At 45.1% G+C, this 65049-nt stretch overlaps 1 protein-coding gene across 2 annotated transcripts; it reads left to right on the forward strand.

Annotated features, from left to right (window-relative positions):
• Window positions 1-24759: 24759 nt before the first annotated feature.
• LOC308147877 (max-interacting protein 1-like) lies at window positions 24760-58334 on the forward strand (the record flags this gene model as incomplete). Of its 2 annotated transcripts, none has more annotated exons than XM_080521252.1 (6): window positions 24760-25093; window positions 27363-27465; window positions 30927-30956; window positions 51846-51960; window positions 56108-56306; window positions 57867-58334. In XM_080521252.1, the coding sequence occupies 6 exons, from the start codon at window positions 24865-24867 to the stop codon at window positions 58028-58030; spliced, it is 840 nt and encodes a 279-aa protein (XP_080377378.1). In that variant the 3' UTR covers window positions 58031-58334. The 2 variants fall into 2 exon arrangements, with proteins under 2 accessions (XP_080377378.1, XP_080377379.1); XM_080521253.1 differs by lacking the exon at window positions 24760-25093 and adding an exon at window positions 27130-27202.
• Window positions 58335-65049: the final 6715 nt, after the last annotated feature.

The raw sequence follows: 65049 nt of genomic DNA on the forward strand, positions 1-65049 counted from the left end.
TTGTGACAAGTCCAAGAAGAAAATCCCCCGGGAGTCACGACGCTCTGCCAGCCGCCATTGCTGCGATGATCCATCGGCTCCAACGTGTGCAGAGCAGCGCCTCACTGCTGCTGTGCTGCACAAGCATAGAAGCAGCGTTTCAGAAAAGTTGCGTTTTCCATGTTTCCGAGTGAGATGGAGTCGGAGCATTTTTGAAAAGTTCCACCTTGGTAGCCGCTCTCAAGATGTTGCTTTGTCAGTGGCTCTGAGCGTCGCTGTGGTGTGAACGGACGGCCGACAGGCCACATGTTTTGTGCTTTCACTTGAAAACGTGGTGTGAACAGGGAAACCAGCGGGCGACCTTCGATCATATCGTGTTTCCAATAAATGCTTGACAATATAACTTCTTTTGGTAGACAATATAAAAGCTACGCTATAAACTGAAATGTGAGAAAACATTAGCAATCCATGCATCAATGTGAAAATTGACTTTAGTGTATTTCAGGTTCCCAAACATATTTTCATTATTTTTACATGAAGAGGATGAAAGGAAAATAGAGAAGAATGATATAAATCCTATTCTTTTAGAAAGTACTAATGATGCTTTTTTTAATGAACGTGAAAATGCTTATGTTGTTGGAGAAGAAAACGAAGCAATGTGTTTGATTGTAAAGAGGCGCCTCCTCCATTCACTGCGGCTCTCACAACATCTGGCCTGCAGTTGAAAGCGTGAGAGTTTTACCACATCACACAGCGGCTCCACCCACACCGACACTTGTTGCTCTCATTTAGCTGAAACATTCCCACATTGTGGTGCACAAATCAAGTTATTACATTCTCTTATTAACACCGTCTGGCCTCTTTAACTTAACACCCCCCCCCCTGCACCATCTCTGCTTTGGCATTCCTCCCACCATGGTATCTGTGCATGTGACCCGGTGAGGAGCAAAGGTCGTGGGCCGGTGGTGAGGAGGCGTCGGGTGTTGGAGAGGGGGTGAGTCCAGGATCTCTAAGCCCTTCTTGTTATAAGCAGGGCCCCCCTGTCTGCCGTCTCATTCAGCAGGGGACTGAAATGAACTCAATGGGAGGGCAGGGCGCTCCGTGGCGGGCGTCTGCTCGCACCACCCCGCCCCACCGAGGAGGGCCGGCCATCTGGGCCCTTTGTCTCTGAGGGGGATCGCTGCCGGGCCCTTCACTCTTACAACCACAAACACAGGAGCAGCAGATTCTCTCCTTCTTTTTTCTTCAAAGTGGAGGAGTTCTGTATCTGTACGACTCTTCAGAAAGAAAGAAAGTTTCCTCTCCGTCAGTTAAACTCGACCTCTCCTCTCACGTTCTCTTCTTGTCCTGGTTTCTCTCAAACACAATGAGCGGCTGTGTTTGATGGGAGTTGCTGATTGACTTGCCCAAATTGTTCACAGAGCTCATTGTCACTGCCCAGACTTTATTCTGGGCAAAGAAAAAAAAAAAAAGAGATCAGACCCCCCCCCCCCACAAAAAAGAATTATGAATTATTCAACATAGCAATAACTTCTCAACAAAGTTGTCGCCAACCACTGAATTAGGATTTGTACATTTGAATATCCAGCATGCTATAAAGGAGAAACAGCAGCATCCCCAGTGACAGCTGCAGCTTCACTCATCGCTCATGCTAATGTCCAGGAGGAGGAGGAGGACGGCCAGAAGACATCTGACATGTAATCAGCCATGGAAATGGGAGACTAAAGGCCCATTGCACTTTTTAAAATCCTGCCCAGGAGTAAAATATCCCAGAGCAGGGTTCATGACCAGAGGGCTGAACAATACACATCAGATTGCCATTCAGCCGCCAAACGAGCACCGCGTGAATAGAGAGGAAAGGTTTGCTTGTGATGAAGCGCAGATGTCCAATAGGGAGACATATTTATTTAACTGGGCAGCGCGGCTCACCTACAGGGTTTCCTTCTGTCTGTGTGCTCAGCGTAGAGGTACACACACACACACACACACACACACACACAAACCTTTAACATTTCTCCATGTGTTTGCCCGGCTGCCAACAGTCCCGCCATGGCTGTGAGGTCCTCACCATTCATGCAGCCCTTCTCTCCCTCTCTCAGCCGTCCAGACCATTGTCTGTGGAGGAGGATCAGTGAATGGAAGACCTAGTTTCGGCGGTGGAGGTTGGAGGAGCCTCGCCGCTGTTCTGTCCTCTTGGCTGCTATTGTTGTGCTCCAGGCCCCGTCCTGGACTTTACCCAGCAACAGCCGCCTGCTGCCATCGCCTCAGTTCACAAAGAAAACAAAGAACATATTGGTCACAAGTTACTGGTGGACTTGGTATATTTCCATAGCGCTGGCCGGAATCACATTTTTGTGGGCTATTGCTTAGTTTTTCAATTGTTGCAAAAAATGTCACTTAGGTTGTGTTGTATTATATCAAAAATAACAATGAAACACTACATTTACCACTTTTCAAGACTGAGCTTGATCTAGTGAAGCTTTACCCATGAAAACATGAAGTAATTGTCAAAACATGTTATTGTGCAGACATGTGGAAGATGATTTGACAGGACAGACTGAGGAAGGATGCAAAAGTAACACACACTGTCCCTTTAGTGTGTTTGCCTTCATGAATATGCAATTGTTCAGGTTTCAGTATGTAACATTAAAACCGAATAAACCCCAAAAATGCACATTTATCACAGTGCTTTAGTTTTTTATTTTTTATTTATTCTTAAACTTGAACATTGTTCCTGTGTGCTATTGAGGCTTTTTGCAGGAAAAATGCAATAGAAACTCATGAATATAATTACAAACCAAATTTACGAAAGAAGAATCATCCTTTCCTTACAGTTTTATGGTTAAAACCCAATAAAAGTCAAGTGGAATCTCTGTAAAAGGTTTTGATCTCATTTCATATCTGTTGACTTGATGGTAACAAATACAGAAAACAGTGTTTGTTGAATATTTCGGGACATTCTTTTGCTACTTGTGCTCTTTAATAACCCAACTATCCAAATTGGCATTTTAGCTTCTTTTTCTTTTATTTACAATGTTAACAACGCAGAATTGTTTAGTGTAAATGTAACCTCAGCCTCTGGGAATTTAAGAACTAAATGCTGTCAGAGGGAGAACCTCATGAGGATTGATGTGTGTGATTAGTAGTGATGCTTGATCTTAATCTCCATGGCAACCAAGAGGATAACAAACAGCGTGCTGCCGCCTGTCCTCTAATTGCATTATGGGGCTTTTATCTGTGATCTTCCATCTTTTCCAACCTATTTCTATGTTTTGTTTCCAGAGAGGAGATTGAGCAACGCAGCAAATACTTAACATACTTTTCTACTTATGGTGTCGTCCGTGATCAAGGTGTCCTCTAATGCCACACATGTGGCAAGAAGGTACTTTCTTTTGCTCAAAGCAACACTGAAGCCTCAGACTCTCAGACTTGCGGGGATTTGGCAGAAACAGACATCTACTTTGTGGCAAAGGCCTGATTAGTTTGAGTTTGTGTGCACGAATTCTGAGGTTGTGTGTACAGGAAGAACCTGTGGACGCTTTGCTATGTATGTCAGGAATGAAGCGTTGGATAGAAACAAATGACTGTTGGCAGTGACGTGCCAGGAAGTGATCAATGTTATGTAATGAATGATGTAGTAACAATTGATGGAGTTTCAGTATCGCTTCTTATTGGTTGTACATGAAAGCAGTTGCAGAGCTGCTACCTTATTAACTTACGTCTCTAAAATACCTCCAATAACAAGTTAGCAAGTGCTCATTTTCAACACACACACACACACACACACACACACACACACACACACACACACACACACACACACACACACACACACACACACACACACACACACACACACACACACACACACACACACACACACACACACACCTTCACTACAGTGATGATTCATTGTCTAGTATGCTGCTGAGCCCCATCAGGGATGGAGTTCAGGAATGTGTGGCTCTACATTTGCACCATTTGTGTGAACTTTTTAATACATTTTGGATTTGCATTTTAATGAATTTTGCGAGCAATAATATAATTTATTAAAAACCAGTGCTAAGAAAGGTGCGTCCATAGTGACTATCTATGTCATCGCATCACGTACAATCAAGAAATGTGGCCCAGCAGCATTTATCAGACAGGATATGAAGATTTAGATCATCTTTACTCCACTTGTATGTGAAGGTTCATGGTGTTGCTGTCGTCAGACTCAGACCTGGTACGTGCCTGGGTCAAACTTACCAGAGTTCCCCTTTTTATGGCATTTTAAGAGTTAAGTACTCCCCAAGTGTGGAAAGGGAGATGATGGCAGAGATTTTTCTGGAACCAACCCAAGCGTCTCCAGTCATCATGGCCTCAGATGACATTGAGTTACGACTCAACCTGCATTGATCCAAGCATCTGACCAAAGTCAAACTAAGACAAAAGTAGCTTGTGACATGGAAAAGTTATGTATTTCCTTGCTTTTAGATGTCACCGTGGATGATATAATCAATGTGCACATGAAAGTGTCACATGACGGATCAGCTGAGTCGTCAGTAGTGTGATTTAGTCACTAGAGCGACATCAAGTGAAAGCAGTTTTGTAAACTGCGTTTAAGTAAACCAACACTGCTGGTGATAACATTAATAGTCAGTTCAATACAGAAGGAGAGAATCTATTTTTGTTGCATGTTTCAACTACAAAGCAATTTAAAATGGTTTCTATCGACGCACAAGTACGTTACAGCAAATGCAGAGCACGGAAGATGAATTACAGCAGGTGGAAGGAAATGGTGTTGTTAATGTGGTCTGTGCCGGGCTCGGATGTTGATATGGGTGTTTGAGGGAGCGAGAGTGTGAGGCAGCCTGGTGGACAGTGGTCAATTCTTTTATCTTTCTTATTCTGCTTATTTTTTTCTTTATTTGGGTTTTTTTCAGCTCAGTGGCAGTAAACAAGCCAATTCCTTGTCCTTCTTTCTATCCTGGCAGACGCCACCATACAGATTAACCATACACATCAGAGCGCAAACCCCTAATTAATTAGATTTTATTTTGAAGAGACCTGCCTCTATTTTCATATTAACATTCAATTACTGCCAAAAAAAAACCTGAATTCCATCCCAAAAACACAGAAAAACTGCCATTCCTACAAAAGAAGAGTCATTCCAACATGAATGAAATCAACTGCAGGTCTTGTTTCACTGAGAGACTAACAGAGTTCTGACATGAGAAAAGACATTATCATTATTATTATTATTATTATTACATCACAATAAATGACAACAATCTGCATTGGCTTGCTCCCGCACTAACCGTTGGAAGTATTTCCAACTTTTCGGTGATTGGCTCATAGTGCCAGAAAAAGAGGTTAAATGTTGTAATGATCAGTTCATTTTACAGCAACTCATCAGATTGTGAGCAAACTTTACATGCAGGCATCAGCCTTTTGTGCTCGACTGAACTTAACGACGTAAAGTCAAAGCTATTGCATCGTCAGGTCTGATCATGCTGATGAATCACAGAAGCAGTTTCTTTTTCAAAGCAGGCAGCTGAAGTGGCAAATTTTAAAACGGAGACATTTACAATTTAGGGACCCCCAGACAATCCGGGTGAATGCAGCCGTGCTTCAGTTGAGTCTTTTATCCTGCTGGACACCCACACCATGCACTCACACACCCAGCACCCCGGGCTGCATGCCCTCTCCCGCTGGGCCCCGTCTTATCCTAATGGGATTGCCATGGTGGAAGTCTACCAATAATGACAATAATGAAATCAGCAAGGACCCAGAAAAAAAAAAAGGTTGCCACTCCTCTCATAGGCAGCATCTCCAGCCAGACTGCGACCCCCCCTCCCCCCTGGGGGGAGAGGGGGGGAGTCACAGACAGACCCTGGGGGAGGAAGTGCAGGAAGGAGAAGAAACTGGGAGAAGAAACTTAAGGGCAGGTTTGTGTGATCACCCTGTTGTACCAGGCTTTGATGTCATTTCACAGGAAATAAGCATGTGCTCATTCATCTATTGAGGTTCCCAGTCAATTCACCAAAATAAAGGCTCTAAAGGTGCTAAAAGGCTCATTGAGTTTTATCTGTATAAGGAGTTCAATAAATCATCACTCGTGCTACCTTTCCTAACAGAACCTGGCAAACCTTGTCAGAACACAGCAGAGTGTCACGCAGACCAGACCTGGAATGAGGAGGATTGTGGGACGTGTGAGCACAACGGGACGAGGAGCTCCTCAGGGATGGGAAATGGGAGCGGTGACAACAGGAAGCCGTGTGAAGACGAGAGAAGGAGAATTCCCACAGCATCAGCTTGTCTGGTTTCTCCCTCTCCTCTGCTGCTTCTTCTCACCTCTCCTCCATCGTCCCGGAGGAGGAGGAGGAGGAGGAGGAGGAGGAGGAGGAGGAGGAGGAGGAGGAGGAGGAGGAGGAGGAGGAGGAGAGCCAGGGTGTGGATGAGGCGTTTCTACGTATTTCTACGTGTTGGAGAATAAGGCCAAGCTTGTTTGCTGACGGGGGATTTTGAAGCTTGAACTTCGGTCATGTTCATTCCTGTCAAATGCATCCGCTGGTATTTTAATATGCTTAAACCTAGGAAACCGTAACTGTCAGGAAACACAGTGTGTGTGTGTGTGTGTGTGTGTGTGTGTGTGTGTGTGTGTGTGTGTGTGTGTGTGTGTGTGTGTGTGTGTGTGTGTGTGTGTGTGTGTGTGTGTGTGTGTGTGTGTGTGTGTGTGTGTGTGTGTGTGTGTGTGTGTTTACCATGTGAATGCTTGGACAGGATTCACCCTTTAATCATGGTTATATTCTGCATCAAGCATAAATTGGTGAGACGTTTGTTTCATGTGAAAAGCTCTGGTCAAACGGAGGGTTGGTGGTTTGATTCCTGCTATATGAAGCGAACACGTGTGTGTTTAGCGTGTTTTCTCTGGGTTCCACGGTCAAAAGTAGCCAATATTCAGGGAAGCTTATCTAAAGTTGTCATTCTTTGCACGCATCCAAACAAACTAAATGGCAGCAATTTGTCTACGGTATTATGTTGCAGTTTATGAAAGCAGGCGTTACATATTAAAGGTTACTGCTAATACTGTACATTTCTACTGTATGTTACATTTGTAAATATGTATTATTATGTTGTGTGTCTGCCTGTGGGCTGCAGATGGAAACTCGCTACGGCTAAAATCTGCTACGAAGCATCTTTTCTTCAAGATGAATGTTTTTATACATGGTCCCTGAAAAATAAACTAAGTAAATCTAGAAATAAACGTGTGGAATTCTTCACTACTTATGGTCACATTCAGCCATTCACACACACACACACACACACACACACACACACACACACACACACACACACACACACACATTGGGATCCCTTCAGGTTTGAGTGTCTGGCAGGGCGAGATGAGGAATTCAATGTTTGGATTTGAAGACGGCCAGTGAATCACGACGGTGAACTGTGGTGGTTTGTTGCACGGTGACACGTTTGTCTACAACATCAGCAGGTTGCATGGCGGCTCTATTGGAAGTCTGAGTATGACGGAAATGACAAAGCAAAGTTTCAGACATACAAGCTGAAAGGGGAACCTTTGAGGATTTGATTTTTATTGCAGTAAATAAGCTTCATAACACTGACTCAGTACTCCCATGTTCATTTTTACTTTAGTGAAGTTTAACACACAAAACTGTCTCATCTCTGAAAGTCTTTTTTCTTCTTTCTTTTGAGGGAATGAAGAGAACCAGTTTAAAATTGATGGTGATACGTGTCTGTTGCTCAGTTTGAGACTGAAATTAATATCTTTTTTAATATGATCTGTCATGGTCTGCTCAGGAGCAACGACTGGTGGACAAATCAAATCCAGTTTTCATCAGCACTTGTTACTACTCTCTGAGGAGTGTCACTGTGATACTTTCTGGTATAATCAAGCTAAACAAGCAGCATGAGGTCATGTCTCTCCCTCGTCCTATTTCTCCACCCACTCCCATCACACCCCCTCTCATGAAGGTCATTAGCTCTTTGAACCTCTCTCTCTCCTGCACACACCCGCTGTGTCTGATCTTCTTTGCTCTCTAATTTGAAGAAGAGACACACTGCCCCAAGGTCCTCCTCACTAATTTGGCAGCATCCCACATCATAGAAGGAGGGAGGAGGCGGGCGATGGAAGGAGGGCTGGTTTAATGTTTCTGGGGGGTGCGGTGCCACATCTCCGGTGGCTCTGAGGCAGCAGTCTGGGGCTCCTGCAGATAAATGACAGCTTAAACTATTTTCTTGCTGTGTGCTGCCGCGGCAGAGAAAGGCTATGCTGCTTGCGTTTCACCCCCACACTCCTTATTTGTCTAACTTTCCTGTTTACAGGGTGAGAACATCTGTGGCTGTGTGTGTGAATACAGTATGTGCCGGTTTTATGAGATCCCTTAAACTCTTAATAAGCATTTACACATCTGACTTGCCTCTGCGATATATTTCATAGGGCTCCATATCTACTGATGTGTGTGTTTCTTTAAATCACTTCCAGCATACGTGTATCTTCACAATCCCGTGCATGTTACAGCCTTGCAAATGTCTGTGTGTTTATTGGTGGCATTATTATTATTATTTGTTTCTGTGCAGGGATTAGTCTGCTTTCTATCCCTGTATATATTATCCTTCCATGTGTACGCTGCTGCCCTTTGTTTCTCTTCTGCATGCTCCCGAGTTTGTTTCTTTGATGCCTGTAATGCGTGTTGCTTGTAGGAATGTATTTGTGCACGTGTGCACATGCTTTCCTCTTTCCCACTGTGGCTATTGTCAGCAGATGTCAGTGCCTGGGAACGGCGGAGAACAATGGTCACTGAGAGCCAAAGGCCAATTGTCTGGGGAGGGGCGATAGCAGTCTGTCATCTAACAGGTTTATGTTTCACTCACTCTGTCATTTCTTCAGTATATCTTTGAGGGAATGGGTGCACTGACAGTTTTCAGGAGTCTTTCCTCACCATAAGGACAGTGGATTTGAAAAAGTGGTGAAAATGCACACATGGGAGTGTGTCGGGACAGGAAGTGAGAATTGAGATTGAGAGGTGCAGCAGCCACATCAGCGCTGCTGATTTGAGGAACAGGGCGGGGTGACGCTGTGTAATGACTTGTTTTGATACTGTATCACAAGAAAAGGCTGAGAATATCCTGGAATGGAGATAATACCCAGGAAGCTTTTCCCTCGTGGCGGCACGGTTTGAGCCAAACAAAAGAAAAGCCTGACTACAATCTTGATGGAAGACAGATTATATCTTTGCTCGAAAACCCTGACAAAGCAGCAAACCACACAGCATGTATAAAAAAACAAAAAGCTCACTGACGGCGGCGTCACCTGCAGTGTCAACAGGAGGTCAGTAGGAGAATGTCCCAGGAAGAAGAAATTCTCCGTTGTAGCGCAGGAACGGGAGTCAGAGGCGGTGTGTCAAAAGACGTGTCAACGTCGGCAGTATTATTGACATTCAGAAAAGACAATACAGAACAGTAACAAACGTGACTCTCCACTCGGCGGTTGCTAAACAGCTAAACACACCAACCGCCCATGCACCAGTATAAACAGTCCCACCGGAACCAATCTACATAACTTAGGTTCCGCGGGTGAATTATTTAAACTCACTACACATAGCCCCCCCCAGAATTCACCCATAGTGAAAGTCTCTGTGCCGGAAAGGGATGATGGACCGACCACGGCGGGTACGGGTGGCAGGGGCCAATGGGGTAACAGGGGTAACAGGCGCAGCCGGGCAGACCACAGGACTGGGCGGCAAAGGCGTTGACGAGGCTGCAGGGAGTCCAGCAGGACTAGAGGAACAATTCACTGGGGGCCGACCGTGGCGTGGGGCCTGGGCCAATTCCACCGGCCTGGAAACGTCCACGTGGGCAGGCTTAACCCGATCCAGAGAAATAGTCTCAGTTCTCGCACCCATGTCCACTACCAGGTTCTTACCTCCATGCTGCAAGACCCTAAACGGCCCATCGTAGGGTGGACGCAACGGCCCGCGGTGGGCGTCGTGGCGGGTCAATACGAACCCCGCCGAGCGCAGGTTGGGGGACACCCGAGGAACAGGGGTACTGTGCTGTGATGTGGGGACCGGTGCAAATGCTCCAACGACCTCCTGCAGAGAAGACCGCTGCCCGGCTGCAGACCAGGGTGTCGTGGCATCAGGGACGAACTCCCCAGCTACTCTCAGCGCCTGGCCGTAGACGAGTTCGGCGGACGATGACTGCAGGTCCTCCTTCGGGGCCGTCCTGAGGCCCAGCATCACCCAGGGGAGTTCGTCCACCCAGTTGCCATACTTCAGGCTTGCACGTTGGGCTGCCTTCAATGAGCGGTGGAAACGCTCGCACAACCCGTTCGCCTGGGCGTGATATGCAGTAGTGCGGTGCAGCTTGACCCCTAACTCCCTGGCGACAACGTTCCAGATCTCCGAGGTAAACTGTGCGCCCCGGTCGGAGGACAGGTCTGAAGGGGTCCCAAAGCGTGTGACCCACGTCCCGATGAACGCCCGGGCCACGTCGGCAGACGATGTGGAGGCGAGGGGAACTGCTTCAGGCCAACGGGTCGTTCTGTCCACCATCGTGAGGAGATAGGTGAAACCGTGCGAGAGGGGAAGCGGGCCCACCAGGTCAACGTTAACGTGGCCAAGCCTCCTCTCAGGGACAGCAAATGGCTCCAGGGGGACCTTAGTGTGGTGGTGCACCTTTGCGCGTTGACAGGCCACACATGAGTCAACCCAGGACCGCACATCCGTCTTCAACCCCCTCCAGACAAACTTCTGAGCCACCAACCTCGCGGACACTTTTCTGTCGGGATAGGAGAGACCATGTATTGCCTCAAACGTAGCCCGCTGCCAACCGACAGGGACCAGTGGCCTTGGCTTGCCCTGTGCTCATACGTGCGTAGTCGAGACCCAGCTGCACCGTACTGACGATCGCTCTGGAAAGGCAATCCGCGGCCACGTTGTACTTGCCGGCGATGTGTCAGATGTCAGTGGATGTCAGTGGTGTACTCGGAGATGAATGACAGCTGATGTTGCTGGCGGGTGGACCACCGCTCAGTCACTTTGGACATGGAGAATGTGAGAGGTTTGTGGTCGACGAAAACCGTAAACTTACGGCCTTCTAGCAAGAAGCGGAAGTGTTGGGTTGCAAACCAGACGCTGAGCAACTCCCTGTCAAAGGTACTGTATTTCTGCTCTCTGGGGGCCAGCTGGCGGCTGAAAAAGGCGAGCGGTTGCCACGCACCTTCGACCCACTGCTCAAGCACAGCTCCAACAGCGTAGTCCGAAGTGTTGGTTGTATGGGCGATCGGGGCCTCGGGTGAAGGGTGGACCAACATAGTGGCCTGGCATAACGCAGTCTTCGTGTCGCTGAATGCCATGACTCTCTCGTCGGTCCAGTCGATGTCTGTGTTGGGGTCTTACCCTTAAGGGCGTCGTACAGTGAGTGCATTATGTGAGCCGCCCGGTGGATGAATCGGTGGTAAAACGTGACCATGCCAAGGAACTCCCGGAGTCCCAGAGCCGAGCGTGGGCAGGGAACGGCCACCGGGGGACACGGCCTCCACCTTCGATGGTAGGGGGACGGCCCTAGGAGATGCCCCAGGAACTGGATGGACTTCGCTCCAAAGACACATTTCAACGGGTTAATAATCAGGCCGTGCTGGTCGAGCCTTGTGAAGAGGGCCCGGAGGTGCGTCAGATACTCCTCCTCAGATGAACTGGCGACAAGGACGTCGTCCAAGTAGACAAAGAGGAAAGACATGTCCCTGAGTGCCGAGTCCATCAGTCGTTGGAAGGACGGAGCTGCGTTTTTCATGGCATCCTGAGGAACTCAAATAGTCCGAAAGGAGTCACCACCGCCGTCTTTGGAATGTCTGCCGGGTGCACCAGAACTTGGTGGTAACCACGCACCAGGTCGACCTTCGAACCATGTGGAGTGGCAAGGCCCATGGGCTGTAGGAACGACGGATGATGCCAAGGCGTTCCATGTTTCCGAACTCGGTCTTTAGCCGTGATGGCCGAGAATGTGGGCTTTGGTCAGGCAGGGAAAGCTGTTAGAGCTGGAGAGACCATCATGAGTCCCCTCGTCGTGGACGCACGTGAATGAGGAGAAGATCAAAGCATCGACCAAGCGACCATTCTTGACATCCATGAGCAGTCTGTGTGCGCACAAAAAATCTGTGCCGAGGAGGGGAAGGGTGATGTCGGCTGTGACAAAGTCCCATGAAAACCACTGACCCTCAAAACATACACCCACAGTCCTCGTGCCATATTTCCGGATGGGGTCGTCGTTGGCGGACGTTAAGGGGGTTCCGTGTGACCCTCCAGCAGCGTCTTCCACTGTAGCTGGCAGGACGCTCCTCTGGGCAACGGTGTCACAGAGGAATTTACGCCTAGGGAGGGTGTCCTCGATGAACAGCCGCCGGTCTTTAGCACCTGCGCTCACGGCCACTACTGAGCACAGGCCTTGGCGTTTCCCGTCTTGTTGAAGGCACACGGGGGGCGGCACCTTTTGGCTTTAGCACCAAAACGAGCATGGAAGTAACACAAACCCGGGCTGGCACAGCTGTCGGTGGCAGTGTGTCCTCTGCCAGTGGAAATGCTGGCTCATGTGTGGCTGTACGTCGGGGCCAGCACGTCGGGGGCCAGCATGTCGGGGCCAGCATGTCGGGGCCAGCACGTCGGGGCCAGCATGTCGGGGGCCAGCACGTCGGGGGCCAGCACGTCGGGGGCCAGCACGTCGGGGGCCAGCACGTCGAGGCCAGCATGTCGGGGCCAGCACGTCGGCGCCAGCACGTCGGGGGCCAGCAGGTCGGGGGCCAGCACGTCGGGGGCCAGTATGTCGGGGCCAGCACGTCGGGGTCAGCACGTCGGGGCCAGCACGTCGGGGTCAGCACGTCGGGGCCAGCACGTCGGGGGCCAGCACGTCGGGGGCCAGCACGTCGGGGCCAGTACGTCGGGGCCAGCAGGTCGGGGGCTAGCACGTTGGGGCCAGCACGTCGGGGCCAGCACGTCGGGGGCCAGCACGTCGGGGACCAGCATGTCAGGGGCCAAACGCTGTGTGGCCAGGAAGAACTGGTCTGCTTCCTCCGCCAGAGCACGTGGCTCAGTAATGGACGTATTGGCGAGTGCTGTCTGGACGTGCATGGCATGTGACGTATAAACAGTTCTATGAAGAGGAAATTGGGCTCCTCGGTACCCAGCAGGTTCAACATCATCTCCATGTGTTCAGAGGGTTTGCTGTCTCCTAAACCCTGGATAGCAAGGAGACCTCCAGCTCACTCAGACCACGACAGTTCAAGAACCTTGAGGAGGTACGCCTTGAGCCCAGCACATTTGTTCTGGGCTGGAGGGGCTGTGATGAAACTCACTGCTCTGGCTGCAGTGGAGCTCCCTAGTGCTGACACAATGTGGTAATAGCACGTAGCATCATCTGTAATGCCACGGAGGGCGAACTTAGCGTCTGCTAGCGCGAACCACGTTGCCACGGACGTCTCCCAAAACTCCGGCAATCTGAGAATGGCGGCACTTGCCATGACGTTTTGCTCGGTATGTAGTTCAGTCTCAGAGTCTTCAACAGGACTGACGTCGGGGTCACCAATGTAGCGCAGGAACGGGAGTCGGAGGTGGCGTGTCAAAAGACGTGTCAACGTTGGCAGTTTTATTGACATTCAGAAAAGACAATAAAGAACAGTAACGAACGTGACTCTCCACTCGGCAGTTGCTAAACAACTAAAAACACCAACCGCCCGTGCACCAGTATAAACAGTCCCCCCGGAACCAATCTACATAACTTCGGTTCCGCAGGTGAATTGTGTAAACTCACTACACCGTCACCTTTATCCACTCCTTTTCTTTAAACAAATTTCCCCTTATACCTCGAACTGAAGGACAGTGTTTTGAGCAATTGTAGGACGACCTTTCAGATTTTTTTTTTTGAGAAAAATAAATCCTGTACAATGTACCTGATCATCTTGTTATTTCTAATTGATATTTTATATATTTTTCACATATCTGGGATATGTCCATATATATTTAATATAGTATTATATGGCATTGTTCTTCTTTGTTTATTATCCTCTTAATGGTAAACAAATTGAACAAGTGCATGTAAATAATATTTTAGGGATTACTTTGAATTAAAAACTCAGTTTGAAGCCACATATAAATATCAGGAAGTCAAAACTGGCATAATGTATAAAATCAGATCAGTATTAGATCAATAGTCACTCAACTTATTATATAACTCACTCATTCTTCCATATCTGAGTTATGTTGTCAAAATATGGGGAAATAATAATAAAACAAACATTAGGCCATTACACTCATCACTCACGCTGATTATTTTTACACTCCAACAAATCCACTGTTTGCTATATCAAAGACGCTAAAATGACTCAATATTGCGGACCTTAATACACAAGCATGTCTTTGTGTCAAATATACTTAATAATAATATACTTTGACTGCAATTCGGCTGCAAAAAAAATTGGGCTGCAAAACAGCCAGAATATCTGTGCCATCAGGACGATGCAATCGATACCTGTCTCATTCACCCAACATCCAATCAAGGGAAGCTTTGTTGGTCACGTGACCAGTGCAACACTGGGCAGGAGGCCCAGGATTTTCAATCAGCCATGGAGGCCAGCGGGAGTGACGGCGCTTCGGTGAGTATTTGCCATTTATGTCTGTAAATCACACGTTGCAAATCACCAGAAGTTATGAAGCAACATATGTGGTGAACTTTTAATGATGTGTGAAAATGTTTTCAAAGAAATTACATTTACTGTATGCAATGTTTTACATGCAGAAAATAGTTAAATCGTCTCCTGTTTGATTTTTTTTTTAATGTCCATTGAATACTCTAATCTGCGCAGTGCTTGTTCTGGCAAAAACATTTTTTAACAAACATAACGTGAGCTGCCCCCCCCCCCCCCCCCCACCTCACCCACCCAGCGAAAATCAGTGAAAATAGTCAAGTGGTTTGTGCTGTTGGTCCTGGTTTGTGCTGATTAAAAGTATCGTTTGTGCAGCTTTAATTTGTAAGATATAATAAAAGGATTATGAACAAAAATGGTGTCAATCTGCATTGGTGGTGGGTTGTACTGCCTTTGTTTTTAAGATATTAAATAAATAATTTTAGGAAATACAAAACCTGAACAAAAAATGATATCTTAAAGGCATATTGAATGAGCATATCTGAATTTATGTTTGCTGATGGAAATGTTTTATTTAGTTGTTAGGTCTTGATAATGTATGTATACACCACAGTGTCATCTTTTCTGCTAATCAAACTATGTCACTTCAATTAAAGTCCAGTAATATTCAGTTGTTTAAAACTATCTTTGAAGTTCTAGTTTCTAGATAAATGATCAGTTATTATCATGCTATGTTTTCAATGCAGGTTCTTCTTCAGCGGATCACATGGCCTCAAGATGACAGTGATGATGAGGACGATTGCTCAATTCAAGCAAAATGCTGCATGTGGAGCTATGTAGGACAGTTCATAGCCAATGGTAGGTTTAAGGCCTCCTCATGCTACCAATGTGTGAGTGTGCGCAGAGTACACGTGATCATAATCTATTGTACTCTACTCTATAGCAGCCGCAAGTGAATTAAATGACCTGGTGAAGCTCTGGACTGGACGGGAGGTTCTGCCACAAAGTCTCACCATCCACATCATCAGTGGCAGACACCCCACGGCCTCCACCTGCTCTGAGACCTTGCGCATCCCAGGACATTATACGGACTACAATTCTTTTAAAAACGACATCCTGGCATGCATTGCCACTTGCCATACGGGATTTGGTCTTGTGTGAGTTACTATATTGGGCCTGTATTTAGGTAAAGTGAAAAGTTCATGTTTCCAAGCCTAAATGACATGTTGGAGAGCTCTGGATGTCTGGATACGTTTTTCATTTATACAATCCAAATTTAAGAAATGAGAACGGTTGAATTTCTTGTTTGTCCAAAGTAACTAGTGTTGATGTTTGTTAATTGTTAAAATAAATGTGACTGCATAGATCCCACTTCCAAGACTTGACTGAATTGTTGCATTTGTTGAACAGCAACCCACCGATTCTCTGAACCATGCACTGTGAGATTCCTTGCCCTTCTTACTCTAGTTTGACGTATGCAATGTTCAAGTATTCAACTTATAAAGTGGACACTGATTTTATTTCCATATTACACAATTGAAAGTCTTTGTTACATTGTTACAACACTCAAGCTACAACATACAAAACTCAGAACTGATTCTCTGATGAATTCCTTCAGACATGAAGGAATTGCTCACAAAATTGAACAGCAGCAATGTAAATGTCACTGCCAAAGCACTGGAGCAGCTCTTGGGTGAACTGCAGCTCTTCAAGCTGCCATTTGTCCATCAGTCAGTGGGCATCCTGTGTGTGGAACAACCATGCTGGAGTGGTCATCATAAGGAAGTCCACTGTTTTCCCAGTCAATGTCAGGAATATCCAGGCCCTACAAATGGAGACAATTTTAATTGAAATATGTAATAAAGTAACATGAAACAAGCAGTATACAAAAATGTTTCATTCTGCATACTAATAACTCCATGCTTTGAAAACAATATTATCCAAAACATTACTGAAGACGTTACCGAAGAGCCACATGCCTCCGGAGCGCGGATTCCCTCCCCCTGCAATAGTGTTTCTAGCACCACCGTCAATGACCTGGTTATGTTTGTTAAAAAATGTTTTTGCCAGAACAAGCACTGCGCAGATTAGAGTATTCAATGGACATTAAAAAAAAAAAATCAAACAGGAGACAATTTAACTATTTTCTGCATGTAAAACATTACATACAGTAAATGTAATTTCTTTGAAAACATTTTCACACATCATTAAAAGTTCACCACATATGTTGCTTCATAACTTCTGGTGATTTGCAACGTGTGATTTACATAAATAACAAATACTCACCGAAGCGCCGTCACTACCGCTGGCCTCCATGGCTGATTGAAAACCCTGGGCCTCCTGCCCAGTGTTGCACTGGTCACGTGACCAACAAAGCTTCCCTTGATTGGATGTTGGGTGAATGAGACAGGTATCGATTGCATCGTCCTGATGGCACAGATATTCTGGCTGTTTTGCAGCCGAATTTTTTTTGCAGCCGAATTTTTTTTTGCAGCCGAATTTTTTTTACAGCCGAATTTTTTTTTGCAGCCGAATTTTTTTTGCAGCCGAATTTTTTTTTGCAGATGAATTTTTAGACACATTGAATTTTTACACACTGAATATTTTTAGATGTTTTAGACAGCTTTTCAAATTCAAAGTCTGATTTCGATGGTAAAAAAATTCAGAGTTAGAAATTCGAATTCAGAATCTGATGGCACAGTTTTACTTCCATATCGCTGACCCTTTTGCACTGTGAGTTTTGTAAATAAGGTGCGACTGAAATATAGTGGTTGCTATTTGCTGAGTAGCCAAGACGACTAAACCTAGGATTGTCTGTGCGTGTTTGGTGTGTGTGAAAATGTGAAGACTCACCCTGGCAAGGTCACATATAAGCCAACAATTACAGTAATTGATCCGTGGAGGGGAAAACACAGCCGGCAGGATGTGCATTTAGTGTTTGTGTGATCAGCCTTCACCTCCCATGGAGAACAAATACCTATTGTGGCTGATGAGGAGAGAACAAAGATTAAGAAAGGTCTCTCTCAGTGGCCTTGTTAGCCACGCCAGCGGACAGAGGCCAGAACAAAAGAGACGGTTTGATTTAGGGTTGTGCTCCTTTGCACCTCACGCTCACAGGTTCCATCGGTACTCTTGTTAGGATGCATTTTAGAACGTCTTCAGATGAATTCTGCTATTTTCCACAAGCATATGGAATTGCTTTCCTTTTCCAAAAAAAACCAAAAAACTAAACTAAACTAAACTAAAAACGTCCATATTTTTACTCATGCACACTGACAACAGCACAGGCTTTGGTCAAAAGGCCAGCTTAGTGAATGAGCAGCAGAACGGTGCTTGTGGTGTTGGAAAGCCTCACAGACGGAACGCAGGGCTTTAAAAAGGTCAGCGGTATGAATGGCCTCTCATCACATCTCTGCACCCCACTGCAAGGACAACAAAGTGCCACTCTGGAGGGCTGTGCATGCTTGTTACAAAGAAATCCATTTATACCCTCGTTGCTGCTGCATTTCTTAAAATCCTTTCAAACGCTCTTCTCTCCCTTTATAATACGACATCCTATTTTTTTTCCCGCTTTCCTCCTAAGTGCGGAGGTGCTCATGGTGGGTGTTGCGTAATTAGCCATGAACATCACCGGCTGAAGTGGTCCTCTGAGAATGATGCAAATCGATGACATTTATGAAAATGTCAGTGAGTTTTCAGGGGAAAAGGGGCGACAGAGACCCATTATAGCGGAGCCAATTTTATTGCTGCAATGTGTTTGCCTTCCTTGTGTTCCAGCCTTCAAAAGAGTTGAGAGTTTCTTTTGCTCGGCATGAACAGGCCTGTAATCTACTGACACTTTCCAGATGAGTCTGAGATGATGCCAACTGGTTTGTGCCATGAAAATTATGAAGTCAGTCTCAGGTGGAAAATTTGTTTGGATCTGTGTTCAGTACACATTGACGTGTTTTATAGCTGTGTGCGTGTGTTTGTTTGTGTGTGTTTGTGTGTTTGTTTCAGAGATGTTCAGGGCTCAAGTTATTATCACATGCATTTTGTTATCATAGTTTCACTGATAAAAAAAAAAAAATCATTAATCCAGAATTAACTGCACACGTGTTATAATGTTTAGTAAATAAAACCAAGTCATTTACTTACGAGAGCTCTGTCAGACACTGAGTCTACTTTACGTGCAGGCTTTTCATGCTGTATGTTTGTCCACAACTTTCAATTTCATAAAAGTGGCATATCATGATGCTGGTTATGTGTCAGCAGTTACTGCTCTGAATGTACGGTTTGGTTCGCCTGACGTCAGCAGGAAGCAGCAAAAAGGTGAGGCTGGTGTCACTGTCAGCCCTGGACACATGTGGACTCATCCATCGCCCTTGATAGGGATACATTAAATGAGAGCTTTTACACAAGAGGGAGTCACAACACAGAAGCCAAAACAGCTGTTTGTTTCAAAGATACGATAAAAAATGAGGCGCTGCAGAAGGGCTTTACAAATCAACTACAATTTTAGAGATGAAACCATAAAGCACATTCTAACACATCAATGCCAAACCTATATAAAGAAAGACTATGAATCCCTTGTTTGACCTCTGATTTGCCAAAACATGCATTAAAGCCAGATACCAGTGAATACGCCAACTCAGCACCATACAAATCATTAGCCTTCCTAATCTTTCACCAGAGAGCAGGCAAAGCCTCGGATATCCTCTTATAGACCAGGGTTGGGAGCAACGCTCTCGTGCTCTAGTGTGATGAAGATTACAAACCTGGAGCTGAATGCTGGAATGATTACAATTACAAAACAAACGAGCATCCAGCCTCTGTCCTGCTCGTCCATACGGAGTCATGGTGGCAGTTTGGAGAGCAGAGAAGGCCGGACACATTCACCCTGGCTACCATGCAAGGTGCTTTTTCTCCATTGGGAGAAACTTCGTGCTCAGTGCCTTGGCAAACGTCTCGTCCACACATGGGGAGGGCAATATGGGGCATTGAGCTGCCAGCCTTTGGGTTGGAAAAGGACTGGCTCTTCCCACTGAGCTGCAGCCTCCTGCTAATGTTTATCATGGTATTTCAGTGGACAATCATGAGACTACTGGTAGATGAACAGTCAACAGATCACTACAATTGCTGTGCTTCATCATCTGAGCGCTGTGAAGTTATGATTCAAATGAAATGTCAGTTTACTCCCACTGAGACGGTCCAATCTGGTAGACTAAGTGATCGCACCATCCAGCTGTGCCACTGGCTTTGATATGAAATATCCAAATATTCTGGCTCCAAATTCTCTCATATTAACTGATTTACTACATCACTTTCAAGCTCTGAAGACATATTTTAGCTTTTGAAAGCATTGATGGCCCACCGAGGTCAAGGTTTTACAGAATATATACAGAAATCAATCAAACAAAGGTAAACGTTGATTAAAGTATTTCAAACGAAAGATGACTGAGTATAGCAGCTCAATACCTTTTAGCAGCCAATGATTCAATTTCCACTCAGGAGACGTTTGCATTGGTTTGACTTTCCAGCGGATTTCACTACTTGAACATGTGCAGTGGTTGTTCCAGGTTGCCCCCCTAAGGCTTGGAGAAACGAGCTTGTCTCTTTGAAAGTGTTTGACCTCTGTCCTTGTCTCCTCTTGATGTCGAAGTGACTTTGCTCTAGGTTTTAACACTGTGCAGCTTTCAAAGTAAAAGATCATGGGGAGGCTTTTAATTAGAATGACGTTGGGACTGATGATTTGACCTGTCTGTTTGGAGGGGGGGGGGGGGGGGCAATGTGTCTTATCCATGCGCCTTGCGCCTCCATACCCCTGAGCTATACTGCCTCTTAAATCTCTTCCCTCATGCTGTCGCCAGCGGAGCCTCCCGGGACACATGACTCCTTCCTACCTTGCAGCATTCTGCTCCTCCTGCTCCCTGCTGCACACCACTAAAGAGAAAAACATCATGAGGTCTTCACGGTCTCTCATGGGTCATGTTTGATGACTAGAATTCATTCATTCATTCATCATATGTGCAAAGAGCCAAGTTTAGAGTTAGTAGTTCACACAAACTGAGGAGAAGGTGCATCTTTTTCTTGTATGTCAATGGGTTTTCTTCTCGTTCTCCACTTACCTACCACAGTCCACAGACGTACATTTGAGGTTTCCGTTTCCATGTCAACAGCGCTCACAGCAACTGAAAACACGACTTTCTGAAAACAGATCTGTCGGTAGAACTTTTTGAAACACTCTGACTCTGCTGTCGTGTAAATGGGGGAAAACACAGCCTTCCAAAGCGCTCAGGATCCGTCTCCTAGTAGACGATGGAAACCACAACCCGAGGAAATAGTTCTTCTGCACATGCTCAGTACATGGACAATAACAGCAATGTTTGCCTCCAGACTGCCATGACCGCAGTGTCCTCGTTCTCCTGGTACTTGGTGGTTTAATAGTTGAGAATCTAACGTAAAAATAATCCAGCTTGGTGGTCTTTCCACGAGAATGTCCGTGTTCTCCCATTGTTAATGCTTAGAGCTCATTGTTCTCTGCGTGTGTGTGTGGTTTTATAACAAAAACTAGAGCTAAACTCAGACCGCAGACCTTCGCCAGCACCATATTTGTTTGCGGGACTGAGTTAGCATCGCTAGCATGTTAGCCATTAGCTGACATTGTTGCTAAGTAGCCTGTCAGGTACCTATATCACAGTGTGAAACACTGAGCAGGGAGCGTCTCCATGGCAACAGACACTGATCGCCTTTGATCTCCTCCATAACGTGCCTCTCATCTGCTTGGTATGGGACATTTCTTTCCACAGTTCATTGGGATCTATTCTGAAACGGTTAGCCATTAACACCCCCAACATCTAATGGTTGCTCCTTGGATGATGACAACTCATCCCTGAAGATTTCATGCAATTTGGGTGAGACGTTGTAGCAAAAAGTTGGTAAACTACATGCACACATACAAACCAATAAATAAATAAATAAATACACAAGCAAATACAAAACCTTCCCGGCCGACTTCGTTGGTCAGCTAACTTTCATTGGCGAAGGTAACAAACAACAGCACCCACTATGAGCCTAACAGGAAAACTGTACCGTTTTTAGCATATCACGCCGTTGTCATGTAAACATGAAGCTTGTCTGAAAACTAAACACAAAAACAAAACATTTCCACTTGAAATGTTGTCATGCAAACGGGGCCTAAGTTTCCTCTCTGTGTGATAGTCTGGCAACTTTTACATGACATTCCCTACCTTTGCGCAAACTCAGCTGTTTTTGTTATATCAACTAACCTGTAAGTCCGAAAACATGGAGGAATCTTAGGTCAACACTGTAAAGACAAAGCAGACATGTTGTCTTCATTGCTCTCTTTTCGTTTTGTTTCGTTTCTTGCTGTTTCAAAGTCCAATCAGGCCTCTCACATGGATTTCCTTCCTATAGTAACAGTGGTGGCAGGCGGGGGGTGGGGGGCTTCAGAGACTCCCCTGTGTGTCGGACTTGAAAGTTTCTGTTTCTGTGAACTTTACATCAAACGGTCGTAGCCTGCCGCTCGGCCCTTTGAAGTGGCAAAAGGAGTGGGGGCATCAGGGCTGAATACAGTCCTTTGCCTCGACATGTTCCGGTTCAAAACTAAATCTGCCACCGTGCAGAAACAGCTCAGCTAAAGGTCTGCTGATAATGGCACCAGATGAAGGTGGAGAACTGATCTCCGTCACCTTTTCTGTCACATACTGGACCATCTATAGACGCTCTGCAGTGTAACTCCACACATGGCTGTGTAGACTCCTCGCTCTCTCCTCGCGTCAAACCCTTTCAACACTGCTGCTCAAATAAAACCCAACGTTTAGATTTGTATTCATATCCAATACACACTTTCTTTTCTTTTTGCGGAGCTGCACCATTGTTTGAAGTTTTTGTTAACTTCCAGTTTCCATACTAGCTGTTTCATTATCTATCTATCTATCTGTCTATCTATCCATCCATCCATCCATCCATCCATCCATCTATCTATCTATCTGTCTGTCTGTCTGTCTGTCTGTCTGTCTGTCTGTCTGTCTGTCTGTCTGTCTGTCTGTCTGTCTGTCCGTCCGTCCGTCCGTCCGTCCGTCCGTCCGTCCGTCCGTCCGTCCGTCCGTCCGTCCGTCCGTCCGTCCGTCCGTCCGTCCGTCCGTCCATCCATCCATCCATCCATCCATCCATCCATCCATCCATCCATCCATCCATCTATCTATCTATCTATCTATCTATCTATCTATCTATCTATCTATCTGTCTGTCTATCTATTCATTGTGGCCATTTTAAAAAGCTGCATTCATTAAATTAATTAAATGATCAGGGCTGAAATTCAGTTTTAGTGAAGTTTGGGGCTTTTGATAAATGTACATCCAGTCAGCAATAATATGTGCTGGTAATTTAATTACCACATATAATTTTTATTACAGTAATGCTGGTAATGTCTTCAGTTTGGTTTATGTAATTCAGACAACTTCACAGGTCAACTTAGGCTTTTACTGTGTATTTGCTTTGTGATATTTTCCAGATAAATGTTGTGTTGATATAAATGTTGTTTTAATCATACGAACAATATGACAGTTTGTACGGAATAGAATGGAATGATAACACACCTTTTCTAAAAGAAAAAAAATCTACTCAAGCAACCTCATGACATCTGATGAATGTTATTTTAATGTACTGCATGAGAGCTTCAGTACAGTAGCAGCTCAGCCAGTCCTGGTATAACTGGTTGTACAAGCTTCACCACAACTTTCTGGACAAGGTTTTATTACCAGAGTGGCACCATATTGTCGCCATTCATTTCTATTTTCAATGGAAATTACTTTGTATAACCAGGCTTTTCTGCAGTTATGAGTATTTTTTTTCAAGTATTGATTTTGACTTAAGTAGCCTCCATCTTAAACAATATATGTTTATCACTTTTGAAATCATCACAATTATTCTTATTATAGGTATGAGTCCACACATTGATATTGTGACCTGTTTTAATAGCTAAAATAGACGTTTATTTTTCAAACAGAATATTACTTTTATCTACCACTTCTTTACTTGTATTAATGCCATTACAGTAAATGATGCTGTGTCAAGAATAACATCACCATGGCACTTTCACAGAGAAATACTTGCTCACGTGGAATAGTTAGATTTCTGTTGGGTTAAGAAACATGAAAAAAGAATGGGATTGAACAGAGAAGGTGAGCAAAAATCTTTTACATTAACAAATCTTTAAAAAAAAAATTCTAAATACAGGTTAATTGCATTGGCTGGCTCTAGTATTGCATAAAACTGTTCAAAGTAACTACTTTTCCTTGAGTAGTTGTAATGACTGTGCTTCTACGTGTTAACCAAGTACAATATGGGCAATGCAACATCAGTACACGTGTTCAGAGGGAAGCTAAAGTTTAACATACTCCACCATTTGTCATGACTTGGCACTCTTTCCTTCCGTGGACAACTCGCCCACAAAACTGCAACCCTGGACAACTCATGTGGTTCCTGGACATCTTGTTCACAACTAGCTTTTTCAGCATTATGGATTTGAATGATTTCAAAGTATATTTGACACATTTGGAAAGATTATTAAGTATATTTGCCAAAAAAACATGCTTGTGTATTAAGGTCGATCATATTGTGTATTTTTAGCATCTTTGATATCGCAAACAGAGAATTTGTTGGAGCTTACGTAATAATAATCAGCTTGAGTGATAAGTCTAGTGGTTTTCTTCTGGAGTAAACACATTTGAATCAGTGTTTGTTTTATAATTATTTCCCCATATTTCTACACCATAACTCAGATATGGAAGAATGAGGGAGTTATATAATAAGTTGAGTGACATTTGATCTAAAACTGATCTGAATTTACACTTAGAACTTATAAGAATATGTAAAAGTACAGTGTACAGGATTTATTTTCTCAAAAACATTCAGAAATCTCTTCCAGGGACGAGTCGTCCTCCCGTCAACGTCTCCAGCCTGTGAAGCGTCGGGCAGTAGGACCACGCGGACTCCTCAGACACGGGGGGCGGGCTCCGGGTTCCCCGTGCAGCTCCGTCCACTGACGTTGGCCACCGCCGCACATCAAACAGCCTGCATTCATAAAAACAGAGGAAAAAAAAGAAGATCCATCTGACAAGCAGCGTCCACTGGAAGCTGCCTCACTGCTCTTTGCGCTCAGAACCTGGTGAGAAAAAAACAAACAAACAAACAAGCAAACAAACAAAAAAACTACTCCAAGGAACAGAATGGCCAAAAGTGAGCGGCAGAGGAGAAGTTTGAAGAGTGAGGAATTCTTCTTTGACTCCGATGCGTCCCTCCTGGACCAGCAGGATTTCGAGATGTCCAGTTGTCCTTTCAATGACGTCTTCATCTCCCAAGACTCCGACATGGAGCAGATCAACACTTTTCTCAAAAACGTGCAAGTTTTGCTGGAGGCTGCTCGGTTTCTTGAGAGCGCCGAGAGGAAGGATGGAAGTGAGTTTATTTGTGCTGCGTTTCATCCTATTTTCTTTTCTATTTACGTCTGAATTGCATGGGGGGGGGGGCAAGACCAAGACCAAGACCAAGACCAAGACCAAGACCAAGACCAAGACCAAGACTTCATTGCCAACAGACTCAGACAACAAAGGGCTGAGTTCATCAACTCAGCGCCACTGCGCGCAATAAGCACGGACAATGACGCGGCACCTCAATGATACAAGCATGAAAATGCAAGCGTTTGGGTTTTTCTGGACTATTTATAGTTGTATTTCTATTTCTGTGCGTTGAGCAATTTCGCTTCGCACTGCCACAGCCTCCTCCACATGTTTTAATTCTCTTCGTCATACACACGAGGCAGTATGACAAGGGGATTCGGTGTGTGGGTTGATTGCTGGCGACCGATCCGGTATCATAAATGTGAGCACATTGCAGCGTCCTCCAACTCCGTTCAGGATGATGTCATTGTGCCCCCGCAGGCTCCGTGGAAAAAAACCGCAAAACTTTGTGGATAAAACGGTTTGTGCGCAACCGACCCGTGTGACTTTTCAGAATATACATACCTGACCCTGCTGTTTAATTTGCTTGCCTGTTATCGTGTATTAACTTGACAACTGATGGTATGAACTCCCGTGTGCTTTGCATTATGGCCTTGCAGGTGGATTTTTGAAATGCGTTATTAAAATCGCCCACTGAACATGTAGAAGTGGTGCTTTATTTACAGTCCGATTAAAAAGGCTGCTGGTTTTTTTTTTTTTTTTTGTACTTTTCTCAAACATATAGGTCTCTGCAGAGATCCTGTTCGTGTGTTCATGCGCGCTGCGAATCTGATGTTAATCCCTCAGTCTGTCGCGATGAGTCGTTGTCACGTCGTCTCCAGAACGTGGGAATTCTGCACACATCGCGGTCCTTTCCTCGATTGTTTGCTTCCTGCTTTCTGGGGGCGTGGCGCGTGGGGCTCCACATGGCGCCAAGCTCTTCTGGGATTGGTCCGGCGCGAGCTCAACCCTCGAAGCCTGTCAGAGGCTTCCACCAATCAGGCCGCTGCTTGATTGTGACGTCACGTGTTGCTGGGCATGGCTTCGGGGGTCCAATACCCGCCCACGTTCCCGTTGAAGCATGGGAGATGTAGGAGACAGGAGAGAGCGCTGCATGACATCAGAATCCGATATTTATGTATTTAGTGTGTTTAGGAAAAAAAATCAAAAACAAATTGCGAGTGAGTCCAGGTAGAGTGTTGCAGTTTTAGCTGGAGATGTCTCCAGTACCATGTGACTCTAAACTGGATAAAATGAGATATAAGAAGGATATGTTGAATGTTATATTTACCTGTCGTAACGCTGAAACAATACACTAAAGTGCTTTGCAAATCAATGGGCGACTTAGAGTAGTTACATTTGGGGAAAATTGGGACAAAATACTTTAAGTCATGTTAAATACTTGTGTTGGCCTGTAGAATATAGGGTTGCCCTGCAGAGGCATTGTTGTTAAATGGTGTACCTAAAGATATCAAAATAATAGACACTAAATGTTCCCATTCATAAATATGGTGCGTGTTTTACAGTTTGCGAACGGCTTCGAAGCACTCAGTTTCCCAGAAAGCACCGCGCTTCACTGGCCTCTCGCGCGCCGCGTGCCCGCCTCCCAGCTGAGCGGAGAGGTAAACAAACAGCGGAGGAGAGGAAGCGAGCAGCGGCAGGACACTTTGCTGGCTGTGGCCTTCCTCCGGGATATTTTATACTGTTTCTACCCGTTTTTAGTACCAATTTGATATCGTGTTTCCGAGAAACTTTTCATACTTTGATACACCTAGACTTTTTCTACCGCTGCAGCCTGGCGGGGTTTGGTTGGAGCTCGCTGGCTTCGAAGAACACTGGATCTCCCCCATTTCTCTATTTTCACTAAAGGTTTCTGATGACACTTTAAAATCACGTCGTGTTTTCGTGTAGGAATATCCGATGCAGCGTCTTCCTTTGCTCTGAAAACGAGCCGCTGTTTTTGCAAAGCGAACGTCGCCAGCAGCCTCGGAAAGCATGACGGCCGTTCAGCTCATAAACATCCAGCGGCTGCTGGAAGCAGCGGAATATCTAGAGAGGAGAGAAAGAGGTAAATACACAAGTGTTCCTTCAGAGGGATTCCCCGGAAAGAATCGTGATGAGGCGTTAGCGTCTTCTTCAGACTGTCGCTGAGGTTCGAGGAGGAAATGAGTCCAAACTCGTTCACGTCTAACATATTGTTTTGTTTTGTTTTGTTTTTCCTCCAACAGAGTGTGAACACGGATATGCTTCGACATTTCCTTCAAACCAGAGCACAAACTACCAGAGGCAAAGAAAATTCCGAAATAAGAAGTTTAGCAGTAACCACAATAGGTAAGTCCTGCTTTACATTCACATTGCATGCAAAAACACCAAAGCATAATTTCCCATAAAGCCAGATGACAGTATGTAAACTGTGTTTCCACGTGTGCTTGTGGTGTGGTGAGTGTTGCATGTGATTCTAGAGTACACTTGCAGACAATGGCACCACTATTGCACGTCGTTGGATAAACACGTGAGCCGTCACCTCTGGACTGCAGCTAAAACACCGCTGTGTTCCCCACAAGGAGTCTGCATAGTTTTATTAAACGTTACTGGTGTGACACCTGACCGTGTGTTTAGCTTGGGGGGGCTCTCCACCAGCTGATTGTCAAAGGGACTGCAGTGGCCAAGGTTAGGGACCGTAGTCAAAGAGTCAGCTTCAAAACGAAAAATGTAATGTGGAAGATTTTCCAGCCTTTTTGCATCTAACCAAATTACATCTGGTTAAAATGGCAGCGATCTAAATGGGGTTGATCATAGTTTTTTTTGTCCTTGACATGCACTTTGTCTGCCTTGTTGGTTGTATTTTACACTTTTTGCAAGAGCAACGTTTTGTGTCTTGCCCTAAAGAAGGGGACGCGACTATTTCTGGCTGCGTTGTTTGCAGGCATCCAAAGGTGAATATATTGTGCATCTTTCCGGAGTAGTGAGGCCGAGTGGAATCAAGTATTTAACGTTTTGTCTTTATTTCCAAGTTTGTTTGCTTACTTTTTGTGTGCATTAGTCAAAGCTGTTGGAGAGTTTTGTGGAAGCTTTAATCTTTTCGAAGATGCTGAATATGATTCTGTAGAACATGACAATCACATCTTGAGCAGCCTCAACATCAAGTCGAGCTCTTTGCTCTCACTGATGACAGCAATGAAGTGGCAAGGCTCTCCCAATATAAGCACCATATGCATTGTGTTTTCTCCTGCTGTTAGGCTGCTTACAATAATCTGCCCATTGACAATCATATCATATATGCTCCTCACTCGCTCTCTCGTTCTCTTTCTCTGAGCCTTTTAGTATTAATGTAAGAGAGGGGCACAAACAGAAACTGCACATTGCTCATCATGAGCATCGGATACTGCCTTGTTCTGCATGGCAACAGTCACAATCAGAAATATGCTACAGTCTGGGGCCCTGTTTTAACACATGATAAGTATTACTATTAAAGGAATAATTGGAGTGTCTATTGGGACATTCAATCAGACTTAAAGCAAGTTTTCACAAAGCATTTTTTACTATCTTATAACACACTAATGTGCATAATGTAAAATATCTTTAACAGCGATCAAATATGGTAACTCGGAGAGAGCATGCTGCACATGTTCTCACTCTAGAAAGACTGAGAGAAAGTACGAGTGTCATCCCGTATTGATTCTAAATTTAGTACTTAAACAATCCAGTTATTGTAATATATTGATGATAATGTGTTGATCTCCATTGCATGTCTTTGAGACAGTCATTGTCTTGTTGTGGTTCTTGTTGCTCCTGCTGCCTCAGTAGCGTGTCGAGGCTTAAACCCGAGGGGCTTATCTGACCTGTCCTCTCCTGACTGCCGTTTATAGCAGGGTTTCTTTATCTCATTGACCCACCGTGTGTGTCCATATCCATCTGTACACATATGGAGCATGCTCCACCACAGAGGGCTCCAGCTGTGTGCATGTGTGAGTGGCCTTCAGACAGTATATCATCTAGATTGCATTGTAGCCCCGCTGCATAGTATGCTATATAGTATAGAACTGTATATCGGATTCAGGAGGTGGGCGAAAGAGATTTGTGATGAAAAAACACCCATTGGAGAAGTCAGCTGGCTAAAATGGATTTCTCTGAATCAGAGTCCATCCTAAGGTGTATTCTGTATGTGTGTGACAGAGCTGCTTTAATGTCGGGCCGGGACCCGCTCCAGCTCCCAGATCGCTATCGGGATATAATCCAGGATGGCTAAACGTAGGCATGGCCCCATACTGGACTTTTTACCCCCCCTTTTTCAGTGTAGTGGCCAGTACTGTGGTGTAGTGGTGAGTACCGTCTTCTTTCGGGACGAGCTTGGATGATTGTCTGTCTTTGTGTTAGCCCTGTGACGGGCTGGCTGTTTGACCTTTGACGATGTTCGCTGGACCCTAATTTGGAAGGAGAGGATATCGGTTATGGGTTGACTGAATTAGGGTCAAATTATCTGGACATAGGTTTTGTTGTTGTTGTTGTTGCAAAACACTCATATTGTTCAATGACTACAGTTAACATATTCATGCAATTCTTGAAACCAAAATGATTAGAAATCAAATTAAAAAAACACCATTGTCGAGCAAATAAAACTAAAATTCTGGTAAAACATTCAGAGCTTAGAAAAGGTTAGGAAGTGTGATGTCGGCTGCCAAGCAGAACAGAGGCAGTGACATTAACTGGTGCAAATATTCACACCAAAGTCCTTTTAAAAGTCCAAGTTGAACTTTTTGGTGATATTAAAGGAGAGTCTAAACGGAGCAGATATGATTGTTTAGATCTACTGAGTTTTGTGATTTTAGTACAGCTGACTGGTGAATTCAGTGCCAGCACAGTCATTTCTGACTGCTGCATGGATGTAGAATTTGTAAGTTGAGCCTTGTGGAGAGCAGGCGTGAGAACGCAGGTTTGTGGAACCGGCCTGTGCCAGCCTTGCTCGGTGTTTTGCTGTGTTAGCAGCAGCTACTCGTCCTGGTCAAAGACCCTGTCGCGTTCAAATACTCTGCCACAGTTGACTTAACATCCACTCTTGCATATGCAACTACATGAGCGGTAATGCATTTTAATGTCGACGTGTGGTGTTTTTATTGGTGTAAATAATTAAGTTTGAAGAAATAATTTTCTCTGAAGCAGGGGCCGTTTTTAAAGACTCAGCTGCAGCTTTTGAAAATTGTCAGTTCCTTTGCTCCATTATGTTGTGGTCCCCGAGACGGGAAAACAGCCCTTGAAGTATCATGGAGGGAAAGAAATCTTGTCTCCCTTCACTATGTTGCCACACTAAGACTCTCTGGGACCAGCTGATTCACTTTACATTATTAACAGAGCAATGAACCCTGGACACACACACACACACACACACACACACACACACACACACACACACACACACACACACACAGTGTGAACTTAAGTGTTGGTGGTGTCACACACATTCCCCTACAGTTCAGCTGTGCATTATTGAGGAAGGGGCTGCAGATTGGTCTTTCTGGACGTCACGTTGACATTTGACATCCACTGGATGTGGAATCGGTTTTGTTTGGGATTGATTCATAAATCCATAAATCAAATTTGACATGTCAATTCCCTTCTGCTTGGTAGTCTGTGTTTTCTCAGCTCATATGCTTCATTATCTAATTACAACAGATTTTACCCCCGTAGGGTGCTTCGGTTTGTGTTTATGTTTCTAGAAAAAGACATGATCTGTCTTCTTTTGCCCAAATAAATATCTCTGTCATTGATAATGTCTGTATTCTGTTTTTTCTCAGGTCCACACACAATGAGCTGGAAAAGAATAGGTGAGTTGGCTTTATATTTTGTCTAAACACACACACACACACACACACACACACACACACACCTCCAGCCCTGCTTTCATTTGTGTGCCACAAGGTTTTTGACCTCCTTCAAGTAAACATAACGGGTCAAAGTGAAAGTGAAGGGTGGCCTGGTTGTGGACGGGACGTTTTTCCGGCGTTCCTCTCTGTCACGCACACATTTTGTATTTCTTTTTTATGAAATGTGTGTTTTTCCACAGTTATGTGGCTCAAATGGTTGTTTTTCCTTGGTGGCTTTCTCATCGTTTGTCGAAGCCTGTAAGTGCATCCCCTGTTTACCCACAATGGCCGGACACATAAAAAGTGTGCATAAATCCTCAGCTGCTCGCTTCACTTGATAGTCTGCCATGACAAACCATTACTGTTGAAGTACGTCTGGAGGCAGGACTGGGCGCTGGCAAGGCGAAGAACCATTGTTTGCTTTGGAGCAGAGATCTCTTTTCATTGGTGTGTTCTAGTGCTTCCAGGGTTGATCAGCTTGATCACTTCACCATAAATGTGTTCAGAGGCTTTCCCAGCCTGAACAGGAATCTCCATTAGTGACTGTCACCTTAGCTCTCTCTCCTCAATGCTCGTCTGCAGACGTGTGTGCACATGACTGTGGCCATGCTCCACTCTGGGCTCACTCCCTTAACGTTCCAGAACGTCCCGTAACCATCCCGGAAATATCTCCTCTTCTGCTTCCCGCCGCTCTCCACCTTTCCGAAAGTAGTTTGGCTTTCATTTCAGAACTTTTGAGCCATCTGGCTGTCTTTATTCACTGTTAATTTGTGATTGTTCAGATGTGCAGACGGAGGATCTCCTGCGCAGTCGGCAGCACTCGGTGCGTGCGCTCACAAATCTTGGGCTGCAGTGGAGCTGCAGTGGAGCTGCAGTGGAGCCTGCGTAAAGGGGCGGATGACGATTTTGACGTCATGGCGCGTTGCGCACACGTACATCGTGGACAGTATGTTAAGGCCTTCAGAAGTGGTGCATTCAGCAAGACCCGGGGTTGCTATGGTTTACCACTCGTCCTCTGAAGGGAGCAGGAGCAGGGCTCTTAGACGCCTTATCAGATTGAGTTCACCACCCACATAGTGTGCTGGCTGGTGTTTATGCTTCAAGAGTCGAGCTTGTTTGGGAGGGTTTCCTCTGACACCATGGCTAGATTTTTAGGATTTATGGTAAATAGGAGTAAAAAAAAAACCCCAACAATTGAGCCTTCTTTCCATTTCATTATCTCTAAATCTCTAAATGCGTGGCTACACTGAAAGGATGTGGGAGGCTGGATCCATTCAATGTAATTACATATCACCTCGGCCTGTTTCTCTCGTCGTCCTCCTGGCAGCCTCTTCTGAAAGGATGGGAACATTGGAAGGAGAGCCGTCCAGAGAGTTAAATATAGACGAGGGTTGATGTGTCATCTTGGTGCTCATGTGTAGAGCCACACAGGGCCAGCCGGTCGGTGACTGGCCTCGGCACATCGCAGCTCCAATGCGGGTTGTTTTTGTTTTTTCTTTTTTTTTTAAGTGTTCCACCCACACAAATACGTTTCAAAAAAAGGTGCCAGCTCTGTTGTTTGTTCCCACAACGCAGTGTGAAGGCTGTTTTCGTCACTTCTTCCACGCTGGTGTAGCGGGAGTGTAGCCTGTGTCTCTGGCCATTTACGGCACATCGTCATATCTGCCAATCAGCGCCGGGACAGAAGGGATCAGTACGAACTCCTTTTCTCGGCTGTGGCATACTATTGAGCTGCGGTCACTGCAAAGTTATGAGCCATTAGATCATTTAAATAAGTGGTTGAATAATACCTCACACATCATCAAATTATTGAGCAAGGCGTATAAAGAAATGGGTTTTACCCACTCATTAGTGTATTTCACAGAACGAGTTTCTAATGTGCGTGTTTTCAATCCCGTTATTTTTTACAACTTGGAGTGAGACTTGTATCCTCTCTCCTCTTTTTCCTGGCTCACCCACAGAGATGTGCCTGAGAGCAGATCAGGGCGGGAACGGGCCGTCCTGTACCATGCTACGTACCGACACCCTGTTTTTGCTTCAAGCTCATTTTTGTTTTCACCTGGACACATCAATGTTGTTGCTTTGTAGGTGACGAGTACAAAGCTAAGCACCGTCTGGCTCAGCAAAGAAAGAGGGTAAAAATTGAAATGGTAATCCATTTTTTTTAGAAGCGCATTAAAAGTCAGAATCATTTATAATCCTCCTTTTTTGCCAGCAGCTAATCCAATTCCCTTTAAGCACATGCCCTACTGTAAGTTATATGTATCGGGCATACTTGTTCAGCCGAGTGTGTCGGGCTTATGCCGTGATTCTACAACGGCTCTCGTTCCATTTCAGCAGATTTCCAAAATCTCATAAATTGGAGGCATCTCCTTTATGTTCCAGGCTTTTTTCCCCCCGACACTTATCAACACTCTTCTGTATGAGCAGCCGGCGAGACACTTCACCCTGCATGGCTACCGCAGGTCTTGATAACCCCTGTGACGTGGAGGCCAGTGGTGGCTGCAGAGGCCTCAGGGAGGAGATGAAAGGCACAGAGAGAGGAAACAAAAAACCCCACATTCCAGACGCCTCTACAGTGAGACCAGATATCATAGAGGCTCTGGTGCTTTGATCATAAACCTCCAAACGGCCTTGCTTGACGTACACCCTCTAAGCAGGTTTTAACAGTAAAAAGCTTGTCTGCTCGTGGGTCGCTGTTCCACCTTCTTTGATCTCACAGCCTCCTCTATATTCGTCATTTTCTTTGATAGTAAATTCTCCAGCTGCGGTAAGCGGTTGGTCACAAAGTGGATGTTTATGACATTAAATGACTGAGTTTAATCTGCAGATGTTTTAACAGCTTCCATACATTTTAAGTCACGTCTCTATTTATTGATGATCAATATAGAAAGGCTTTTACTTGCCACAATAAATCCACCCGACTCACCACTTATCATTTTAGTTCCTACAGTGCTGAGACATATATATTAATATAATGTTTGTTGAGGCTAAGCTTAGAATACTTGCAGGACGTATTTCCCCTGGTGCCTTCAGAACAGTAGCTTTTCCGCTTGATTCTTTAGGAGTGAAGCTGGTCAAATAGTGCAGGTGTTAAACAACTGTTCGTGTGTGCTCCAGCAATATTAATTAGGAAAACACTTTGTGATTAGACTCGTCCTTGGGAGGCAAGTTAGAAGAACTGGTGCGGCCCTAATTTGTTGAGGCTCAGCAGCACTATCTCCTGGTGTGACTTTGGATTTTATGTGTGAAAGAGAAGTGGTTTGTTTCTCCTGCTATGCAGCATATGAGGTGGTTTGATTGTATAATGCATTTCTATAAAAAGACTTTTTGTGTTGCTCAGACCTAAAAATGAATATCACCACAAGGTTATCACATCTTTTAGTTTGTTCATACTGTAGCGAGGACGAGAGGCTTTTATATTTCCCTATTCTTTGCAAGCAGTGGGCTATAAAGTCTTTGGCTGCTCATCCAACCCCAAGGCTCCAACAACAGCAAACATGAATAAGCTTGGTTTTTTTTGTTTTTTTGCTGTACTGACGCTCCTTGAAGAAAGCAACGCTGGCTCACCAATCTTTGTGTTGTCCGCCCAGTGAGTGCAGCCTCTTCTCAGGCTCTGCTGCAGGCCTAACTGGGACCATTTGTTCAGACCAACGTGACGACTTGTAAGCTTTTCTTGGCTCAGAAAAGCAGCTTAAGGGACTTGATCTTTGGTCTGGTGAGCCCAGCTAGAGTGCATGCACACGTGCTGCACCATTTCACCTCCTCTTTCTCTCCGGCCACCAGGCCCTCGCTCTTGAACGCTCCGCTCGGCTCGGCTTAGCTACCGCCGGTGTCAGGGGACCAGGAAGTCATTGACAAGCTGATGGGATGAGTGGAGGGATTGGTCAAACACACCTGACGAAGAGAAGCACGCAAGCCTGACCTACTCTCCCACTGTGGGAGCATTGGAAGTATTTCCGTCCTGTAATTAACACAGTGAGACATTACCCTGTATCGGGGGGAATGTATATACAGTATGTACGCACCGGCCTCTGTTGGCAAGCAGATGGTAGGCGACGTAAGCCCTTCTCCTGTATGGACCAGTGTGGCAGGTGCACAGTTTGTTTGTCTCGGTTCAAAGTGAAAGTACCCGGTTTAAGCTGCGTCTCCACGAGATGCACGCTTTACCAAGCCAAGATGTCACTTTCCCACCTGCACCAGGTTGAGTGGCTCATTTCATGTTGAGGCAGAACACACTGGAATCAAGCTTCGTTGGTTTACCTTTCAATCTCACCTGTCTGCTGGTTGCCAGGCGTCTGACGTGACGACGTTTTTGGAGATTGATATCCTCAACAGTTTAGTCTCATACATCATAAGGGCAGGTTCTTACCTTTTCATATCTGAAAGCAAATGGCCCCCCTCAAAACAGGGGCTCTCGATGACGAAAACAAATATTGTAAAAATATGCATTTATGATATGTTGTAACTTAATTTTACTTCTAAAATACATTTTCAACATTTTAAACTTGTTCAATTGATCTTTCACAAAATATTGACAAAAATATGATTTTGACATGTCTCATACCAGACATCCTATGTTTTGTTTCTTCTGGAAAATGGTGTCAAATTTCAATTAGCATATCCTTCCCTGGGAGGCGTTCACCAACTCCCCATCCAGTAGAAGTGTATTTAGAGCTTAGCGTGTCTCCTCTGCACCACCTGCACTGCTGGCATGGGGAACTGCCTCAGTGTGTGTGAGCCCACACACAGGCAGTGTTTCTACTGCGGACGTCAATCACATGTAGAATATCCGCCCTCTACTTTGTAGCACATTCATCAGAAATACATCATCAGACACAAGGTATCCACAATAGCTTTTGCTCATGGTTTCACTCTGGGACGGAGCAATGGTGATGGAGAACCTGGATCACACTGCGTACTGGTGTTGTCATCTAGTGTTTATTGCTATTTCTTTCTTTTTATTTGAACAAAGAATTGGATAAACTACAGATGCATATAAAAATGGAGCATCGCCACTTATCTGCTCTGTGTGACATCAGAGGTCGTGGTTGTATTGCCCAGGAGTGCTTCCCGACACAGATGTTGTGGTGTGTAATGTGCAGGCAGGTGAGGAAGAGGCTCAACGCAGCAGGAGACGACATGTCGGCACTTGAAGGCTCATCCATCACTCACGTCTTGTCTAGCTTTTGTGACTCTTGGCTTGTCTCATCTTGGCGCCTTCATGCTGTGCCCTTATCCTGCAAAGGTACATATTTATTCACCGTTGAGTGAAATGGCAGTGGCACCAAATGTAATAAAGCTGAATGTGTACACGGGCTCAGTCACAAGGTTTCAGCTGGTAAACTCTCTGTCGTCTGACTCAAAGGTTGTTCTAGTTCTCTGCGGCGGACATGGGAGCATTCTCCATTGTTTAGTGGGTGCTCAAATTAACTTGAGGACTGTATGCTCTTACTGTGCTTCCATATCTGGTAAATGGTTCTAATCCTCCTACACATTGTGCTCAACTGGTGCCATTAGGGACACGGTGTCAGCGTTGTTGATAAGCCCACTTTGGTCCAGATGGATGAGGCTCCAGTTACATGCTGTTCCAGCAGGAAACGCTTCTTCTTTCCTTTCATCGGCAGCTTGTTACGTTTGCAGCTAAAGCAGCTTAATCTTGGAGAGCGATGAAGAAAGAAGCAGGGAAAATGAGATGCCTGTTGAAGACATAAGACCGACTCAATTAGGCTAAATGTGAATATGGCTTCTATTTTTAGTGTTCCAGCTGGGGGAAAAGGGGGAAACACCACTGGCTCCCGACCAATCAGAGGTGAACTTCTCTCCAATGAGAGTGGTGCGATGAAGAAGCAGAAAGAGAAGTCTCCACCCCTTACTCCCACAGCGACTACGTCACGTGCTTCCTCATCATCCGAGCCGACGCTGAATGTCATTATTTGCAGTTTTGTATGATGAGAACTTAAGTCTAACACCCAGAGGGTCTTCATGCAACTTAACTGGGTTAAGTGCCTTACCAAGATCAGTTTCTACGTTTAAGTGGGGTGAGTGAGGAAAGTGAAGAGGCTGATGATGAGGAGTTGGTCCGCCCTGTGTGGGCGGTCAAAACGCCTAAACATCTGTAATATAGCAGTGGTCAGATAGGAGGGCTCCCTCCCCGCCCCCACTCTACACCCAGAGCTAACATCTGGCTGGAGCTCCCTGCCACATTTTTGGAGCGGGGCCACGCGAGAGTTTTAATCTCAAGCTTGTGCACTCACCCCTTCGGTCACGAGGGGGGGGGGGGGGGGGGGGGGGGGTTAGAAATGCTGACCACACTGTCGGTGTCCTCTATTAAAAAGAAAAAGAAGTTGTCCCTAAGAGAGGTGACCATATGAAAAGACGTCTGTGCAGCGTGGTGATCCGTCCAGCTGAGACTGTATTTATAGACCTGAGGCCGGCCGGCTTGAGAAAACAAGCAGTGATAACGCTGCTAGTTTCTGCGCTGTGATTCCTGCACGGTGCACAACAGAAGGCATCTCCCTCTCCTCCTCGCTGTCCCACTAGCTCCTCCTGCCTCCCACTCTGCCTTGCTCGTCTCTTCCCCTGGTCCTCTCGCCCTTTCTCTCTTTCGCTTCCAACCTTTGTCAGTGGAGCAGATTAAAAGGCAGTGTGCACGTGTGAACTAATCCGTGTGTTAGTGATGGGCTGCAGCCCTGCAGTCTCTCGGCTGACCCCCCCCCCCCCGATCACCTGTGTGTGTGTGTGTGCGTGTGCGTGCGTGTGTGTGCGTGCGTGCGTGCGTGCAACAGCTGCTAGAAGTGAGTAAATCGCTGCACTTTGCTCTCATCCTCTTTCTCTCAAAGTCGCTTGTTTGGAATCATGTCTTCCTCCTCAGTTTCCACTTCATCCTAATCGAACCGCCATCACTCTTCTGCACTGTTGCCATGTGTCGCTGTGTGTGAGAGCTTTAGTGCTTTTCCTGTGACAACAGAATTGGTCTGCCTAGTAATCAACTGTGTTTCACTTTATTTACCATTTGTGGCCTGAGGATTGGCAAGCTGGGCACATTGATTTTTTTTTTTTTTTTCCTCAGCACACATTTGCATTTCCTTGCCCTCAGGCTTCCACTACAGTTTCAGCACTAAATCTATATGCATTTCACATTTTTACTGTGAACTCGACTCACTGCCAGTTGCAAACACTTTCTCTCTTCTGCATGCTGAATCTCTTTTTAGGATTGAGGTCACAACAGCCTGAACACTCAGGAGTCTCATTCCCACCCACCCTCATGCAGACATGCATTTCCATCCCCTCCACATTTCTTTTTTTTTTTTTTTGCTGCCATCCATCCAAGACTTGTTAGTAATTATTTAGATGATAAAAAGGATGCTGTATGTGGACGAGAGATGAGGATTTCACTCATTCCTCAGCCTCTTATCAAACGTGACAGAGCAGTAAAACCCTCAGCAGAGGATCAAACTGCCTCTTTCTCTGCAGCAGAGAAATCAAACTGCTGCTGCTTATGCATTTTTCTGTCATGTCATTTGAAGTTGTGGTTGTTGTTTTTTTGTGTCTTATCGATTTTAAATTTGAAATTCATTGCCAAGGAAAATATATTGTTTGAGTCTTTTGCCCAGCAGGAAACTTCTCCTGTCACTGTTGAAGTGGTCCGAGCTCATATGTCTAGTTTAGTTACTACTCTACTTCGCAGGTCCACGGCGTTTACTCTTTCACGGCGTAGGGTTAAATTCCCACTCATGCCAGCCATGCATAAAATGTACAAACTCGTGTTCAGCTGTGTGTGTGTGTATTTCGTGAGTTTTTTTAGTAGTTGGCACGGTTTGTGAAAACATGTCGCATCGATGCTCAAATCTGCGACGGCGACTTGAAGCGATCCGAGTCGATTTTTAGTCATTTGCCATCGCTAAACCCAGTGGAATTCCTGATAGATGGGCTTTTGCTTGTGCCCGTAGCGAGTTTCTGGGCAGATTACACAGACCGAGCGCTTCCCTTCCTCCCCCACTCTATCTCTATCTCACTGTGACTCTCTCTACATTCACCCATCTGTCCATGTTTCATGGAGGCGATGAGAGAAGTATCCGTCTATGAGGGGACAATATGACAGTCTCTGTCGGGTAGTGATTTCTCTAATCCCATCTATATGTGTAGAAATGTGAGGATGAGCTGGGAATGAAGGAAGAACCACTTCTACCCCTAAGGTCTAGTAATAAATAGTTTATATGTCTTTAGTACCACCCTGGTTGCAATCCCCGGCGTATTTTATCAAAATGTTGTTCCCTAGCTTTCAACAGAACAATGCCTGGCAGGTATTACCACTTTAACTCTAATTACACATCACATGCTCGCGTTGAGTTCCTCTTCAACCTGGTTTCCAATCATAAATCATCAACACAAACTTATGAGCAAGAAGGAAATCCCACATCTTGAACAGACAACCTGGGCTCCGTCTGTTTGCCGTTTTCTTTACTGGCTATTTATAGTGCCGATACTAAAGCCATAATTGTCTGAAGCACACGACCGGCCTCCAGCCTTGCAGCCAGGCTGGTGCCTCTGTGATGACTGTTCCAGCAGTTCACCTACTGAGCTGTTGTTTCCCCCAATGAAAACACATCAGTTAGTCAGGTGCCATTTTCTGTATGGGTAAACATGTGACCTCGGCTACAGCCTGACAGCAGTCGTGTGTGTGTGTGTGTGTGTGAGTGAGTGAGTGAGTGAGTGAGTGAGTGAGTGAGTGAGTGAGTGAGTGAGTGAGTGAGTGAGTGAGTGAGTGAGTGAGTGAGTGAGTGAGTGAGTGAGTGAGTGAGTGAGTGAGTGAGTGAGAGAGAGAGAGAGAGAGAGAGAGAGAGAGAGAGAGAGAGATGAGAGAGAGAGAGGAGAGAGAGAGAGAGAGAGAGAGAGAGAGAGAGAGAGAGAGAGAGAGAGAGAGAGAGAGAGAGAAGAGAGAGAGAGAGAGAGAGAGAGAGATGATGAGAGAGAGAGAGAGAGAGAGAGAGAGAGAGAGAGAGAGAGAGAGAGAGAGAGAGAGAGAGAGAGAGAGAGAGAGAGAGAGAGAGAGAGAGAGAGAGAGAGAGAGAGAGAGAGAGGAGAGAGAGAGAGAGAGAGCGAGCCACAAGTGGGAAGTTACTGTTCACTGTACATATTTAACAGATTAGAGACAGAAACATAGACCTCACTCTATAGAAATAACAGCAATGCATTGACCACGAAGCCTTTTGATTCTGGCAGCTTTAGTTGAAGTAGCTAGGGTCACATTGCCCTGTTCCATCTGGATTCCAGTCTCTTTTTGGGGCTTGTTGAACATTCTTCTGAACTCTGAGCCAGTTACTACCCTTTGAGGGTCGTAAACGAACAAAGCGACTGCGCGAATCAGAAGAAGCAGACACAGGAAGAAAACGTTGGAAAATATGTCGCGTAGAGCGGAAGAGTACTGAGGAAGACTCTGGTTGATATCTGGTCTGAAGACGATATGTCGCAGTTGTTTGTGGCCACCAATAGCCACGAGCTAACTAGCCTAGCCACCACAGGCTAAAGCGGCATGACTTCTCTTTCAGTCTGGACCCAATCAACGAGCCGTGTTTCTTCTTCACCTCCCCTCTGGTCAGTGTTTGTTTCGGTGACAGCGCCCCCAACCAGCAGCTGTGTGACGGCGACTGACTGAACTTCTGAGCTCTTTTCGCCTCGATGGTTTAAATATATTCAGTTCCTGTATCCATGTTAGAGCATCATGTGAAACAAACGCTGTGGTTTGAGTCCACCCTTCTCTTCTCCATGTATATTACATGTCACCATCTGCAGAGAGGGGCTCAGTGGGCCACATGTTACGTGCGATTCTCCGTGTACCATCTCAGAAATGGTGCCTTCCATGTGGTCAGCCTGCTATTCTCACTCCGTAGGTCATGGATTGGGGCTGTTTTGAAAATAATACTCAAACACAGAGGAAATAAATCATCCATGCCCACAATCTCTGTCTGAATGAATTGCCCTCCTCCTCATTGTTGGATCGTTTTCTGCTGATTTTATAGTAAATGTTGTGGCTTAATGTGTATGTGGTTTTGCACAAGTTACTGTAATTAGTCAAATAATCTTCAACATCGCTGCTTATCATGATTTCCGGCTGCTTTAAATGAGCATCGACACTGTTCACAGGAACGCAACATCAGAACACTCTCATAAAGTTTTTTTTTTACCCACAGGGCCTTTTGTAATGGCGTCTTAATTTCCTTTCTTATGTCAGTTAAAAGATTTACCACTGAGACGGTCCATTGATGATATGTAATTAGTGTAATAACTGGTGAAGGGTCACATTTCCTTCCTTACATGTATTAGAAGTAGGTCAGTGTGTGTGCGTGTGCGTGTGCGTGCGTGCGTGTGCGTGCGTGCGTGCGCGTGCGTGTGCGTGCGTGCGTGCGCGTGCGTGTGTGTGCGTGTGTGTGTGTGTGTGTGTATCGACTGGTATCTGGGCTGGAAATCCGACCCTCCACTTTAGAAGCTCGTCCAGTAATTATGTCAGACATCTTGAATGCTTGAGAAGTAATCTATTATTCATTCACAAGTTTGGAGGGCAGCTATATGTTTTCCTCAGTTGCTCACGCTCCAACTAACTGTGTTGCTTCCAGAGGACTTTGAATGAAAAATAAGCACGGAGGCGTTTCTCTGTGCCGTTTGCTGATACCTTTGTTTTCCGTGCCTGTTTCACCTGACAACTATTTTAATGCTGTCATTTTATTCACACAAATGAAATACATTCAATTCCTTTTCAGATGATCTTTTCTCTTCCACAGCAGGGACCCTGCAGTCCTTTCCCCCTACAAAACGTTTTCACTTTTAAAGTCCATGCCTACACTCATGAGAACCCACATCAACCTGTGTGTTAACACAGGAGGTTTCAAATGTGTAAAACCTTTTCAGCTTTGATAGTCGATGTTTGTCGTCATTTCTTTGCCTTTTTATATTTGATTCACTCTGTGTCAGGCAGATTAATACTGAACCCAGATATTGGTGGTGCAGAATGAATCAGCCTTCCGTGAAGAAACTCTCACTACGTCCGTGGAGAATCTCAGTTCAGTGTGAACGAACAAAGGTTAACAGGCAGTAAATTTACCCACAGTTCAGTAATAGAATATGTGGTCATTAATGCCTTCTGAAGGATGGATTGCATAAAAATTGCATGATAATCACATTTTACAGTCTTTTACAAATGAATAAATGTCAGGTAGTCTATTAAGGGGAAAGGATTTAGCAGCGTCGTTAAGGTCGAGCAATATAGGGATTAAAACATTACGAAATGGCCAGATTATTGGAAGTTGATTGGAATTATTATTATCATTTGGCATTGTTGTTCACAACAAGATCGAAAATCCCATTGATCTTTTCATGGCTTTGTACCCTAGGAGCTTTTGGGAAATAACTACGACCCACATAAAACAGAACAAGATATTTCTTCGGTATTTTTATGTCTGTAATCAAAAGATTCCCTTGCTTGTTAAGAAGTTCCCATAGTAAAGAGGAATAAACAAGCCAGTTTATAACCTTGAAAGAGACAAGACAGTCTGTGTTGGTATTTTAACAAGACTGAAGATCCGGTGAAATGAGCACACAATAGCTGGCTGTGTTCATGTCCGTGCACAGCTGGGCTTTACGTTCAGGTTCTTCTTCACAATGCCCTCACACTCTTCTTGTGAATTATTCCTCCAGAGGCGCTGGAATATTTTCAAAACATCACTTCTCTGATTGCTTCTCATTGCTGAGAATTACAGCTCGTTGCTGCCATTATTCGCCCGTTTCAAACCACGGCGATTCAACATTTAAAAGTCTGTGTGATTCTTGATGTTCATTTTAAATCTATAAATGGAAAACTACGTAAGCGTACATGTGTATACTGCAACATATGTGGCCTCCGTGGCTCTTTATGAGAACAGGTAGGAGTGTTCTGGTAGGACGCTCCTTCACTCCACCAGCGACAGCTTCAAAGTGGATATTTGGACCTTTCTCATCCATTTCTCGCCTCGAGAGCACAACCGTGTGATTCTCACGTGAACGCCAATGATAGCGTGGGAAAACGCTTGTCATAGGTATGTGAAGACCGCAGCCAATCGCGGCCTCTATTTTCTTCCCCATTCTGGTCAGTGACGCTGCGTCTTACCTGGAAAACATGCATTCTGATTGGATAACGTCGTTTAATTCCTGGGGAATCCATGGAATTGTGTCGTCAGGGAAACTCTTTGTCGTCCGTCATTTGGAATTTTTCAGTTCCTTCAACATTCAGAGCGTCACCAGAACAAATTAAAAACTCTCGAATTCAACACATAAAAAACAAACTTCAACTAAAACAAGGTATTTTTGATTATTTTGACTTTGTAATCCCAAAGTTTCATAACTTGTTATGGTTCACACGTTCACAAGTTGACTGAGTAGGAAGAGGAAGAGGAGGAAGATTTGTTATTGACCAATATAATACAAATACATGACTCACATTTACCATGTTATTAAAAAAATGCAAAAAAAAAGACTAATACATTAGACAAGGTGTGGCAGCACTCAACTGAGTTAACTCAACTCTGGCTTAATGTCAAGCCCTACTTTGTACAGTAGCTTCAAACACACAGAGAGCAGGTGAGAAATGACAGCAGCTATATTGTCCTGATCCACAAGTAGACTTGTGATTGAATGTTTTTGGTCCGACAAAGGAGGCAGAGCATCGTGTGTGAACCAAGTGGAAGCACTATCTGGGGTTTGGGAGAACCAGTGGGGGTGAACACGTGCTTCATGGAGGGAGTGGGGTTTGGAGACGGGGTGGAGCAGCGAGCAGTGACCCAGGGCTGCCTGGCTGCTCGCTCACATGGCCGAGCCAAGAGGCAGAGCTGCCTGCCTGCCTGCCCATCTGGGGCCCAGGAACACACACACACACACACACACACACACACACACACACACACACACACACACACACACACACACACACACACACACACACACACACACACACACACACACACACACACACACACACACACACACACACACACACACACACACACACACACACACGCACACACGCACACACGCACACACACACACACGCACACACACACACACACACAGAGTAGGATGGGAGCTCCTGTGGTCTCAGGAGAAAAGAGAAGGTTGACGGTGTCACTGTTGAGTCTGAACGCCTTGCCTTCCAATCACACCTGAGAAATACATGCGCGTGTTCCGTGTTTGCAGAAAATTCAGTTACTCATCTAAGTTGTCAGCTTTTCTTTGATACACACATACTTCACAACTTAAGAAGGCTAAATACTCCATCCACACACACTGGTATACCAAAGCCAATGGCCATCAACCTTCCAATTGATAGATTTGGATGAATTCAGTCTGTCTCAAAAGATTATCATCTCTTCCTTCTCATTCAGAAAATGAGAGGAAATCTTAGATACATCCAAATACAAGGTAGAACTCTGGGTGTAAGTAAAGTTCCAGATCCTCATATTGAAAGTAAATCGCTGTATCAGAGAAGAAGTTATGTTAAACAGGACCAGTTTATGTTTTTCTACCGTGCGAAGGCTAAAAAAATGACCTTCATTGTAGATACAATATGACGTGAAAGATGCTCAAATACAAAATTAATCGGAGACATAAAGTTGAGAACAATATTTGCGCGCTCAATTGTGTAAAGTCTGAATTGGATTGACTAACAGATTCATGTTTAAATATAATTTTAAGCTCTTGATTAAAACATAATCTCTCAGGAGACTTTTGAACATTTTGAGATCTTAAATCTGTTGCGCAGCTTTTTATAAACTCTGGTTTCCAGGGAACTCCCATGACCGGGAGGCAGATCAGCACAGGCTGGAGCTTTACGTGAAGTTTTCTTTGGACAGCCTGGAACATTGTGAATCGATCTCTATTAGGACTCGTGCCCACGGAAGCTGAATGTCTCACTGCCAAAGACAATGTGGGATTTTAAAGCCAGCTGTGGGATAAAGTAAGTCCACTGAGCTGCTCCTTCCCCCAAAAACAAATCCGAAATAAAGTGAGACTATTAATTTATCATTGTCCAGAGGAGTCCGTCTGCTGAATATAAGAAGGTACCAGGATGTTTTTCCTGGGTTGCCTGATGAAGCTGAGGGATTTGATATCCCTGCTGTGCGTGACAGTTCGGAGCGAAGGACCTGCTAGCGTCCGGCCACGTGTTATGTAATCCTCCACACATTCAGCTCACTGTGCCATTCATTAGGCCTGAACGTACAAAGTTCAGATTAGCACTTGAGGATATGCTACCTGTTTTATACTGTCTGAGACATGGCAGCCATATAGACCGTCCTAGCGTTCAGTTGTAGTTGTAGTGTTTTTCGTTTGTTGAGTGGGGTGAGTTGTATTGCTGTTGCACTGAACACATGGATCTCTTCGCTTTATGACACAGTGGAACAAAAATGCAATGTCCTGTTCTTTGGCTCAGCTGTTCCCTAAAGACCAAAAGAACTCCTCTTTGCATTCAGAAAGGTTCCCCAACCTTTCACCTTTTAGCATCACTAACATGTGTACACCCCTGCCGTATGAAGGTGTGTTGCCTCTGAGAGTGACGGGTTCTCTCTGCAGAACCGTTTGACTCCCACAGGAGTTTCTACATGAGCTGCGTGAAGAACTCCCTGAAACGGTCTGTGATCCTGAAACATTGCAGCCAGGCACGTGAAGCTGTGAGGCCGCTCGCTAAATCCAGACCTGGACCAGTCTTCTCCTCAAAACCCTGGAAACAGAAGCCTCAGTGTTTGGCTCCATGGATCCAGAGGGTGGAGGCACAGCGGGATCCTGCCTGCAGCGTGCAGGTATTCATGGTCACATATTGTAAGCTGCAAAAGGCTTAAGCTCTATGGGTCTGCATGATAAACACGCCTTTTCTGGGATTAGGGTCCTGTCTTGAGGGGGAGTCACCAGTCGCCACGAGCTTGTGACCTTTAGCCCCTTGGTGAGACGGTCATTCCTTGTTTAGACTGACACGATGGTACGATGGTACAGGGTCTATCTGTGGGGGCCAAATGGCTTCAGGTGACCTTCACTCACCACCCTGCTCTTGACCGTACCGGGGCTCTTCACAGATTGGGAATTCATCTGTGACGGCAGCATTGATGGGCCATTTAATGCAGAGTGAGCAATGCTGGATGTGTGGTGTGATGTTGGAGGTACTGCCGTGCTTCTGGTGCACACATGATAGCTGCCTTCACCAATATTTCTATTCCCCTCTGGCTCTGTGGATGTTTTCAATATGTTTCTATAGCGGAAAAGACGAAGAGTTTGAACTCCCATCATGAGTGTCAACTGAAACCTTCACATGGAATTACTAAAAAAATCTTTATTGAACTATAGAGACGAGGCTGTGCAGATATGAAACACATAAAAGCAGTATACAATATTTCAAATTCCTTTGAATTAGTTGGAAAGTGGAAAACACCACTTCTAACTTAAAAAGGACTAAATCTGATTGTTTTGGCTGTGACCTCCTCCATGCCTTCACTGCCTGCTCAGCGTTTACCATGGCGCACTGATTCACCATTGCCTGAAGTTTCTGATCAGCTTGGCTGGCCGACATTCAGAAGACCGTCACTTGCATGTTTCTTCCTGTTTGTTTGTTTTGCATAAGGCAATTATTAAATTGCTTCTTCCTGATTTAAATCATTTTGTGCATGTGAACAATGTTGGAGGCTGCACTAGTTGCTTTGTAAGCCAGTGCCAAGGCTTCCTGTGGCTGTCCCCGAAGCCTGCTTTGAAAAGGGGGAAGGGTTTGAGAAACGCTGCATGTTTGTGTGTAAGTTTTGCTGGAATGTATTGCTGCTGATCTTGACCAGGATGCTGGTTTTCACATCCCGTACAACACTGAGTGCAACTTCTCTACAATAATGAGTTATTAGTTATAATTTGAAAATGCTTGAATCAGTGTGCTCAAAGAGGCGATATACTGCCAACCATCATCTTCATCATCCGGGTGTGGACTGGTGTTCATGGCTCTGCACCGGTTCAACCAGAAAGTGCTGATTCAGCAGCAGTGACGCCTCATGCCACACTCACTAATGGTAGTCTACGGCCTCCAGACCATAATGGGACGTTTGGGTCGCAGCCCGGACAGGAATGTGGCGATACTCAGCGTTGCCGCTGCAGTCAGTGCACCCGGCTCGGCCTGGACAGTCTGTCATGTCAGAGGGTCGGGGGGGTAAGTGGAGGTTATCTGGGGTTGTCTGCTCTGCTGGCTGTGGTGATCTTGATGGCTCTGAAGGAGACATGTGCGGTGCTTGATGTCTGGAGCTGGTTACCTTGAGTCCAGACAGACAGACAAAGACAAGCAGGCCCATATATGACCAGTGTGTCCTGCTCTGCTTCTCACAGCCTCTATCAAGGGTTTCTGTCCCTCCTCTTTTTCTACACTCAATTTCAAAGTACACGGAACACTTCATTACCAGACTTAAGTAGAGTTCTCAAGACGTCTGCGCTGACTGCTTTTTCTTTTTTTTTTTTTTGCTGGTGGGGAGGATTTCACTATTAACCCCCAAATATCTGCATTTCAATACCCCTACATTATCAAACTAGTTTTCAGACTTTTCCAAAGCAGGACTGATTCCAATTGAATAAGTAGCACATTGGTTTCACTTTGAGTCTCTCTCCATGGCGGCCATGCACAACACACCCCAGCTACACAAAACCGAAGGAGACTTAGTTCACACCACAACCATTACCAGTCTGTCACCAAACCTTCTTCACCTTTGGGGGGTTGGTTCACACCACAACCATTACCAGTCTGTCACCAAACCTTCTTCACCTTTGGGGGGTTGGTTCACACCACAACCATTACCAGTCTATCACCAAACCTTCTTCACCTTTGGGGGGTTGGTTCACACCACAACCATTACCAGTCTATCACCAAACCTTCTTCACCTTTGGGGGGTTGGTTCACACCACAACCAATACCAGTCTGTCACCAAACCTTCTTCACCTTTGGGGGGTTGGTTCACACCACAACCAATACCAGTCTGTCACCAAACCTTCTTCACCTTTGGGGGGTTGGTTCACACCACAACCATTACCAGTCTATCACCAAACCTTCTTCACCTTTGGGGGGTTGGTTCACACCACAACCAATACCAGTCTGTCACCAAACCTTCTTCACCTTTGGGGGGTTGGTTCACACCACAACCAATACCAGTCTGTCACCAAACCTTCTTCACCTTTGGGGGGTTGGTTCACACCACAACCATTACCAGTCTGTCACCAAACCTTCTTCACCTTTGGGGGGTTGGTTCACACCACAACCATTACCAGTCTGTCACCAAACCTTCTTCACCTTTGGGGGGTTGGTTCACACCACAACCATTACCAGTCTATCACCAAACCTTCTTCACCTTTGGGGGGTTGGTTCACACCACAACCATTACCAGTCTGTCACCAAACCTTCTTCACCTTTGGGGGGTTGGTTCACACCACAACCATTACGTCTATCACCAAACCTTCTTCACCTTTGGGGGGTTGGTTCACACCACAACCATTACCAGTCTGTCACCAAACCTTCTTCACCTTTGGGGGGTTGGTTCACACCACAACCATTACCAGTCTATCACCAAACCTTCTTCACCTTTGGGGGGTTGGTTCACACCACAACCATTACGTCTGTCACCAAACCTTCTTCACCTTTGGGGGGTTGGTTCACACCACAACCATTACGTCTGTCACCAAACCTTCTTCACCTTTGGGGGGTTGGTTCACACCACAACCATTACGTCTGTCACCAAACCTTCTTCACCTTTGGGGGGTTGGTTCACACCACAACCATTACGTCTGTCACCAAACCTTCTTCACCTTTGGGGGGTTGGTTCACACCACAACCATTACGTCTGTCACCAAACCTTCTTCACCTTTGGGGGGTTGGTTCACACCACAACCATTACGTCTATCACCAAACCTTCTTCACCTTTGGGGGGTTGGTTCACACCACAACCATTACGTCTGTCACCAAACCTTCTTCACCTTTGGGGGGTTGGTTCACACCACAACCATTACCAGTCTATCACCAAACCTTCTTCACCTTTGGGGGGTTGGTTCACACCACAACCATTACGTCTATCACCAAACCTTCTTCACCTTTGGGGGGTTGGTTCACACCACAACCATTACGTCTGTCACCAAACCTTCTTCACCTTTGGGGGGTTGGTTCACATCACAACCATTACCAGTCTGTCACCAAACCTTCTTCACCTTTGGGGGGTTGGTTCACACCACAACCATTACCAGTCTATCACCAAACCTTCTTCACCTTTGGGGGGTTGGTTCACACCACAACCATTACCAGTCTGTCACCAAACCTTCTTCACCTTTGGGGGGTTGGTTCCACGGCCCCAGTGTGCAGATGCACTGTATCCACAAAGTTTTGACTCTCAAGGTGTAAAGTTTGTTCCACGGCCACTAATCCCTCCTGCAGAGACTGACGGAGGATGTTTAGCCTATACTGCACCTGCACCACTCCCCCCTCCCTCCCTCCCTCCCTCCATCCCTAGAAAACAAACATGGCGACCAGCAGTGGGATTATCACGGTCAGTATTCTACTTTATCCTCCACGTCAGTAGTTTAGAGTTGAGACTCTCCCTGACAGCCTCCGATGCCTCATCAGTCCACTAGGATGTCGGCTTCTGTCCATTTTCTTCATGTTTATAGCCTTTTCTTCTCTGCACACGTCTGTGTGCTTTCATTACAAAATCAAGCAACAGCGCCCCCATGTGGCCCGGCAGACTAACTACATTTTGATCCCTGTGTCCGCTGCTGCAGTGGAAACTCTCCTTTTTATGGGGTTAGGTGTCGTCATGTGAAACGTTGTGGTGTAAACGGGGCTTTAACACAGACAAAAGGTTTCCATTCAAAGTGAAGTGTGTGAATTCAAAGCAGCCCCACACTTTCCCTTTATCATGTGAATGTGTTACATTTATTTAAAAGAACCATTTGCAATTATCAGCAAACAAAAAAAGAACTAATATGCTCCTCAAGTAATAACTACTTTAACTGGGCTGCTTAAAATTGAAAAAAACAGATGAGAGAGTGAGGTGCATGTCCATGAGAGATAAACTTTTAAGTAAAAATGGGACTACATGAACACTGCTAAACGATATTTGTGTCAGCCTTTAAGCTGCAGCTGCACAATCAATAATTTATCAACGTATTAGCACTGTTGGAATGTTACATGTGCAAAGCCGTCTTAATTTGGAAATGGCTGCCTAGCAAACATAACAAACTTGCAGTGAGATACACTTGTCGTGTTGTTTTAACAAAATCACATAACAATCCTGACGAAAGAAGAGAATCGGTATCGTTGAGAAATCTCCAGACTGTCTTTGCTCTGGACAGTGTGTCCTCGCAGGTGGAGCTGCAGGTATCCAACGACTGCCTATGTAATAGTGGCGGCTGGAATCTGTGGCGTGCAGATGAAACACAACGATAGACAGAAAAAGAGCAGAGGTCGTCTCAGGGAACTGATTAAACACATCTGAACCAGACAGTCATCATGCAAACTCTCAGATTAAGTGTGTGTGTGTGTGTGTGTGTGTGTGTGTGTGTGTGTGTGTGTGTGTGTGTGTGTGTGTGTGTGTGTGTGTGTGTGTGTGTGTGTGTGTGTGTGTGTGTGTGTGTGTGTGTGTGTGTGTGTGTGTGTGTGTGTGTGTGTGTGTGTGTGTGTGTGTGTGTGTGTGTGTGAGAATGGGGGCACCACCTTGTTCACTCCCCAGACATGCTGCACTTGTTCACATGGTTTTAAGCAGACACACTCACGCATGCAGTGCCGGTGTAATGGCACTAATGGCCTGCTCTCCCGTTATCTTATCAGCACCATCCATGCATAGTTTAACCCCCCCCCCACCCACACACACACACACACACACACACACATGCACACAGACAGATAGGCTCGAGCCTTACCCACCAATCTTAAAGCAGCAGAGCCCGGCGGACAGCTGTCCAGTCCAGCAGAGGAAGTTGCTGCAGTGAATTCCTGCTCTCGTCCCCCCTGCTCACCTCCATTGAGCCCCCCCAGAGATAACTCCCAAGCCCGGGTCCACTGGCTATAGCTCCACCCTTCCCCTCAGGCCAGCCTTTACTAATGGAGCACTGATTGTGTTATAGCCACAATTATGTCTCTTTAAGCCGCCGCCCGGGTCCATTAGCAGGATAGATAGTACCTGGCTCCTGTCTGCAGTCACTGAATGAGGTTCTGTCAGGATGATGGACCGCATGATGCAAGCCAGGTCCAGGAAATGCCATTACAGTACCACTGCTATGGCAGCCTCTTTGTAAGGAACATGTTCATGTCGGTGAGGAACGTCAGTCAACCTGCCGGGGACCTAAATCACATTGAGACTTCTGTTACTGTACTTATCAATCATATGTGTCTTGTTTACCTGTCAACCCTACATTTAAATTCACAGTGCTGCTCGAGGGCTGTTGCAAAGTCTTACAATATAAGCGGACATGCAGATGAATACACCACATCCTGCCGGGATTTGTTTACTGAAGTCAAGTTACATTAATACCTATGCTGATGCCGGGATCATCAAAACCCACTGGGACAATAAACCAGCAATTTGTATTCAAGGTGGGATTAAAGTGATTGTGAATAACTTTACATGGATGTTAGAAGGTGATCAGTGTCGATACAAAAGGTTTGAAGTCAGGAACCTCAGCGAGTCACGCCCACTGCCAGAGTCCGATCCAGCTGCTCCTCAAAGAGGCTCCACCAACCGGATGCCTCGTTCTTGTCGACGCTGTCAGTCTGCACCATTGTACTGTTTTATTTCAGTTGCTCTTTCTGTTTGCTCTCCTTTGTAGACGAGCTCACCTGCGGCTGTGTCTAGAGCGGTTGAAGGCCCTCATTCCCCTGGGACCCGACTGCAACCGCCACACCACCCTGGGCCTGCTCAACAAGGCCAAAGCACACATAAAGGTACGGGTCCTCCTCACACGTCTCCACATGCAGTAGATGGAGACACAGTCCTCACCTCATGAAGACAAAGAGGTATTTGCTGCAGCAAATGGGGAGAAAACTGAGTTATACTTTACTCAGATTAAGAACATTTACACAATATTTATAAAGTAAAAAAAAAAAAAAGATGGAGCACATTCTAGAAATATTGGCTGAAATACATTTCAAGTGGGTGTAATCAGTGTTTTCTGCTGCAGTAGTGGTTTTAATCACTTTATCATTAAGAATCCTTATTTTCTGAATGCATTTTTTATGAAAAGAAAGGAAGGGAACGCTGCAGCTTTAATTAAAGCATTTGGCTTTGGACACTTCTTTGGCTATTTCCAGTTAATCTAGTAGGTTTTCAGAATGTCTATTCAGTTGTCATCAGGTGGTTTGATCCTGTGCCTGACGTATTGAAAACCATACAAGGTCAATAATCTACACTTTTCATAAAGAAACACAATTATTGCACTGGATTGATCCCCAATTCACCATCGGTCACAGCCACACTGAGCCCAGGGTCTTTCTGAGTAACCCCCCCCCCCACACACACACACACACACACACACACACACACACACGGTATATAGACCCTCTGCACATGTGCAAGTAGATGGACAACAACAATGGCGGCCTCCAGAGTGGATTTTCTCTGAATCATCATTTTCGAAACTTTTCTGAAAGGGAAAAGCCAAACCGACTTGTCACGTTGTCTCGTAATGTAGTTTTAAGATTATCAGCAGTAAGCCGACCGGCGGCCGCTCCGAACTGCAGCAGACAAAATGGCGAGATACACAAGGCCTCCCAGTTCCTCTCTTGAAACAAGCGCTCGCTAAGAAGTTCAGAACGTGGCGTAGTTCTGTCCGATCTGCTACTTGTGAAAGAGTCTTTGTGTGAAATGTTCTAACACCAACTCAACCTTTAGGCCCTCTGCTTGTATTTGTTTGTCATTGTTTAGAAATCTATTGCCAAAAGGAAGCGCAGCAAGGGCTTTGTTATGGTTTTGTTTTTATTTCAAAGGAAAGACACTGAAGTGACTCATGGAAGCACAGTTTTGTTGTACGTTTTATACGTGGCGTGCACAAGATGGACATGACATTAGTTTTGGTATTGCCAACGATACTTTTGTATTTTGCGTCAGCAATACATGGTTTGTGAATGTGTGGTGTGACTCCTTTTATTTGTGTTATGTAAAAGAAATCCAAATGACTCTTAATTCACCGACTGGTCTGCCAGTATTACCAAGTGATCTGGCTTTATGTGTTTGGCTTCATGGCAATTTATTTCCTGAAGCCAAACAGCATCCTATAATACCTGTCAGTTTCACCTATTGGCAGATAAAGTATTTTGTTATGTTCATGATAAGATAAGATGATTCTGAATGGAACAAAGTATCCCCTAGAAACTTTATCCTGTAGGTACAACCCGGTATTGTCAATAAAAAATGTGGATTCTCAAAAAAGAATAATTTGTCTAAAGTGATTCAACCACTACATCCTCAATTTCTAGTCCTTCCCCCTTTTCCTGTCATTTATTCTGGTTTTTATCCACAGAAATACGTTTTTACACCCAGTTAGTACAATACACCGTGTTAGAAACACCTTCATGCTTCAGAAAAATATGTGTAAATAATAATAAAATAAAAAGCAGTTGAACCATTTGGCTGAATGAAAATCCAGTTTTGAAGCTTGAATGAGTCACGTCCACTTTACAAAGTGGCTGAGACCAGGTCTGAGACCAGGTCTGAGACCAGGTCTGAGACCAGGTCTGAGAGCAGGTCTGAGACCAGGTCTGAGACCAGGTCTGAGACCAGGTCTGAGACCAGGTCTGAGAGCAGGTCTGAGAGCAGGTCTGAGACCAGGTCTGAGACCAGGTCTGAGACCAGGTCTGAGAGCAGGTCTGAGACCAGGTCTGAGACAATGTCTACAATGACAAAGACATTTTTGTTGTTGTGTTTTCTACACATTTTTTGGTGCAATAAATACGTTTGTAGGAATGATTTTTGATGAAGCTGCAGATAACAGCATATAAAATATTGGTATAATGTGTAAAATCTGATTCCAGAATTAGATCTAAATAAACTCAACTTATGAAATAACTCCCTCATTCTTCCATGTCGGAGTTATGGTGAGGAAATATGGGGAAACAATACGTTGATAATGATTCTAAAAGTGAACTAATGAAGGTGAACGGACAACAACTCATCTTCAGATGAGAGTTCAGATTCTTTTGGAGAAAATAAATCCTGTACAATGAAGTTTGACATATTATGTCTAATTGATATTTTATATATATAAATATATATATCATATCTCTAGTATCTGCCCATATATGTTGAGTCTAGTATCATGGCTATACTGAAACGGGTCATACAGGTTCTCCCTGGCTAATGACTGCCCGTCATATTGAAATCATGTCTTCTCACCGTTACAGACACTTTGAATTCTTCATGTCAATCATTCTGAAAAAGCAGAAAAGTTGCTGTGAGCCCTGCAAAGCCGGGAGTCAGGTGTCCCACAGTTTAACGAGCACCTGAACGCACCACTGCTACTGTTTACATTCATCCTGGGTCAGTGAAATGTTGGGCAGAATTCACTTAACATGAATTGTGATTTAAAGCCCGTTTAAAATGTAAAGACTCCCGGAGTCAGAGCGTTGTGTGCTCACTGGCTCAGGAGGCAGCGAGTCACGCTAACAGGAGAGGACTCCGGAGACCAAACATTGCTCTGCTGTGCCTGATGCTCCACATCAGTACGAGGCTCCTCACCTCCTACACACCAACACATGTCAGCCATGGTTCTACAAGTACAGCCGCTTGTGAGCGTGGCTTTAGTGGCTGAATGCTAAAGCAGGAGGAGGGGCTCTTTGTTTTCTCTTGCTCTGCTTGTACGTCCACAGAATCTCGATGCTGAAGGAACTTCCTTCCATTATTTGAAAGCTAATTAACGTCAGTCTTCAGGATTGATCTTCCAGCTTCCGTGTTTCTTTGTCGCTGCTCACAAAAGCTTTGGTTCCACATTTCCAGTCTTACACTTTGTGCTGCCAATTAGTGATCAGTTGGTACCAGCCATAACTATGTGAAGTAAAGACCTCCTCATCGTGGCGCAACGTTTCAGGCAGCAAGTCGACTTTTTGTTCTCAAATTTGATGTTGGAAGCAGAAACATCAGTTAAAAATGAAGGATGTAAGCAGTTGAAGTGATGGTCAGATGACTGAAGCAGCGGCTCTGAGCGGGGGTTCCTAGTGGGCAGTGGTCCGTATCCATGGAGACCAGGTCGAGAGCGGCCATTGCTCATTGACACAAAGATGAAAGGCCGGCCCACCTGGTCTGATCCAGACCTGCTACTGTAACTCGCTGATGTCACAATATAATAATATATAGAGACAAGTACTGGAGTTGTCTTAATGTGTCTGGTGTGTTTTGGTTGAGAAGGTCATAATGTTCTGGCTCATTTACCTTTGATGTACATGAAACCTTTCTCACGGCCTTTAAACTGTTGGATTCACTCAAAGTCATTTACTCTGTTTGGAAAATAGCAAGTTCCCATCTTGAGGAATCAGGATTGAGATATAATACTAATTTAATTACCTTGTGTTACCACCTTTGCCCCCAAAATAATATTCTGAACATAATGTTGAATAAAGACTATAAATCTTTAAACAAAAAGAAAAAGTACAAGTTCTTAAAAAAAAAAAAAAAGAAGTTCAGAAGCTCCAGTTTATCTTCAACATTAAAACAATCACCAGCGATTGTCTTCGTTTCCTCTCGTGTTGATCTCAGTTTACAAGTCACAAGGAAGAGACTGTCCCTTCCTTTACAAGCGTTGCAGCTCGGCTCTCGACGTACTGCAGGATGTGCAGGACCTCTTGAATGTCTGGACCACATTTTATGAGAGAGAAGCACAACATATATATATAAAGCCTATTTTCAGTGTGAACGACTGCAAAGCAAAACAGAAGAAGTTCTTATGACAAAAATAGAAGAGTGACTTTATGCGTACGCATCTTTCATAAAAGTCATCAATGGGACCAGGAACAAACTGTGTTTCCCGTCAGGTAACCTTTCTTTCCTTCTACCTCACCTTCTTTCCCTTTAACCCCCGTCTCCTCTCGTGTCCCCGAGCAGAAGCTGGAAGAGGCGGACAGGAAGAGCCAGTACCAGCTGGAGTCTCTGGAGCGTGAGCAGAGGCACCTCCAGCGTCAGCTGGAGCTGCTGGGGGGCGGCGGCGTGGCGGCGAGCCAGGCCGGCCCGGGGGAGGGCGAGAGGATACGCATGGACAGCGTGGGCTCCACCCTCTGCTCCGACCGCTCCGATTCCGACCAAGGTGAGAGGGTCCAGGTGTGGGTGGTGGAGCTCCTCCGGCCAGGGCCAGTGAGGGGTCGCTGAAGGTCACCACTCGTTAAAACGGATTCAGTCGCCTCACTCAACAAGCCTTCCATCAAACAAAAAGGCTGCAATGGCATCAAATCAGCCAGAGCAATCCTTCTGGGGGTCTCCACTCCACAGTCACAGTTCTGCCCTGACGTTCTCTTAATGCAGTGATTCCCAACCGGGGGTACACGGACCCCTAGGGGTAGGCGAGGGTATTGCAGGGGGTACGCAGAAAGATTATAAATTAGCCTACAGTATCCACACACACACAAAAAAATTATACTATATTATATTGTATTATATCATGAATTTTAGTAAGGCCATACGTTTATTTTCCATGAGTAGCAGTTCGTCCACAGTGATTGTAACACTACAATGCACATAATATGAAAAGACTATAAAGTGGCGCGCTTTAAAAAAAAAAAAAAAAAAGGTTCACGTTCTTGCTGCGGGCGCGCACGATTCGCGAAGCTAGCTAACTCTAGCTGCATACCGACTGTAAACATGGATGCATGGCTAGGCAGGAGTAAACGTCCAGCTACCGCTACTGCTACCGTCGCCTCGGACGCAGGCACAGGGGAGCCCAGTGAAAAAAGGAATTATGAAAGACTTATGAAAGACAAGCAAGCGCAAGTGTCTCATTAAAAGGTTTTTACACTCACAATCATTGTTTTATTTAAATGAGCAGTTGGATAGATAGAAAGACAAAGGGTTAAATATAAGTACACATTAAGGCGAATAATCACACACGAGAGAGGGGGTACTTTTCACATGGAAACCAGATCAAGGGGTACACTGGTCAAAAAAGGTTGGGAACCACTGTCTTAATGAGCTGAAAAGCACACGTTTCTCACCTCCGATGCCTGGTCGCTAAGAAATGGCTTTTTAATTTTCCATTTGAGCATTTCAAGACGTTGAACGCCAGCTGCTCCTTCTAGGATCAATAACGTCACCTGCAGTGCTGATCAGCTCAACAAGCCTTTGTTGAGTCTTTGTCATGTTTCACTGAGCTTAGCTTAGCAGCATTAGCATTTCTCCCCGCGCTAACGTCACAACTGCATTTATCCATTTGAACACGGACGGAGCAAATGAAGGCTGCATCAGATCTTTATTTTGGTTTAAATGAACTGATTCCAAAACAGCAGTTTATAACATTTGATTATTCGTCAATAGAAACTGTGTAACCATGACGACAGAGAAGGAAAGTGCGGCCGCAGCTCTGTTGATGGAGCGGTCATCTCCCAATCCTAAGGTTGCCGGGTCAACTCCCATCGCCACTTGTCCTCATGTCAAAGTGTCTCTGAGCAAGGCACTGAATCCTCCTCCCAGTGGCTGGAGAGAGTGCCTCTGTTGGCGTGTGAATGTGATTCAGAGTGTAAAGCGCTTTGGGACTATTTCTGTTGTTAAAGCTTCATTAGTGAAATCCATTTCCTTTTGTTGTGCAGCAGCTGAAGTGACGTGTTTGTTAGAGACGTACTGAAAGTTTCCTTCTTGGTTTGTGTCGGTGCTGCAGAGGAGGTGGAGGTGGACGTGGAAAGCACCGAGTTCTCCCATGGAGAGCTGGACAGCGTGAGCACGGCCAGCACCAGCGACCTGGACGACTACAGCAGCCTGCAGAGCCTGGCCAGTGACGAGGGCTACTCCTCCTGCAGTGTCAAGCTGGCCTTCTCTTCCTAGACCCCACCCCACCTCCATCACCTCCACCTCCATCACCTCACCTCCATCACCTCACCTCCATCACCTCCACCACCATCACCACCTCCACCACCATCACCACCTCCATCACCACCTCCACCACCACCTCCACCACCATCACCTCCTCCACCCCCCCACCACCTCCACCTCCATCACCTCCACCACCATCACCACCTCCACCACCATCACCACCTCCACCACCACCTCCACCACCACCTCCACCACCATCACCTCCTCCACCCCCCACCACCACCACCACCACCTCCACCACCATCACCTCCTCCACCCCCCCACCACCCCCACCTCCACCTCCACCCCCCACCTCCACCCCCCCACCACCACCACCACCACCTCCACCACCACCTCCACCCCCCCACCACCCCCACCTCCACCTCCACCCCCCACCACCACCTCCTGGCCAAACCCACCTGCCCCCATCCGTTTATCCCTCCATGCATCCAGCCTCCTCAGACAGTTACCCCCCCCCCCACACACACACACCTTTTAGTTTCCGTCTTGCCTCTGCTGCTGAACCTGATCCCCGTCCACAGAGCTCCCTCGCCCCACACTCTCTCTCCCTCTCTCGCCCCACTGACCTTTGACCCCGGGGTGCGGCTCTGATGTGTGTTCAAAGCGAGGATCACAGCTGGTCAACCGGACAGTCATAATATCCAGTTTTCAACCGACCACACAAACACAAGAGTTGGTTTGACTGTTTGATTCCCTATATTGTTGACGAGGTTCAATCAGTGAGAAAGTGTTTGTGTTTGTTGTGGCTCCTGTGTGTCTCGTCTTAACGTCCTGGTGTCGGACCTGGACCCGCGGGACCAGGTCTGATCTGGACTCTGGACACTGGCTGACCTGCCATATCAACACACGCTCAAACATTCTCTCCAGCCCGGAATGTTTAACCCTGTTCTCCATGACGTCCGCCAGACACTGCTGAAGCTTGGACACTTGAATTGGTGCTATTGTGAAACAACCAACAGTGGAGGGGAAGCTCGTCACTTCCTGTGACTTTTCAAAGCAAAGCGTCGCCGAGCTCGGAGGAAAACACAAATATATAGAGGAAAGAAAGAACGCATTCCTGTTGAGAGTGTGTGTGTGTGTGTGTGTGTGTGTGTGTGTGTGTGTGTGTGTGTGTGTGTGTGTGTGTGTGTGTGTGTGTGTGTGTGTGTGTGTGTGTGTGTGTGTGTGTGTGTGTGTGTGTGTGTGTGTGTGTGTGTGTGTGTGTGTGTGTTGTTTTGGTTTCTTTCCCCCGTCAACAAGCAGCTACAATAAGCCACCCTGCACTTGTCTACTTTAGAGCGTCTACAGAAATGGCACAAACAAAGAAGAAGAAGAAAAACACAAAAAAACAGCAGCAACAAGGAAAAAGTCCAAACGACAACAAACTTTGGAAAAGATGTCCTTCGTCTCTCCAGCAGTAACCAGCAATAACCTCCCTCCTGTGTGTGTGTGTGTGTGTGCGCGCGTGTGTGTGTGTGTGTGTGTGCGTGCGTGCGTCCGTCCGTCCAAAGTATTTTGTTTTCTTTTGTACATACAAATAGCTTAATAAAGTAAATTGATTTAAAAGGAGAAAGAAGAAGCTCGTGGTCCTGAATAGATCAGTCGCCTCTGTTGTTGTTTATTGTTTTAAAGTTTTAGAAAGATTTGCCTGTCAGAGGATTTGTTGCTCCAGAAGGAAACTCAACTCCAAAACTCACACAGCAGCTTCCCATCCAAGTAGAACTTCTCTTGGAACAATTTCTTTGGCACTGTTTATTTTTATTTTTATTTTGTTTTTTTAAATTCTATATATTTGACATGTACATTCTGTTGTGTGTCCCGCTGGCGAGCGAGCGACGGGTACAAAAGCTGTTTATGGCATTCCACTGGTGGTCCGGTGATCTGTGGAGGAAGTCGCAGGAAGAAAACACACACACACACACACACACACACACACACACACACACACACACACACACACACACACACACACACACACACACAGAAAACGGGTTGTATGATGTCAATGTTCTCCATCCCGACTTCACTGGCATTAAGAATTGCACTTCAAGTTCAGTTCTTTGTTTAATTTTTTCCTCTGTCGATGTTTGTGTGGAAAAAAAAGTTTTTTGAATATTTATTTCTCGACCCCTGAAAGAACACAAGCAGCGGGGTGAAGAGTTAACTTATTCTGTCTTATTTCACTCCTCCGTTTTGATGCTTATTCCTCATTCCTTATTTGAAGAAGTGTATATTTTAACAGGTGGTTGTTTTGTGGGGATAAGAACATTTCAGTTGTTTTGTTTTCTTTGTTTCTAATGTTTCATTGGATGTGAATGTGAACGTGGCCCCTGAGCTGCTCCTCATGCTGAGCGTCGCCTGGTCAGCTGACCCCCCCCCCCCCCCCCCCCCCGGCAGGTGGAACCATGGGGTCAAACATGTCAGGGGAAGTCAGCTCAGCTCAAGCTTTACCGGATGCCAACGTTTTATTGGCAGGAACCGGCTGCGCTGTGCTGCGACGCGATGAAAAGGGGCCTGAAATTCCACTTTCCTCCACTGGGGGGCCTGTCTCCTCCACTGGGGGGCCTGTCTCCTCCACTGGGGGGCTTGTCTCCTCCACAAGACTTGTTATAGTGGACAAAACGTGTCTTACCTTTCCAAGGCCTCCGACCGAGGATTTGAAGAGTCAATAAACACAAGAGAACAAATCCTTTTGGTTTTCATTCCTGGAGGACGTGGTGGAGTTCTGGAGTGTGACTTGTTCAGAGGTTGTTGTTGTTGATGTTGTTCGCCTCCGGTGCTTCATTACTCCCAACAAACAAAGACAAAGATGCCAAAACCAGCTCAGAACACCTCCCGTCCTCTTCCTTCTCTGAGGGACGGTTTACTTTTATCCTGCCCCGTTTTAAGTTATTAACCTTCATCTTATCCGCGTTTCTGATTTCCTCTTCATGTCTTGTTTCTCTGAGTACGACTGCTGGCAGGAGAAAGACCCAGAGTCCAGCTCAGACCTGTATCAGGCTTTTTGTTTTCGTTGTTTGGACCAGCTCACAGGACGAGCAGTGGAGTTTGACGGTGAGAACACCTTCTCATCCTGAAGCAAAGTGGAGGAGCTGTTTCTCCTCATGTCATGTTGTGTAGCTAGAAAGCTGCTCTGCCACCAGCCCGCTCACACCTCAGCAGCTTCCGCCTCTCCTGGGCTTCAAGCAGGTCCACCTCCAGCTGGACTTCACCTTGCGGCTCCGGCAGACAATCACTGCAGCCTTCCCTCTGGGCTTCCAGTGGAGCAGCGAGGGCCTTCCTGCTCAGGGCCTTCCTGCTCAGGGCCTTCCTGCTCAGGGCCTTCCTGCTCAGGGCCTTCCTGCTCAGGGCCTTCCTGCTCAGGGCCTTCCTGCTCAGGGCCTTCCTGCTCAGGGCCTTCCTGCTCAGGGCTCTGCTCTGCCGTCAGTCTCGCCACTGAGGGAGCAAAGCTGGAGTCTTCAGGCATGAAGCCCAACAAGCAGTTCTCCGTGCAGTCGGGAGCCTCCTCAACCTGTGGCCATCCTTTGTAAAACATGATGATGATGATGATGAGTCTCACCGTGTAAGTTGAAGATGCAATACTTACAATAAAAACACAAAGATTTTCAAACCTGAAGGACTGAACTGTGCTGTTAATGAAGTTAAAACTCACTGCGAAGAGTCTTATTTTCAGAAACACTGAAGCTCTTTTCTGCTCACATGATTCTCTCACTGCAACACGGAGCTGCAGCAGGTTCTGGCTGTGTTCCGTACACGTGGTGTAGTCCCTGCTCTAGTCCCTGCTCTAGTCCCTGCTCTAGTCCCTGCTCAGTCATCTGAGCCCGTAACGCTGATTAAAGGTTGAAGAAACTCAGACCAGATATCAACAACTGGCGACCCCCATCCCTGTACTCTGAAGCCCACAACACCATTTCTGGAAGTTAATAAAGGAATGGTTTTGCAGGTAAGATGATGTGAACCAGTGTGCTGCTGGGATTACTTCAAAATAAAATATAAGCTGACGACTGAGACAGACAAGTTTGATCAAACTGATGAAGTTAAGTTTGAAAAAGATTTGAATCTAGAGAAACTCCAGTGTCAGACTCAGACGTGGCTTCATCTAGAAAACCCACTGATAAATCTTTGCAATTGACTGAAGAAACCCAATAGATGGCATTGATTCAAATACACCAAGATTAAATTGACCCTTATAGAAGTAGACACTGTCAACTCAGTGACAAAGAAGAAGATCAATATTAACCATACAGATAGTTACAAGTCACGACTCCACTCCAGTATGCTAAAGTGGGTATTTTTATTTCAACTGTTATTTCGGCAAACTTTAGAACAAATCAAAGGAAAACAGAACAAATAACAATAAATTGTTCAACTAATCAGCTGAAATGGTTTAAGTTGAAGCAAAAGCTTTTCGACGTCACAAAAAACAAACAAAAACAAAACAAGGCTCTCAAGATAACTAATATTAGTATTTTTACAGTACACATTCAATATATACTCTACGCAAGTTTTATATACAATTTATACATACATATTGATAATATTGAACAGAACATTTACAAATAATATTACCAATATACTATTTGGTAACAGTTTATAATAACTATCCGTTAAAAGTAGTTAATAAACCATTAATAGCCATTAGTTAATGAGTTATACATTGCTTGTTGAATATTTGCTAACAGTTTATTAAGGATTTATAACTGTGCCTTATAGAGTGGTAATAGATCATCTACAAGCATTTAGTTAACAATTTATAAATTACATGTTAACTGTATGTTAATGATTTATAACTATACCTTATAAACTAGTAATAAATCATGAATAAGCCATTAGTAAACTACTTACTAATGACTTGTTAAGTATCAGTTAATACTTTAAATACATTGTTAGGACGTTATTCTAAAGTTGCAACTCTTCCTCATTTACTAACAGCTAGTAAATGAGGAAGAGTTGCAACTTTAGAATAACGTAGATGACAGGTGTAGTTTTCTGTTAGAATGTTTTTAGATATAGTTTCCATATTCATGCTTAATCTCAGTCTTATTTCTTCTGTCTTTATTGAGCAGCGTCACTCAGGCGCTGTTGTTTAACTTTGACTAATCAAGTGTTCTGAGCTTGATAAGGAACCCTGACCGAGACTGATAAACAGGGAAAGCCTCATCTTCCACACAGCTGCCGTCTCCACGTCTCATGAGCGCGGGATGTCCTGAGATTGTACTTATGGTTGATAAACTGCTAAGCATACAAAATGTTAGTTTCTATGATGTATATCCTGTGAACCCTCCCCTTTGTTAAATGAAATAAAGACGCAGGAGAAATGGTCTGGAGCCAGAGTGGGTAGGAGGTGTGACTTGGGCACTCCTGGCCATTTCTCCTCGCGAGTAATCAAAGCTCATTCTTGTTGTCTTCTTCTTTCTTGCAGATTTAATAAATGTCTATAGCCTAAACCTGACATTTTCCTTTTACTTCTACCTGCTGTTGACTATTTTTCTCTTTCTCTCTAAGTACCTGGATTCATTTCGACATTTTGCGCATCACCACTTCCGCTGGGAACACTGCTTTCTGACTTTTTAAACGACCAGGTGTTCATTTTCTGAAATCAATGCTAATGTGAGCTTCGATAATGATTAGCATCTAGCTATCCAAAAACGAACTTGCTCGTGAGAGAAGGGGGCGTGTCTGTCTAGGTTGTCACTCGTCAACGTTAAGTGGTAATATGAGGTGATTGACAAGTTGATAACTAACCAATATGATGGACGAGGCCGGATCGCTTCTCCTCCAACACCTAAATCCAATTGTGATTGGTTTGTTTCACCCCGTCGCCCCGACCCATGATGCAATTCAAGCATGTAATCTGGCGGGAGCCAGTTACAGAAACTCAGGAAGATTGTTAATGTGTGTGAAAAGAACAGAGGATAATAAAATAGGAAGGCCCTAATCAAATTTCATGTATCGCCAAATAATGCCTGGTTTAGCCACTGAGCTAAGAGCTTATTGAAAGCAGAAGTAAATCTAAAAGAAGACACAGAGACATGATCAAATGTCTGCAGGAGAAAAAGCTTGTAAGAAGACGGATACCATGGCAAAAATGCAAACACAAGATAAAGTTAAAGGAATCCATTAGTGTGGACGACTATGCATGGTTTACTGTTAGTAAATGAGGAATACTTGCAACTTTAGAATAACGTCCTAATAATGTATATAAAGTATTAACTGATACTTAACAAGTCATTAGTAAGTAGTTTACGAATGGCTTATTCATGATTTATTACTGTTTATAAGGTATAGTTATAAATCATTAACATACAGTTAACATGTAATTTATAAATTGTTAACTAATGGCTTGTAAATGATCTATTACCACTCTATAAGGCACAGTTATAAATCCTTAATAAACTGTTAGCAAATATTCAACACGCAATCTATAACTCATTAACTAATGCTATTAATGGTTTATTAACTACTTATAACGGATAGTTATTATAAAGTGTTACCTACTATTTAATCAATTACATACCATCAATCAAATACAAAATGCAATGTTGCAATATTTGAATTAATAAAATTCTCGATGACAATATATACCTTTTATCATGTTTATTAAGTATCAATATATTTATACCATTACATACATATTATATATTATTGCTGCCCCATGTAAAATCATTGCTCTTCTTCCTCATACTTAATCAATCTCCATACAAGGAGGGTTAAACTAGTTATAAATATTTGCAATTTAAGTACATAAATAAGAAAATACACTTCAGATTTAAAGACTTGTACTGTACCTTTAAATACACGTCACATCAACCTTTATTCTAATTCATTCAACAGCAAAAAAAAAAACAAGACAAGAAAAGAAAATGTAAATTAAAACATTAGACATTAAAAAGTGTGTATAAGCTTTGAACAGCAGCAGGTTTGAGTTTGTGACGCTCCTCCACTGCTGCTGAACATGTGCAAAACCCAGGAGGTGATCAGGAGGTGATCAG

Source organism: Blennius ocellaris, assembly GCF_963422515.1.
Source record: "Blennius ocellaris genome assembly, contig: SCAFFOLD_190, whole genome shotgun sequence".
Taxonomy (NCBI): domain Eukaryota; kingdom Metazoa; phylum Chordata; class Actinopteri; order Blenniiformes; family Blenniidae; genus Blennius; species Blennius ocellaris.